Genomic DNA, 72089 nt, shown 5'->3' with positions numbered 1-72089 from the left:
CAAGTATACAGTCGGTACCTCAAGCAGGACAACCTGCAGTTCCTGGTCCACCCCAGCAACCACAACTTGTCCAGTCAAGTGTTCAGACCCCTGTAACTTCTGTAGTTACTCAGCCGCCAATTGCACCGAGTACTCCACCTCACACGGCTGCAGCAGCTACCGCTTCATCTACCATGCTTACATCTGGAGTATCGGCAGCTCCGGTTTCTACTGTCCCTGTAACCGTCCTCAGACATCTGTACCGTTGTCTGGACCCACGGTTCAAACCACAGTCCAGATGCCTGCAGGTCAACCTGGTACAAGTACGGTTGTTACTACTCAACCTCAATTTGTTCAACCTCCGTACCAGGGACAGTATCAACCTGGTCAAGCTGCCCAACAACCGGTTTACCAGTATCAACCGTATCCTGGGTACAATTATCAACCACCTCAACAACCCCAGTACGGTCCGGTTAATCCTGGTTTTCCAGGAGGATATAATATCCCCAATGCGAATCCTGTTCCTAGTTATCCTGGATATCCTCCTCCTGGGGCTGGTATTGTGACTCAGAGTTTCCGAGATCCTAACCGGCAGTTACCATTTATTGCGACTTTAGATTTACCCGACTTGACGCGCCTAACGAACGATCCAATTCAATATCTTCCGTTCTGGCCGCCAATGCCAAATAAGTTGCCCAGCGATATACCCAAGTTCGAAGGTAAGTCTGGAGAGGATCCGTCTAATCACGTGATGACTTACCACCTCTGGTGTGCATCAAATTCCATCTCAGATGATTCTATCCGCTTACGTCTTTTCCAGCGTACACTCATTGGTCTCGCAGCCAAGTGGTACATTGAGTTGCCACGGGCTTCTTTTTACAACTTTAGCCAGTTAGCTACTTCATTCTTAACTCATTTTCAGTTACCAGTCAGATACGATAATGGTACGGAATTATTAACTTCGCTAAAACAATCGACATCCACGTACATTTCTGATCACATCCATGAGTGGAGACGTCGAAGGAGATTAGTGAAAGTTTTTATCCCGGACCAAATTTTAGCTGAATGGTTTGTAAAATCATTATTACCAAGAATTACTGAAGATGTAGCTAAGGCCGGCGTAGTTACTGAGGAGCAAGTCATTGCTCAGGCACAATACCTTGACTTAGTTTACACTCAGTCGGGTACGTTACACGAGAAAATTCCGGATCTTCCAAAGTCAAACCAAATCGCTGCTGCTCCTTCGGGATCTCATGCCGCTGATGGTATGATCGGTATCGTGACTACGAAGAGTAAGAAGAAGTCTTCCAAGACCTCCAATACTCCAATTATCACTTTGCCTGATTCTCCGACAGGAGAGTCTTCTCCTCCTGAACTTACCGCCGACATTCACGCTGTAGAGTCATCTACGGCCAAATCCAAAAACGGTGGAAAGAAGAAAGGAAAGAAGAAGGCTAAAGCAGACAAGGCTCCAAAGGAGAAAACGGAAAAGTCGGAAACTAATGACGAAAAGCGCAAACCTCGTTATCCTTGTCTCATTTGTGAAGAAGATCATTTTACAAGAGACTGCCCTCATCGGGCCGAGGTAGTGAAAATAGTTAAAGGTTCTCCGACTCCTGCTGTGTTAAAGAATCCATTCCCCGAGCAGGAAAATAAGATGATAGGTTCTTCTTCGAATGCCAGTGAAGACCCATTTTGATGATGTCTCATGTCAGGATTGCGACTCGATCGCAAGATTATGGTAGTAAGGCTCCTGTTGATGGTAAAGAAGCAGAATCTTCTAACTCTAACCCATCAACCTCAGCTCCCGGTTCCGATCCACTACAGATCGAAAAACCTAACCCAGACTTAGTGATTAAGCCGCCCGCCAAGGGTGTACTTCGAAGGTCTGCTTTCAATCACATGCGCGAGAGCAGCCCAGAATTACAACATTGTTGAAGATTTAGCTGTTTCACCTTCAGCAATGTCGGCACTCGAAGTGCTGCAATCATGTCCAGCGCAACGAAAATTGCTTTTGTCGGCTATTGGAGCTGTCGATGTTCAGGACCCGAACCTAATGATCTTTGATCTAGAAAGTAGTACACCGCGTCTCCCCCATCAAATGGCTTTCCAAATTCCAGTGATAGTCAAAAACAGGCCTATTCATCGGACTGTGATTGATGAGGGAGCTTCTACGTGTATTATGTCGATTCAATGTTGGAGATCGCTTGGTTCTCCTTCGTTGAACCAATCCCCCCCATCCTTAAGGCCTTTGATGGCCGTGGGTTCGTCCGTTTGGTATTCTACAAGAATTGCCTATAGGGGTCGAAGGTAAAACCGTTAGTCTGGATGTGGAAGTGGTTGATGCCCTCTAGACTACAACCTTCTTTTGGGTCGAAGTTGGTCATATGCTATGACAGCGGTCGTTTCATCGGTCTTCAGAGTCATTAAGTTTCCACATAACGGTAAGATCGTGACTATTGATCAGCTGACATACTTTTCATCCGACCCAACCTCTTTAGAAACTATCCAGCATGTTGGTAAAACGACGATCCCTTATAGGGACATTGGTGTAGGTTTAGTTAAGGATTCCGGTTTACTGGAACTTTTCCTCTCCCTCCACTCAATGCAGACCCTTCGTTCGCAACAATTCATATGATCACGTCAGAAAACATTATTTATGATGATCCTTGGTATGTTCCCTCTGACTCTGAGCTAGACTCACTCGGTAATGTTATGCCGTTGAGTCCGTATGAGATTGCTTATGAAGCTCTTATGTCTTTTACCGACTTTCATTCAACCGACCAAATGAATGTGGTCAGTGAAGACACACTTTTCACCTCACCCTTAGAACGGATAACGTTTCCCGAAGAAGTGTCATCTGACGAAAAACTTCGCGAAATCCTAAGTGTAGATGATCTACACTGGGATGATCTCCATCACAGATCTTCGTTTTTACCTAAGGATGATGTCTTTGAAAATGATTTTTCATCTATCTTTACCGCTGAATATGTCAAAGACGCTCAGGATCCAACGAAACATTCTGATTCAGAGCTGAATTTAGGGAATATTTCTCGTACTATTCCCATTGACATTTCAGTGAAGCCCGGAATCAAGGAGAACATTCATATAGGTGCCGCATGTACTGACGAAGAAATTGAAACTTACAAGGCCCTATTCCAAGAATTCCGCGACGTGTGTTTGCCTGGTCCTACGAAGAAATGCCAGGAATCGATCCTGCCATTGTTGTTCATGAAATCAAAACCTACCCGGATGCTAAACCCATTCGGCAACGGTTGCGTCAGATTCACCCTCGAAAAAGCAGCTGCAATCAAAGCCGAAGTCGAAAAGCTGTTGAAAGCAGGTTTCATTTATCCGATCCCGTTAACGGATTGGGTATCGAATATTGTTCCCGTCAATAAAAAACAAGAACAATAAGAATCTGTATCGATTATAGGGATATCAATCGAGCTTGTCCAAAAGACAACTATCCCTACGCCTTATATCGATCAAATTATTGATGATTGTGCCGGAAGTGAGATGTTTTCCTTCATGGATGGTTTCTCGGGTATAATCAAATCAATATTCTACCTGCCGATCAACCAAAAACAGCATTCATTTGTCCATGGGGGACATTTGCTTATTGCAAATTACCTTTTGGCCTTAAGAATGCCGGTGCTACTTTCAACGGGCCATGTCTTATGCATTTCATGACATCAAGCACATTGTGCAACCCTATCTCGATGATTTTCCTGCTCATTCTTTACACCGAGCTGATCACCTTGTCCATTTACGAGCAATCTTTATGAGGTGTAGGCATTATCGAATTCGGTTGAATCCCACAAGTGTGTTTTCTGTATAGAAACAGGTCGATTGCTGGGATTTGTTGTTTCCAAAACCGGCATTCGCGTCGATCCCTCGAAAGTCGAGCTATCATCCAATTGCCTCCTCTCTTCGAGTTTGCGCCAACTCCCAAAGCTTGCAAGGGAAAGCAAACTTTTTACGCCGATTCATCCCTAACTACGCCGAGGTCACTAAAGGTTTTACACGGTTGTTGAAACAGAATGTACAATTCTTTTGGGACGAGATTGCTCAACAATCTTTTGATGCACTGAAACACGCGTTGACCCATGCACCGTTATTGCATCCTCCCAACTACAACCAGGACTACTTCTTATACCTCGCAGCTTCGCATTCCACCATTGGAATGGTGTTAGTTCAAGAAGATGAATTCAAGGCAGAGCATGTGATATATTACCTTAGCAGAACCTTAAATCCAACTGAGTTAAAATATTCGCATGTGGAGAAATTGGCCCTGGCAGCCGTTCAAGCTGTCCAGCGTTTTCGTCACTACATTCTTCTCCGCAAAACTACTGTTATTTCGGATTGCAACCCTATGATTTATATCTTGACAAAACAACTGCTAGGGGGCAAGTACTCTAAATGGATCGTCATCCTGCAAGAGTTCGACTTGGAGTTTGAGAAGTCCAAGTCTAAGAAATCTTTAGTCTTCGCGGAATTGATGTGTGATTTCCCGAGTGCTGACACAGAGACTGTGGCAGAGGAGTCCATTGCGGACGAATCTTTGTTTCTTATTAGCACTGTAGATCCGTGGTATGGGGATATAATCATCTATCTCCAAACCCAAACCTTTCGGCCTGAAGCTTCCAAGGAAAACCGTCGAAAAATTCGGTTTCAATCCCAGCAATACAGAATTATTGGAGATACACTTTATCGCCTGGGGGCAGACTTAGTTTTTCGACGTTGTTTAACTCACGATGAGGCTGAGAGAGTTTTGAATGATTGTCACTCTGGAGCATGTGGCGGTCATATGTCTGGGTATGCCACAGCTCAGAAGGTGTTGCGCGCTGGCTATTTCTGGCCGTCTATGTTTAAAGATTGTATCCTTGCCGTCAGAAAATGCCACAACTGTCAAGTGTTTGATCGCAAGATGCGCGCTCCACCTGCTCCTCTCCACCCTATAATTGCCGCTGGTCCATTCGCCAAATGGGGCATTGACTTTATTACTTGTAACCCTCACTCGGCCGGGGGCATGCGTATATCATCCTTGCGGTTGATTATTTTACTAAGTGGGCCGAGGCGATGCCTACATTCGACGCAAGCGGCAAGACAGCTGCACTTTTCGTATTCAATCATATCATAACTAGGTTTGGTGTCCCACAAGCAATCATTACGGACCATGGAAGCCATTTTCGAAATGTCATGATGACTGAACTTACAAGCCAGCTTGGTTTGCGCCACGATAGCTCTACACCTTATTATCCGCAAGCCAACGGTTTGGTTGAGTCAATCAACAAAGTTCTAGTCGTCATGATTCGACGGATCATTGGTATCCATCGAACGAATTGGCATAACATGTTATTTTCGGCACTATGGGCATATCGAACTTCAGTGAAAAATTCAACAGGTTTCACCCCTTTTCAGCTAGTTTATGGCTTAGAAGCTGTGTTACCTATTGAGTGCGAAATCCCATCACTTCAAATGGCTGTCGAATTACTTCCAGCTACTTCCGAAGAGGAGAAACGGTTGTTATACTTAGCTAAATTAGATGAGACTCGACGTGACGCTACTTTAGCTATCGAGACTCACGCGAAACGAATGAAAGCTCAGTACGATAAAAATGTAACCCCTCGAAGTTTTTCGGAAGGAGACCTAGTACTATTATATGATCAAGCGAACGATAATCTAGGTGCTGGAAAATTCGTTCCCATGTGGCATGGGCCCTACATTGTAAAGCGAAAGCTAGCAAAAGGGGCTTATGAGTTAGTTGATTTTGATGGGGACTCTTTGGGCAAACCCAGAAATGGACTTTACCTAAAGAGGTATTATGCTTAAAATGATGGATGGAGAAATTTTTAGATAGGTTAGATTTCCTTTCTAGCTAGCAAGTGTGTTAGTTTAGTCAGTGTGCTTAGCTTAGCAAGTGTGGTTTTTCGTCATTATTTTGGCTCATCTTGGTTTTACTCTTGATATTGTAGATGTCGACGCCTCTCCAAACATACATTGGATTTGCTGATGGTGCTTGTCGTAGTACACGGAATATCTCTTCCGCAGCTTGGGTTATCTATTCGCCCTCTGACGAGTTAGTTTCTATGCATGGGGTAAGCCTCGGTCAAACAACGAATAACATTGCAGAATACAGTGCAGTGGTTGAATTATTATCCGAATCTATTTCATTTGGAATTCGACGTTTGATAGTGAGGTTAGATTCTGAACTTGTTGTATTACAGCTTAATAGAGTTTATGCCATTAGAAATCCTGTGTTATTAAGGTTGTTTTTGAGAGTGCGTCTCTTGGAACGTGAATTTGATTACATTGAATATCAACATATTCCAAGGTCTTTGAATACATTAGCAGATGCAATTGCTTCTCAAGTGTTGGACAGACATTTATAATAATCATGCAAGTGAATTTAAAGACATTTCATCATACATGTTAAACAAGATAAGCCGATAATAGTGATATATAGATATAGATAGAAGTGTGTCCAAAAATATATACATCGTCTTCGATCATAGGTTTAACACACCTTATGATCGGCAAAATGATAGTGCAAAAAGTCAAAAATGTCACATGTGACTACAAAAGTGACTAGTCAATCACTGGTGGTGCTCTCTGTACGACACCACTGCGCGCGGCTATCTTGCGCAGAAATCTCCTAAACGGTCCAGGGACTGCAACCACGAAGCGCTGAAGCCTCATTGGAATGTCATCCATAGTAGTCTCAGGTATATCTGCCGTGAGACGCTCTAGATCATGCTCCAAATCGGCTAGTACTTCTGCTGTCGCATCCTGTAAGGCCGGTGCCGGTGCAGCTGGATGTCGTCTGTCGTAAGGCCGGAGATTGGCTGGACGCTGTGGTCCAACATCTGCATTTTTAAAATTTTACTGTTACTTTGAGACGATATATATGAAAAATAAAAAATACATAATTAGAAAACTTGTGAAAATGAAAGTACCTCTGTCATCCCATTGTTCTCCCTGTGGAAGAACCATGTCCGGATCACCTCTGAAATCCATTCCGGCATATGGAAAGTCTTGTATCACAAAAAGCTGGCCCTCTAGCCAGTCGAAGTAACTGTCAGAGAATCGAACCACTGCAGCACCCTCGTCAGGATGCCGGGCCATCACCGCAACCCATCGAACAAGCTTTGGCTCCCGAGGACCCAAGTCATCAACTGTGAGTTGCTGAGGGATCAGCATAGGAACTCTCTCCAAGGCAAAGCTCACGACTAGAGGCCCATATCCAAAAGTCTTTAGTCGTCCGTTCTTTGCCTTGGTTAGTTGGCTCTTCATATGAGCCGACACAGCTTCGCACCAGTTGAAGATGGTGCCTTGGTAACAGTCAACTGCCATCCGCATTTGGGATCCGGAAGCAATGTGCAAGGCGGCCGCGCCACAAATCCTAGTGACCGTAAATGCAATAACTCTAAGTTCCGCCAGAGCGATGTGCTTTATCTCCACGCCCTTTTTATGGCGAGTCCCTGGTCTGCACCACTCCTCGCGGAGATCATCAAGGGATTGGCCACCCGGCCTGGTCCCCGCAAGGTTGAGTTGCTCACCTCTGTTTGGCAAGCCAGTGAGAAAGTATACATCCGAGGGCTCTATCTCGAGCTGGTGCCCTCCAATGTAAAAGCATTGATCTTGAACGTTCCATCGCTCAACTAGCCATTCCAAAAATCTTACCTGGCCCCTCATGCCCGGTATGGTCCAATATTTGTACAATCCACATGTTCTTAAGGCATCCAGAGAGGGTTGGTGGTTAATCGCAGCTTCATCGTCTTCTACGTGCTCTCTCTCTCTCCAGTCTAACATGTTTTGGCCCTGCACATCAAAAGAGTCAATTAGAAATTAATTTGAGAAAATTTGTGGTTTTTTGAGAGAGTTAGGGTTTTGAAATGCGCCCTTTGCGGAAGACGCACCCCGGCTTTTTAGCACAGGGCGTCCGGACGCAGCTCGCCTGAAGGCGGACTGCGTCCCCAGACCTTTTTCCCGTGTGAGAAAAAGTCGGGGGACGCGGCTCACCCGAAGGGCACCTGCGTCCGCCGAGGGGCGCATTTTGAACCCAAAACCCCCCCAAAAAATGAAACAGAGACCAAAAACAAAAAACTAAACGGATAAAAATGAAGAGTGGGATGTGTAAAATACCTCGGTGAAGCGGCGTTCGATTCCGACGGTCAGATTTTCCGCAGCAACCACGGGAAGTTTCTTGTCAAAAGCTCCTTTTTCAACCTCAACAGTGAAACGGTAAAAATGACATGGTAAAAGGTCTTTTTATAGGTTTTTTGGATGAATTAGTTCATTTTTTACCATGAAAAGATGTTTTCAAATGTATTTTTGCCTATTTTAAACAGGTATGAGTAATGTGTCGCTTTTGTGCAGGACGAAGGGATTTCAAGGGAAATTGTAATTTTTCACAAACAAAATTTCAGAGTCATCTTTTAAGCCCTTTTCTGACTCCTAAAACATGAAAAGATCGCCGAGTGTTTCTTTTTCACTCGTTAAAACGGAATTAAAAGACGGTCCCCTTTTAGCTCTTTTCTGACCGTAAAATCAGGAAAAGATTGCCGGGTTTTTGTCGTTTCAAACTCGATAAGGAAATAAAACGACGTGTCTTTGATCGCTTTTTACTTTTCAGGTCAACGATACTATTATGAAAGTACTCCTTGGTCGCAAGATCAAGCGGTTCCCCCAGGTATTATTTTATACTTTTTCGGGCTTGAGGGACACAAATATACGAAAAAGTTCAACGTGGAGTTTCCTTAAGTTTTTCAGACTCTCTAAAATTGAAAAACGCCGAGTTTCTCCTATACTGGGCTCGTTAAACTTTTACAGTAAAGGACCTGTTCAATTACAAACAGGAACGAACCACTCCTTCCTAGGGTTCGCATTTAAACTAGGTTGGACTCGTCCGAAGGATGAGCTTATAATCAAGCATATGTTATCCTCCTCAAGCTTGTTAAAAATAAAGAGGTACTTGCCAGAAATGGTGGGGGAAAAAAGAGAAGAATGAACCTATTTGTCACCTTTTGCCTCAGAAGAAACTTTATTACCGCTCTTGAACACGACACTTTTCATTCACCTGGGTTGGGAAATCTTTTACCTCACAGTTGACTAAATCACTTTGAAAGTCTTTAACCGGGTTCGGGGATTAACTTTGAGTTATTCGTCACCAAGCCATCTGTTGTGTCGTTATGTGTTCAAGAGGTCTGCAAGCAAAACTTTCATCTGCAAAATACTTGTCATCCATTTGACCATCCCTGAGTCAGTCCTTACAGCAACATTTCTTCAACTTGAACAATGATTTCGTGTTGCGGGCTTGCCTGCAACGGGTCGCTTTCTATCGACATCGACACATTATCTAGAAAGATGACTTAGGAATCGACAGTACCTTGAAGTCTGCATGCATCAATGGCAGGTTTCTCGCCTTTGACGTCAGTTTACATCATTGACTTTCGATCAGAGGATTCCGTGAAGTGTTCGACATCAAAACATCTATTCACATTTCACGGGTTGTGCTTGGTACTTTGAGAACCATTGACATTACTGGTGGTTTCTCTCACGCTTGTTAACAGTTTACATCATTGACTGGTAATCAAGTGGTTTCTACCATGTTCGACATCGAATCATTTAATCACATGGCTAGAATCGTACCAATTCGGGAAGTAGAAGTGAAGACCCTGGATCTAGTTTCTACCATCCAGGCTGCGAGGAGTTTTGTATTCATTATCTATGTAGACTAATCATAAACAGATGGCTGCGTCCATACTGTGTCTACAAAAGTCTATAAAAATGATGTACTGCAAGATCATTCCTGTATCAGAATAGTTAGTCCATTAGTTAAAGTTTTGAATCTGAGTATGGGAATGCCTACCTCAGTGATGATATAATCTTATCCATGTATTTTGTGTTGAAAATTGCAGGTTCCAACCAGGCCATCCACAAGGCAATCCTTGAAATGATAAAGCGCTTCACCCTTCCTAGAATTACAAAACCCTATTCTATTCCAGGCTTCGCACTTTAGGGGGCAATCTGTTACACTAAAAAATGTCACCTTGACTACTTACAGTTAGTATGGCTCCAATCAACAAGTCATGCTACCCTCTTAGGCAAGTCTCATGCCTCTGTTATCCATCTCAAACTCAAAGAAGAGAGAAAGTCTTGTAAAAATCATGTTTATCTCTGGGGTCGCAGGTTCTCTCTAGCCTTACCTGCGGGGACGCTGACCATGTTCACAAAATCCGCGTCCATAGACGCTCTGTATGTTAAGGGACAGGTGCGTCCCTCTGTAAAAGGCAAAATGCGCGAGTTTTATCTTGAAAAAGTTACTTGTGGTTACTTCTAGAACATTCTAGAGGTCGGTTTGATGAAATGGATGCGCCTCCAGTTGGTTCATGTATCTCTATTAAGGGGGAACTTATCCCATCAATAAGGGAGCTATCCCACCCATAGAGGGGGATGATCCCATTGATAGTGGACCTGAATAACCTCTTTACAGCACTATAAATGAAGGCATTGAGCCAGAAGGAGAGGAGGTTGGAGCTATACATTTTCTTTGGGTAAATGCTGCAGGATTTAGGTCTTCCATTAGAGCCTTTGTGAGGAGAGATTGTCTTCACTTGATTCTACTTGGGAGAGGGTGAGCTTTGTCAAAGTAGAGGAAAACCCTTGATGGACCCTGGGAGGAATTTGCACAACACCAAGGCCAGGTTGTAAGAGTTTCTTTGTTTCGTTATTAATACAAACTGGTTTATTTTTCTCAATAGCTTGTGTTAATGAGTTATTTCATGTGTTCCTTGGTCTGCATGTTGAATATATGTTTTATTATATGAAATGCAAGTGCTTGGTAATTGTTTGATTGTTTGTGGTTGCAGGAATTGACTTGAAGGAGGAGCTCATCCGGATCGTCAAGAACGGACTTCAACAACAGCGTTTTGGAATAAGGTAAGCCTAAACACTTGTAGTTTTCATGTTGTAAAAGGTGTATTTAGAGAAAGATCACTCCATTTTGTCTTGTTTGTCATTAGAATGTCTTAGACTTCTAGGAAGGTCAGTCGTGTCCGCACCCTTGACAGATTCCGTGTGACAGATGGTTAGGTTCATCATCACTACTTTGTATAGCAAAAGTACTCATGATTTCAATGTGACCAAATAATGAACAAAAGTTTTTCCATCGCGACTATAGAGCTAAAAATTCATGATGCCATCATGACTATGAGAGCTAAACCTATGATGGGAGAGGAATATGGGAAAAATAAAATATTCCAAGAATTAATCCAAACTTAGCACTCTAAGGTAGTAATCAATGATGGTATCAACCCAAACTAATGCACACTAGTTTAGAAATCGACGGTTGGTCAAACTAGTCAAAATATCATATTGAAGGAATGAATAGAGAGGATCATAGCTTCCCTAGAGGAGTCGCCATTTTTTTGTCTAGGTAAATCCTCTCCATGGACAAAGATGATCCATCTATCCCAATGAGTGGGTCTAGCAACCAAGGTGATAATATACTAGACACATTCTTAAGTTGCAATTGAAAAGAGAAACGAAGAATATGGCCCACCTCATTCTGATGCTATCTCAATCTCCTTTATTGAAGAACTTGAATCAATTGCGCTATGGGCTCATTCTTACTACCCTCAGCATTTATGCACCTGCACAAGAGATGAAGACACAATAAGGCATGCAATTATGAATAACATATTCAAAAGAAACCTACTTAACTGATCAAGGAATTTTAAGCTAAATGACACATGAGCATACACATTTAGGGAAAATGAACCAGTGGTTGTATATTAATAGAAAATAAGGGGAAGCATACAACCAAGCCTTGATGTTGATAGGCTCCCCTTGAATGAATATCCAAGTCCAAGCTAAGCTCTCCAAGCACTCCTACAAGCCAAATGAGTAGCATATAGGCACAATCTTAGCATAAGGTTGCAAATAGGCATAGACCAACTAGCCTCCAACCCTTTGGGAATGGGAGAGGATCAATATCTAGGTTTGGAAAGGGATTTATCATCTCTCCAAATATAGGAGCAGGTCCTCATCTCAAGGAGGTAGCTCATAGGGATAATACCAAGAGGCCAAGTTGGGAGAATTCGACCTCATATATCCCAAACAACCTTGAGCTCACCACTCTAAAAGCTTCTAGATCATGAAGCTTCTCATCCTCTTTTGGAAAATTACCTTTTTGGGATCATCACGGGTATATGAGAAAATAGAGCGATGCCATCCCAGGTCTGGTATAGTGCAATAGGCGACCATCGTGGTTTTTAGCCTCATTTGAGTGATTATTCTTAAATTATGGTTTAAGAGATATTTCCTTCAGGGGAAGATCAAGGCATTTTCCAATCAAAGTCTTAGGTAGGATATGAACTACATATATGAATTCATACATTGCATGATGATCATGTTTTGGTAACTTCGGGTATGTCACGAGGAATTGTAGGAGGTGTGACAAAATATTGTGTAACATCTATGACTATAGTTGCTAAATAATAATAATAATAATAAAAATAAAAATTAACACATCATTCAAGTAAGTCAATTTATATTTATTTTAAATATTTATATTTTGAATCTTATTAGATAAATCATAGACCTAAGTATTGTATGATGCTACTTCTCAAGCACGACGTCAACATTGTCTTCATTTTCGGAGATGCTCGTAATTCTCTCATTGTCATTTAGGACTTTAGTTATTTAAAATATTTATGATAGTGGAATGTTCTAAGAAGCTTTTTCAACAAGCTCCTACTCAAATTTTGTAATTCAATCATATGTTCATTAGTAATCTTCTTTCTTGTATCAATTCATTGATTCATTTGACAATTGAGAGTTTTGATCTCTCAACCTACCATTTTCCAATGTTAAAACAACATTTTCCTCACAAGCAGTGATTATCTCCTTTGATTCAACATGCTCAATAAAATGGATCTTCGATTTAGGTTTCAAAATATTTATCTCATCACCTTTGGAGTCCAACAAAATTTAGCACTCCTTATGCTCTGCATTGCATCAATATTGGTTTTTATAGATCTATTAATTATTCTTTCATGCTTCAATCAAGTATCCAATTTATTGAACAAAGTTTCCAACTTCTTGACATTGACCATTGATTGAATCAATTTTCTAAAAACCATCTCTCTAATTTTCCTACATCATACAATCATATCTAGAATTTTTTATTTTATTTTATTCAACTTGCAAAATTGTAGCTTTATATCCTATTTATAATACCTTTGAGGTTTTGTTTTAGAACTAATAAATTGAGTTTTCTATTTTCATGATCCATGGATACCAAAAATCTTGAGTAGTAAGACCTACAATTATATGTGATCCTTGAAAAAATTCCATTTGTCTTGAATTTTCACTTGATGCATTCATTTGTATAAGTGGCTTTGCTCTAATTCTTTGATTGAGCTTCCACTCTAGCTATCCATTGAGTTAATTAAAGGCATGTCACTTGCATTCAAATATTGAATTATTGACATAGGAGAAGTGATTACTAGCATCATCCCAATTATTCTTGTGTTGTAATTCTCCTAAAAGAGTGTCAACCTCGGAGATAAAATAGCGCTATGCTCCCACCTTGGCAAATTCAACCTCTGAGTGTGCATTTCACCTTTGTCTCCTAGGGCATCCTGCTCCCCGGGCTTGCTACCCTCTACTAGTATGCAATGGATCATGTGGAGCCTCCTCCTGAGGGTGCATCGATTCTTGTCTCATCTGCCAAAATTTTAGCTCAGCTAGGAGAAAATCTAGAAGCCTTTGCCTCTCTTCTCTCCTCCTTGGGACCATCTCGTCCCAGAATATCCATATCAAGGTTTGTTAAGAAGATTAATGAAATAACTGAAATAATTATTTCTCCCTCCATCCCTCCCTGTGCATCTCTGTCCCTCTCTAGATGTGGTTTAGTGGGTCAGTTTACTGGACTTTGGCCCTCTCCCCATTCAGTCCTCAAATGGTTCGAAATAAATTGGACTTCATCTATCATGGGGAAAATCTCCATCAGGTTTTGTTGAAGAGGTTATTTTACCTTCCGCTTTGAAATGAAAGAGGCCACAGATTTAATCTTCATAAAAATACCATATTTCATGGATTTAGGAGGGCCTTACTCAAAAAATGGGCTTTGAACATCGATCCAGATTTGGATGTGCCAAATGTGGTGCCAGTATGGGTGAGGCTTCCCATATTCTTTTACATTGCTCGGGAGATGAATTTGTTAAAGCAATAGGAAATGCAGTGGGGAAATATCTTGATAGAAGTGAGCCAGAGGAAAACATGCATGCCTATGTGACAATATGTGTGGAAGTAGATCTAGGTAAAGGACTTCCAGAAGTAGACAAGATCAAAGTGGATATTTGGGTTCACATTCAACAGCTAGATTATGAACAAATTCCATTCAAATTCAAGGTATGTCATAAAATGGTCATTTTGCAAATAAATTTGCTAAAAATTAGGAATAAGAAGAAATAGAAAACTAGAAACCAAAATGGGAGGAGGTCAAGAAGAAAAAGTGAGTAACAAAACCTAAACCCTCATTCCATCCTTCTTCTGTCTCCACCCTCCCATCCTTGACCCCGCCCCCCGTCCCTGCTTCTCAGCTCCTTTACGTTCTCCTCATAAATATGCCTCCTCATCTCTTCCTCCTTCTTCTATCCCCCCCCCTCTTTGGATCTTTTGGATTTTAATCGCTTTAGCTCTCTTGGGGACCCTGATCTTCCCTCCTCCCCTTCCCCTACATTCCCTCCCCCTCCTCTCACATCCTCTCCCATAGAAACTCCCATTACTCCTTCAATCGAATAATAACTCAAACCATCTCTAAAGGTCCCCTCTCCTCCCTCGACCACCCTAAATAGGAAATCAAAAAATCCAAGAAAGAAATCACAGATGAAGCAATAGAAAGGGATATGGTTCTCGGAACCCAACAACCAATCGACACCTTTCTAGAAAAAAACAAGTAGAAACCCCCTCAACCCACCAAAGGGAAAGTTCCCTCTACCATCAACTCCAAGTGATAATGAATATAGTCTGCTGGAACTGTAGAGGAATGGGAAGTGTGCCAAAAATCAAGGAAATGAAATACTTAATAGCGTGAGAGAAGCCTAATATTTTTATGATCCAAGAGACAAAGATACATGAAAAGGAAATGAAAACAATGATTCGAAAAATGAAAAACTACCAAGGAACATCAATCCCATCAATAGTAGCTTCAGGAGGGATTTGTACAATATGGAAAACAAATAAGTGGGAGTTGATTTAGACACAAAAAGAGTTGTGTTAGATGAAAATACATCTGAAAAACAAAAATACAAAGGATATATACTACATTGTCAACATTTATGCCCCAAATCATTACGAGGATAAGGAAGTTTGCCGGGACACCTTAAAAAATAATCTATTGCAAGTCCAAAATAGAGGCATAATAATAGGAGGGAACCTTAATTTGGAACTAAATATAGAGGAGAATTTTGGTGGGAAATATAATGCTGATCAATCAAGGGGAATGGTAGAATCTATCATGGAACCTCCAGATTAATGGACACGCCTCCTAGAAATGGGAAGTATACGTGGAGTACCAAAAGAATTGGTAAAAATAATATAAAGGAAACATTAGATAGATTCCTAATCTAAGACACAATAGCCACCTCCTTCAATGAAATAAATTCCAAAATCATTCATGAAAAAGCATCAAATCACATGGCACTCTCACTTGGGTTATTAGAGAAATTTGGCCCTGTTCCTTTCAGATTCAGTTCCATTTGGAACGACGATGAAGAAGTAAACAAAATCATTGGAGATGTTTGGGAAAATCAAATCATTTCCTCTCCCAATTATGTCTGGGAAACTAAAATTAAATCATTGAGGAAAGATTTGAGATAGTGGGCAAGGAGCAAACAAATAGAAATACAAAAAAGAAAGCTAGAAATAATAGAAATACTATAGAGAATCCAAGTTGAAAAAGAGAAACAATAAGAAATGCATGAGAGTCTATGGCAGGAAAAACAAGCGTATTGGGAATTATATAGGAAAAATAGAGTGGAAGAAGAAGAGTGGAGACTAAAGTCCAGAAGTTTATGGCTTAAAGCAGGTGATAAGAATACAACCTTCTTCCATAATACTACCAGGATCAGGAGAATGGAAAACCATATTGACAGAATTATGGATAATGAGGGAAAAAAAGTGAGAGGACAAGAGGAAATAAAGAAGGAGGCATTTAGATATTACAAAAATATGTTATCATCCTCAACAGCAAATAGTGAGTATGAAGATTTTCTACAACATACCCCAAAAAAAATCAGTGAAGGAGAAAACAGTGAATTAACAAAATAAGTTGAAGAAAAGGAAGTGACTATTGTTATTTAGGATCTACATCAAGATAAGGCTCCAGCCTGGATGGGTTCCTTATCTCCTTCTATAAAAATAATTGTAGTACCATAAAAAAATACCTCATAAGAAGGATGAGAAATGTTTTTGGGAAATTCAAGATAGGAGGATTCACAAATTCCTCCTTCCTTGCTCTAATTCCAAAAGAACCGAATGCAAACACTTTTAGCAGGTTCAGGCCAATCTCTCTATGTAACTCCTCCTACAAAATTATTACAAAGATTCTGAAAAATAAAATAAAAGTAGTGCTCCCATAAGTTATCTCAGAAATTCAAGGAGGATTCGTTCCAAAAATACAAATTCTTGACAATATCCTAATTGTCCAAGAAGCTCTACACTCTAGCCTCTATAAAAAGGAAAAATATATGATTATAAATCATGATATGGAAAATTCCTTTGATAGGGTCAATTTGGAGTTCCTTGTGGCAGTCCTTTAGTGATTTGGTTTCTTAAAAAATGAAATAGATATAATTAAGTCATGTATAGTAGGTCCATGGATTTCTCCATTGATCAATGGAAGATGAAGTCATTATTTCCAAAGTTCAAGAGGACTTTCTCAAGGTTTCCCCCTCTCTCCTTTCCTATATATTATGATGGTGAACTCTCTGAGCTGAAATCTTGAGAAATATAGACAAGAGTGGTCTATCACAGGTCTCTCAATATCTCCTGCAGTGAAAAGCATAAACCACTCTCTATTCGCAGATGATACCTTGGTCATGGGAGGGGCCTCTTGTATAATGGAAAGAAGAATAAAAAAGGTGTTGAACAATTTTATGGAAGTCTCTGGTGGACTTCTAAATAATAAAAAATGTAGAATCTTTGGATGGAACTCTCCTCTGCGTGATCTACAAAAAATTCAGAAATTCTAGAAATTCTCCTTACAAGAAAAATGGAGCCACTTTCATTATCTAGGCCTCCTTATCTCCAAAGAAAATATAAATATTGAGATATGGAATAAGTACATAGCAAAAATGAAAAAAAAAAGGTGAATTATTGGGGAATGAACTAGCTAAACATGGCAGAAAGAGTGGTATTAATCAAATCATTACCCACAACATTCCCAATTTATCAGTACACAACAATGCAAGCTTCAGCAAGCATACATAAAAAAACTGAGCTAGTAATCAAGGGTTTCCTATGGTCAGGAGGTAAAGTAGAAAAAAAGAAGCATAATATAGTGAAATGGGATGAGGTAACACAACCCTATGAGAAGGGAAGTCTAGAAATAAGACTTCCTAGGATAATGAATCTGGCACTAGGGGCAAAAATCACTTGGAGATTTATAATTGGAGAGAATTGTTGGTGGAAGCAAATATTAGAAGAAAAATATATTAGCCATAATAGAATCCTATTATTATAAAAAGGTTTCCCAATAAGTCCTTTTTCCCAGATCTGGAGTTTTATTAAAAATACCCTTTCAAAGAAAACTCCTCTAAGATCCCTAGCAATCGTAGACTCATCAAAATATGGAAGGACATAATAATGGGAAATCAATCTATAGCTTTACAAGAAAATATCCAAGACCTGAGAAGCTGGATGAATTCAAAGGTACCAGTACATTGGAATACATCTATATTTGGAGAGATTGAGATTGGGAGGACTGGAGAGTCCATAATCTTCTCCAAGGCCTTGTCCCTTAGTGGAGGTCTCTAATCTCGCATCTTAAAGGGGAAGCCCCTTTGAGCTTGGACTCAAAGGACTCTCTACATTGGGATCTTTATGGAGGACTTTTTTCTGTCAAATCTGGAGATACCTCCTTACATTAGCAATAAAATAGTGATTTGGATCACTGGAGGGAGGCATGGAAAATAGAGTCCCTACCAAAAATCAGAGTATTCATGTGGACACTCCTCAAAGGAAAGATTATTACTGCTGATAATATTAAAAAGAAAGCCTATGAAGGCCTTCTACATGTGCAATGTGTCAGGAAAGTGAAGAAAACATCCAACATCTCTTTGTGCGATGTTCCTTTCCTTGTGCATGTTGGAAAGAGCTCATAAGACCTCTGCGGGTAAGTATTCAGCATTCATTTCCTCTGCAATCACTCTGAACAAATTGGAAAAAATAATATACTTATACTTTAAAAAACAAAGAAACAATCAAAAAATATTATCTTTGCTTGCCCTCATTTATGTGCTCACAAATATGGTTAGTAAGAAACCAAAGGATCTTCAAAGGTCACATTCTAAGAAATATAATAGTACTGGCGACAACTTGGATCATGACAATCAATTTCATAAATTCCAAAGGAGCTAAAGCTATAGATATACAACATATGGGCCATGTGATATCAAAAAATATTTAATATCTTGGAGAAGCCACCTTCAATCATATCCTAAGAGAAAATAATTGTACAAGTGATATGCGGGCCAATTTGGTTGTTGATCGTCCTATGGGAGAATCTAGAATTAACAAAGAAACTACTCAAAAATCCATCCCATAGGAATTCAAGCCATAAGGTGTAGAGAATTGCACTCAAGTTGAGGTCATCAAGGTGGGCATCAGTCACATCAATATAAAAAACTAGAACTTAGAAGCATGATAGAATTAGGAAAATCACAATGTACGGACAACATTGTCAGACTCTATCAATCAAGCGAGTCTTATCCACTCAGGGTCCTCATAAAATGAACAAACTATCTCTCTTGCAAAGTCCTTTAGTGCATCTATATAATCTTTCTCTCTTAGTGCTTATTCCCATCTCTTCATTTCGCTTTCTCTCTGTCTTTCTCCTATCCCCAAACATAGTTCCATCGAGTCGAAGATGTAGTTTTCAAATTCCCTACATTTGCCTTTGCGTCCCTTGGGTGTTCGATATTATCCTATCTGATATTTTCTGGCCCCTTCCTTTTGTGCACCTTTGGTGGTACAGGTTCCTCCCATTCACACTGAGCTAGTGGTTGTCTTTCTCTTCTCCCCCTTGTGCAGCTCTGGTGGATCGAGCTTCTCCCCTTCACACTATTCTAGTGGCTTCATTCCCTAATTTGACTCTTGTCTTATTGGATTGGACGCCTTCACCTCTTTGGTCATTCTTCTTTCTTCGCTCTCCTTAATTCTACACCTAGTCACAGAAGAAGCTCTCAATCTCATTTTATCTATCTCTACGCTCTTTTCGTATTGGTTTTCCTCTCAATTATAGTCTTTTCCCTCTCCTTGGACCCTTATCAAGGACCTAGGTTCACAGAACCTATGGATGAAAGGGATTTGCTAGGAATGCTAGACCAGCTATACACACTAACAACATGAAAAAGAGAAGATTACATAAATCCTACTACAGGAGGATCCGTAAGATGGAGGAGTATTCAGAGCTCAGAGACTGGTTTAGAAGCTACATGGGATGCATGGTAGCAAGGTAGATATGAACTCAACACTAGACGATGCAGAATGATAGGTTGGGTCAATTGGATAGGAGAAGAGGTAAGAAACTATCCCAAGTTCCATGGCATTGAACTAGTAGACATCATTTTTTGCAAAGTAGACAAAGAAATGAGGAAATATCAAAAGATTCCATTGCTTGATATCGTCCTCTTGGCCACACCATCAAGATAGTGGAGAACACACCGCAACACACCGTGAGATTGGGAAGCCATAAAGAAAGCCATGAGGGAGAAGTTTGGCCAGGAGGAAGACTAATTGGAAGATAATGTGAAATACATACGAAATTCAAGTCTTGAGAGGCATGTAGAGGTCTACATAAAAGTTTGGAGAAGACATGAGATCCTCAAGGAACTATGGGTACATATATTCTTACATATCATAGGTAATGTTCCCCAAGCTTGGTATGTGCAAGAGGAACTCCATAGGCAATCAGAGTATTGGGATGTTTTGGAGGGACAACTTGTTAGCAGCTTCTCATTCAGAGGTGATGATGAATGCGTGAATGAGACACTCTATGCGATCAAAAGGTTCTATTCACCCCAGGACAGTTTGTTGAAGATTGTATTGATGAAAATTCCTTACAATGTTTGTATGACATGTATTCTCTAGAATATGCAACCTGCGACAAGGTGTATGTACAGCCAAACAAAGATGAGTTATACGGATTGAGACACGTGATCTTTGACGAAACAAAAGGAGAAGGAGACATACGGGAGTGTCTCCTAAGAGAAGGTTCTTACCTTCCAATGATGAAGCTAAGAAAATAGGATGTTGGTACCAAGGATAAACCCAAAATGGCATCTGTAGGAGATTATTGGGATGAGAAAATTAGAAAATAAATTTTTGACCTATTGCAAGAGTATTAGGACTTTTTTCTAGCATCAACAACAGAGCTAAAAGGAATAAAATGGGACATAGGGGAGATGAAGATTGTTCTAAGGCCATATGTCTACCTAGTAAGGAAAAGACCATATAGACTAAACCCTAGGGTGAAGGAAAAGGTGAAGTAGGATATCGATAAAATGTTGGAGGTGGGGATTATATTTTCGATAGATGAAGCAAAATGGATAAGTCCAAAATTCATACAGAAAAAAGGATGTGACGTAAATTAGGGTTTTCATTGATTAGAGAAGTGTCAACAAGCATGATCCATTCTCGACACCTTCTAGTGATGAAGTCTTGGACAACGTAGTGGGTAACAAAGCATATTCATTTACAGATGGATTCTCAGGAAACCATCAGGTTCGAATAGCCAAGGAAGACAAACGGAAGACAAAATTCACTATCAAATGGGGGTCATATGAATACAACATGATGTCATTCGGATTAAAGAACACACCGGAGGTCCTCTTGAGGATTTTCATAGTTGCATTCCAAGACTACATTCATAGGTTTCTAGAGGTGTACATGGATGACTGATAGTATATAGCTTGTTGAAGAAACAAACAATATTACTAAGGTTCATGTTTGAAAGGTGTCGACAATTTCAAATTTCCTTAAACCTTAAGAAGTTAATTTTCGCGGTGTCATTTGGAACACTGCTAGGCCACAATGTCTCCAAAGATGGAGTATGTGTAGACCGTGTTAGGTTCCTATAGCAATAGGTTTCATTTTCCATGATTGACTATGGAAGTGCCGAATATTTTCATCCTTGCATGTTGCAAAGGTTCCATATTTTGTATACAAAAGAAGAAATTTTAAAAAATGAAAAGAGGGTATGCCCTAAAGCAATAATCAAAGGGAAAAAAGAGTAAATTGGTTAGAAAGAATAATAGAAATGAACCCCAAAGAAAGACCAGGAAAGTGGTCAGTCAAAATGCCACTGCTATCTTATGTACAAGTTCACAATGTGTAGATATTGTTGCTTACAACACTTGATGGGTGGCCCAACAGTTCAATCTGGACCATTCCATGTTTAAATTACTTGTTGTACAATAGAGAATGAATATCTATCCAAATAGTTCAAGCTTGGTAGATGAGTAGATAGGTAGAGAAATTAAGGAGCCCAACTGCTTAATCTGGGCCCTTGGAAGAGAAAGGGGTAGATCTAGATAGGAGGGCAGTCAAAAGAAAATAGGAAAATCAGCGTTTGCAAGTTCAAATGCACCCAATCAAAAGGAAGAAAAAATGTTAGGTGTATTAGGCTGGGTAGGTAGTTTCGGGTTACAGAAGCAGGGGGATGTTCACTTTTGTCTTGTCAAGAAAGACTCATATCATCAGTGACATAAGTACTAAGGAAGTTGTTGACTGTAGAACAATGGAAGCATGACTAATTTCCCTTTCATTCCCCACAAATCATTTACTAACATCCCCTCAAGGAGCTTGGGATCTGCCCAAGGGTCCTGTTTCACTTCATTTCATGCTAAATGCTGAGTTGAATCTTGACTCCACTTAGTGGAAAGAAGCCACATTTCTTATGTAAAAATCATTACTCCATACTCCTTTCATCTTCCTATGTCTAAATTTTCACTCCACCTACTTAGCATTCACCTATACAATTTCAGTTCATAAGGTCATATTAACCTCTAATTTTATTATTTAGCTCCTTAAATCATTTCCCTATCCCTATGGTACAAAAACTATATAAAAACTCCAAAAAAATACTAAATATCCCCACCCCTTGGCACTATAGCCATATGACTTAAGTTTGGGAAATATTAGGTTCATTTGGGACTTATATTAGCCCTTCCACGTCCAAATCACACTTGGGAGTAATTTAACATTTGGTCAAATTACTAACCGCACCTAAACCCTCCATCTCAACCTTACCATATTACCCCCTGCGCATATATTTTTATTTGGGTTTCGTTTGATATTTGGTTAAATGAATAACCATTACCCCGACACCCAACATATAAAACCCATTCAACTAAAGTTTATGCCCCAGATATATTATAAAACATTAAAATATGTGCAGGCCCCGTCATTCCAAAACCCCGCAGCTTTTAACCTCCCGGCCACCGTCCGATTCACAGCTCTTGATCCAATGGTGGGCAGCCATATCGCGCGCCCTGATCTGCCAGAGATTAGCATCCAAGGGATGGGCGATATTGCTACCGTACCCCTGCCACGCGTCAATCTCCTGGCGTGATCAGAGGCCCCCTCTGCAATACCGCCCCGGGCCAAAAGTGGTGCGGGGAAAACCGGAAACCGCCCGCCACCTGCCCCCTGATGTCAACTCCCCATCACCTATGATGTCATGTCTGCATCGGCCCGCCGCTGCCCTGTACCATTGCCACATCACCCGCTCGTGTCACCACCCCGCTAACATGTCATCTGCCACGTCATTGTCCTCGTCAACTTCCACGTCACCGTCCCATACCTGCTGTGCACCAAAATACGTCATGATGATGTCATCAATCAAATGCACCAAAAAGCGCCGAAATGTCCAAATTTTGTTAAAAAGCGTGAAAATGACTGTTTTTTTTCAATTCTATTGGTTCACTACTGAAGTGCCCTGCATGCTTTTATGACGAATTGCCACCAAAACTTGAATTCGTCAACCAATCTAGTTATTCTTGCAATCTCGACCCCTCAGCTCAGCATTGTACGAGTCAAATTTCCCTCTACGCCACTGAAACAGGTATTTACCCATCCGTTCACATGAAAACCCTGTTTTTTCCGCTCTTTCTCCATTAAAATGGTTTGATTATCTACAAATTAAGACCAAAAGAACTCCAACACCTAAAATTTCACCTGTAAATTCGCTTATTGGCCCCCTTGTTCAAAAGCAACCTAGCAAACCTACCCTCCTCTGTAAATTCACCATAAAGCACCTTTTAAACTTATTTTTCCCAGCAGAATCTCCAAGCTTCCCTTTGATTGAGCACATTGGCCAAATTTCTTTGCTAAAGATCCCATTTCCCTTGTATAAGCTGGTCTTCTAAGTTATCTCTGCACAATTTCATCTTCGTGAGAATTTTACCCGTTGAACCCGTCTCATATTAAACTTCAAGCTGCAAAATCTATGAGAAAAGCTTCATATTCCCTGTTCTATTGACATTATTACACTCAAGCTCAAGTTTCTGGTTATAAACATTCAAAATTTTAAATGGCCACTCCAGCAGCCTTGAACATCGCTCCTCTCAATGCACCTCACAGGGAACTTGAAGCAATGCCTTTGGCTGATAAGGACCACCTAATTTAAGACCTGGTTAGTAACAGAAACCACCTACAGACATTATGTCAGCTGAGAAATAGTTTTTTAAACAACTGTGATATGTATGGGATATGGGAATCTAATTTTCCCATTTACTTCTTCCCTTCTGTCAATATTTTCCCTGAGATAATTCATCTCTGTGCTGAAAACTATGAGCCAAATCAAAGAGTAGTCAAGTCTCCATCTGGGAGCACCCTCTTCCATATAACTCCTGATTCAATTAACCAAATGCTAAATTTCCAACAGACTCAACTGCTATTTCCTCTTTCTATGAAATACCTGCTTGATGAAGGTCCTAAACTCTCCACCTCAGAGATAGCCAGAGTTTCCAAAATATTCATGAGAGCAGATCACCAGCCTACAGAGCCACCTCCTTTTCTCTATGTCAATTTCAATGAAGTAGGGAAACTACTGGTAGACATGATATCCTATGTTCTAGGTTTCAAAACAAGTGAGCACATTGATGAAACCATTCTCGTCCTATTGTCTGCATATAGCCCAGGACAGCCTTCTGCTGTTAAGTACAACTATGCTAAATTTATCTCAAACAAGATACATGACCAGCTACTGAAACGGGATAGGGAGGGAGTCTTCAAATACTCATCATACATTTATCATTTGTTCATGTATTATCAGCCAGACTGCTTCCAGTGCCCCATCAAAAGATTGGACTCTAAAGGGGAAAAGAGGTCTGTAATTTTTTGGACCTCGGTCTTTCATGAAGTCCAGAACTCCCCCTACTCTTACTGTGAGTTTATTGACCTGTTTGTCTATCTAGTCTCTTGTCTTCTAAAGAGAACTCCTCCTGCTAGGATATCCTATGACATGCAGAAAATATTGCAGCTTTGAAAGAACTACAAAATAGGTGACTGGTACTTTTACCAGAATCACACTGTCATTAGGATCTATGGCTGTGAGCTCTGTCCCTACAGCCTCCCAAGGTATGTGCCAATGAGACTCTTTCCTTGGAGTATTACAGGAAACTCATCAATTCAGATTTAACTCATTTTCATAGTGCCAAGAAAAAGGCTCGCCTGAAATTCAAAGACCAACTAGGCCCCTTTGTTATGAACAAGAATGAAGGTTGGCAAGATGCTGATCAAATATTGGGGGAGAAACTCAAGTTGAACAGGAGTTTCTGGTGGGTTCCTTATGACCCAGATGGCTTTATCAGTGCCAGAAAAGTAAAATATAGGCCGACAGCCTATGAACATTGTAAAATCCCACAGATTGAACAATTTGCTTATCAAGATGAGTGGGTGCAAGGTACACTAGTTGAGGAATTCACTCAAGAAGAAATAATGGAGAAAAATGTCAAAGATTTGGAAAAAAACTCTTGACTTGGACTCTTTTGATCAGGTAACATTCAAACTACCACAACAACTCAGAGAAGGCCCATCTACTGCTGCAGCTTCACAAGCTGCCCAAGAAAGATGTACATCAGCAACATGTACAAAAAAAGGCAAGGAGGTAATCGATGCAGGGTAGGAAACAGTAACATAACATCCTACTACCTCAAAGGAGTAGGGTCAAGGACAAGCCCCTGCATAACAAACAGAGGCACTACAAGTGCCAGCTTTACAGACTCCCGTTAATGAGGAAAGAGGAAGGAAGCGGGACCGGGAAAGACTACACCTGCTAGTGGGTCAACACAACAACCGGAAGCCAAAATACAAAGAGTTAGTCCTCAAGTTGAGGATGAAATTAGTGAAGAAGTCTTGGAGAGTCCGAGGAGAGAAAGGGAAACAAGCCAGCAGACACCTACTAGCTCATTCCAGCAAGAGAAAGAGAGGCAACATGGTATGGAGGTGTCTTCCTCAAGACATCAAAGCAAGAAACCGCCGAGCATCAAAGCAACTTTCATGGAAATCAAAGCTCAGAATGAACTGTTAATAGTACAGCTATATGATCAGTTTCTCAAGGCAACACCCTCGAAATGGGAAATATTAATGGCAACCTATGACTTTAAAGAGGAGAAAATGATACTAAGTCATTTTAAGCCGAAGATACCATAGCCACAAACAACTGCAGATTACATAAAGACAAACCTGGAGGTCCTTGGCAAGGACATACACCCCATGGACCAAATAGAACTACATAAACAAATAGGTGAAATGGTCTATGCCACTCTAGCAGACAAAACTATGTTGGCCCATCAACTGAAGGAATCACTGAAAAATACAAACACTCAATTGGATTTGGAGAGAATGTCTTCCTCGGCCAAAGATAATCGAATAAAGACATTGGAGGAAATTATTGTGGATCTAGGGCATGATCCTAAGAAGGATGCTAAAGCCATCTAGGCGCTCATAAGGAAAAAAGAGGATTATATTGCTGCACTTAAAAAACAATTAAGGCTACCGTCAACTATGCACCCTCAAACTGCAGAACTTATACAAGAAAAGGAAGGAGAGGATACCATGGATCTACTAATGAGGATGAACCAAAGAAAAATTCAGATGGAACAAGAGTTGGAGAGAGAACTGCAAGGCAAGCAGGGAGAGTTGACCTCCCAGCCACCTCAAATAGCTCCAACTGTTGCTACTATTCCTCCCACACATGCAACAACAATCCCTCCTATTATCTCAGCATCTACAACAACTACAACAACTGCAGATGCTATAGTAGCAACAACAACAACACTTGAATCTAGCATGAGCATGGAAGAAATGATGAAAGCAGTTAAAGAGCTAGAAGTTCAGGTGACAGAGGTAAAAGAGGCCAAAGAAAAGTTGGCCAAGCTGGAGGAAAGCTATGAAAAGTCCAAGATGGCAATGGCCAAGAAACAAAGAGAAATAAAAGCCTTAGAGAAGGAGCTTACTTTGGACAAAACTCTGACTGAAATTAAGAAGATTTTGTGGGCCAAAATTGGCCAGTCAATCATTGACCAATGGCGATTGATTCAGGCCATACATGAACAGATAGAATTAATAGGCCTAGCACAGTTTGAGACTCAAAGGGCTAGAGTAGCAATGGGAAATATGCTTGAGCAGGCCAATAAAATGATTCACTTCCTCAACACTCTAACCAAAGAGGAATTGGTAGCATTAGATATTAGTAGCAGGATAGATATTATTTTGATAGAAAAAAAGGTGCTGACCCTAAGAAATATTGTGCAAACTCTAGAAAGAAAGTGCCTGGAAATGCAGGCAGAAATAGATGATTTGAAGTTAAATCTTGCAACATTGCAGAGTAGAGGATTACCCAGCTTATTAACCAGTGTTGGAAGACTGTTGACCCGTGAGCAGTATGCTACCAGGGTGAATAATTATGTTTCAAATCAGATTACAGCATCCTCAAGTACCTCAGAGGAAACAGGGCCTCCCTCTGGACAGACTCTGTATGACAAATTACAGAACCTGTTTTATATTGAACACGAAATAAATCACCTCTTTGAAGTACAACCCAATTTTTACATATATACTGAAGCAGATGAGACATTAGTAAAGATACAAAAGCATCAATTGCCTACAGAAGATTGGTGGCAGTAAATGTTGGAACTTCTTCCAAGGTGATATAATTTTATTTCTTTTTTTTAATCAACTACAGGTCAGAAGCTCCACATATACGGGTCAGCTGCCGAAGTGTCAAGGTGGTAGAAAAAGAAAGTCAACTATGATGGTAGCTCATTAAAGCAAAGCAATCACAAGTGGCAAGAGATAGCACATCAGGAACGCAAGCCAAAGCTACAGCCACCAGCCGAAGAAGCAGCCTAAAAGTCAACAAAGCAGGACACCTAAAGCGGGCAAGTACCGCATATTTACTCACTCAGGTTGCACTAGCTTCCACATCAGTTATTGCTATTCAGCAAAGTAGATGGATAAATTTATGACTAGATATTTTCCTACGTGATATCTTTGTAACAAACTCTCTTATATATAGACTGAACTCATATGTTTTGTTGGTTGGTGATTTTCTCTCTAAGCTACACTATAATTTCTGAGACTCTCTAATACAAATGGTTGTTGAAGTTCATGGTTTCTACGCTTTCTGAATGTGTAAATGATGTTATGGGACCTGCTACTGAATTCCTGAGTCATTCAATGGAACAATAAGTTATTCTAAACTGTGTTTTATGTTTTTTGTGTTTACAAATTTCACATATGTTTCATAATCTTGATAACAGGGAGAAAGAATAGCCTAGGATTTGTTTAATTACATCCTGTGCTCAATTTCTACTATTAATTGTGTTTTCCTCAGAATTAGTCACAGATATGAATTCTTAACTGCTCATGTTTGCACTAATTCCTTCATTTTGAATACTGTTTAGAAATTCTTAATTGCTCCCGGACAATACTCATACACTTTCCCTCTGCTAGCGTAATGAAATATTCTTGATTGCCTTTCATTCACTGACTTCATTCCATCATTTCCAGACTTGAAAATTGTTCCAAAACTTCCTATCTCACTCTGTAGCATTACCATTTATCCAAGTGACACTTTCAGCGGTACACAATCATCGACTCCATAGCCCAATGGAACAGACTGTCTTGGACTTGCATCCCAGCTCTGCCTGAAAATCGCCATCCAACAAACTTAAAACAACAACTTGTGCATCATAACTAGCCTAAAATATTACAAAACAAAGCTAAATTACAAAGAGAGAGCCCTCTCTCGTTGCAGGTAGGCTAGGACCTGCAACTAAAAGATTGGTTAGTGGTTACCTCAGCCGTATTCCCTTCAAGAGGTAGGGAACAACCTGAGTGATAACAAACCCAGTGAAGGTTGTGGGAATTTTCAACTTGGAGCCATTTCACAATGTAAAGAAGCTGAGGTCCACTCTGGGCCATACAGGGTATTACTGACACTTCATCAGGAATTATGCATCAATCACAGCCCCAATCGAGAAATTACTTCAGAGAACGAAAGTGTTCATTTGGACTGAGGACTATCAAGAAACATTGAATAAATTGAAAGAGAAATTGGTAAGTACCCTGATCCTTTGTCTATCTAGATTGGAACAAAACATTTCATGTACATTTTGATGCATCAGGGATAGCATTAGGAGTATTCTTAGTGCAACCAGGGGAAAGAAATATGAATCACTCGGTGTGTTACGCTAGTAGAAAGTTATCAACTGTAGAAATGAATTATATGACAATGGAAAGGGAGGCCTTTGCCATCGTTTATTATCTGCAAAAGTTTAGGAATTACTTATTTGGGGTGCCATTCAAGTTTTTCACAGACAATTCAGAACTGAAGTACTTAGTAAACAAACCAGTGTTAGAAGGTAGGATATGCCAATCATTATCATTATTCTAGGAATTCACATTCAAGGTGGTTATAAAACCCAATAGATTGAATGTCGGGCTAGATCATTTGTCATGACCAAAGACTAGTGAGAATGAAGGAGAATTAGATGATGAGTTACCCGATGCTAACTTGTTAAGAGTAGAGGTGGTCCCAAATCACTGAGAAGATATTGTTGCGCTACTGACAACAGGGAAATGCCCAGAAGGGTATACAACAACATAAAGGTGACACTTAATAGTAAGGGAAGAAGATTACCAGCTAATAGTAGGACACCTCTATAAGATGGGCTTGGACCAAGTACTGAGGCCCTGCATAATTTAGCATGAAAGAGAAGATGTGTTATGCGAATGTCACCAAGGGATCGCACGAGACCATGTGGGAGGAAAATCCACCACAAGGAAAATATTGCATGCAGGACTATGGTGTCCGACCCTTCACAAATATTCTAAGGAATATGCTAAGAATTGTGAAATTTTTCAGAGGGTTGGGAAATCTTCCTATCGGGATGAACTACCTCTAAACCCCATTCACATAGTGCAAATATTCGAGAAATGGGCAATAGATTTCATTGGACCCATTACACCACCAACAAGGCATTCACGCGTGAGATACATAATAACCACTATGGAATATCTCACCAAATGGGCAAAAGTAGCACCCGTCAGAGGCTATATAGCTAACACTGCCACAAGGTTTATTTTCGAGAACATAATCTTGAGTTTTTTATGCCTGAAAGGCCTCACAAATGACCAAAGAATGTATTTTATAAATGAAACCATTGTGGTTGTTCTAAATAATTTCATGATTTGCATAATAAAAGTAGTCCATATCATCCACAAGCCAACGAGACTATTGAAGCATTCAACAAAATCTTAGATAAGGGTATAACAAATATTATATCAGGAAACAAGGATGATTGGGATGAAAGAGTACCAGCAAATCTATGGGCGTACAGAACAACGCTGAAAATATTTCACAAACAAACGTCATTTCACCTAGTATACAGGAAGGAAATAGTGGTGCCAACAGAGTTTATAATACCAAGCATGTTCATCTCTGAAGCAATGAGAATGATGGAAAATGTAGCATTGAGAGAAAGACTAAGTCAACTAATGGAACTTTAAGAATCCCAGTTCTTGGCCGAGTTTCACCAGTCAGTGGAGTAGAGAAGGAAAGAAGCTTGGTGCGATAGGAATATCAAGAATAAGACATTAGAATTTGGGGATCATGTATTACTATATGACAACAAATTCCAGAAAATCCCAGGAAAACTGCAGATGCACTAGTTGGGCCCATTCATAGTTGTGGAAATCAAAAATTTTGGAGCAGTAATATTGGCGCAACTAGATAGAATCGTGTTGCAAGGATGGGTAAATGGTGCATGCCTAAAGCCCTTCCACAGGTCATCAAACACAAACTCAAGTTATAGGAGGGTCTCGGAAACAAGCCCGCAAGTAGGTAGGAAGTAATAAACGTTGAACAGTCATATTAACTAGTTAGTTGAAGTCAGGATTTTTTTTTACATCTTCTTTGCAAAAATAAGGAAAAGTGTTAATACGGTTGTGGCGAAACTTTGATAATGCCGCAACCCATTTGTGGTCAGGACAGGGGAGGAAGAAGTAGAGTTAGTAGTCACTCGTAGGAATATGATTTCATGGCCCCAAATTACACTTAGGCATACACATTTTTAGTTTTTATGGTCACATGTTGTATCCATCCTTTTTATCGTACCAATAGTCATTTCCATAATATGTAACCAATAATGTAAATGTCAAGTGGGAGCCATAAAATATTTTCCTATTAAGAAAAAGTTTAGTTAATAAATAAACCCCATCATGGAAAAATTAATAAGCCATGTGGCCCATGTTGTCCTTCCCTAGCCCACGTCATGAATGTCAGGTCTAGGTTAGCCAACGGTGGCAAAGGAGGGATAGGATACATGGGGAAAGTTTCCAGAGTAATTAGTTGCCAAATTCTAGTCAGGAAACATCATGTCAAGACTGGCTACTTAACTTGTAGGATAATTAATGAATCTAAAATGTTTGAATTGTAGATAGAAGAAGAAATCCAAGCCTGCTCCGAAGAACAGCTGCAAAGATGCAAGAGTGAAAAGCCTCAAGTGACAATAGTTTACCAAGGATGCAGAGAGATGTTGAAGGGAATTATCTGAGTTCCACAAGATAAGCTAGATGAACGAATTGAGCTATTGGAGATTCTATATGGGAAATATGATAAATCAATCTTCATCAACAATGACCTTACATATTTCTTCAAATTCCCAAATCTAAAGAGACAGGTCTACACATAAGAAATCTATAAGGAGATGGAACCATAACCTCTAGATTTAGGGAAAAATTCAGGGGACTAGAGAGGTCGACATTAATTAAGCTCAGAATTTTACTAGTTTTTGGCACTCAGTTCGCTGCCATGTAATGTACAAAACTACTGGCCAGCAAATTCATGGGGGATCCCAGTGGCTTAAAAAAGAGTACCCAATTCATGTAGACAATATTCACCATCTAATAGGGCTGTCAGTCGACGAGAATTTAGTAACCACAACATTCATGGAAGGCACTAAAAGAGCCAAGAAGTAGGGTGAGGAGAAATACTATTCGAAATATGAAAAAAAAAGAGGTGGAAGAGGAGAAAAAATTGACATGATAAACAAATTTGACATCATATTTTCCTACTACATCATAGTAGGCAAAACCATGAGACACTTCTCCATAAACAAATGCACCCTGGATGCAATTTCAGTTGTGGAGAACTTCAATAATGGGGAGGTACTCGATTGGTCTACTTTTGTTCTCAATGAACTATTTGAAGCATTCAAATATGTTTATAGGCGGAGTACCAATGTTCTGTTTGGGTACATTCTAATATATCTGGTGATGTGAAAATGGAGGTCGTCAAGAGGGAGGGAAATGATGCCTATCATGGAAGGAAAACCATTAGCACTTCTGTATGAACCTTGGATAGCATCGGGGGATCTGAGCATGAAGGAAGTAAATAAAGTGGCTTTCAAATAATGATATGATATGATACTAATTGTAGTAAGGTCGATGCAGAGGATACCCAAAACTATTCTAGATGAGTTTTCTGAAGAATCTTGGTTCATAGCCTTGCATGGGCACACGTACCTTAGAACATGGTGTGTCCATCCTAAAACATTCAAGATGAGGCCACAAAAATTCATTATGACTGAAGTGACGCTACATAGTGAGCTGGTATCATGGCCAGGGGTGGCTTGTGAGATTACTTATGGGAAGTACAAATATTTGTTTGGGGCCTTACATCCATAGGGGAAAGAGGGAGATGTAGCGGAAAGCAGCAGAAAGATACCAGGAAAGGATGACCTTCAACCGATGGTGCTACAAATGGATGAGAAAATGTTAGTGCTGAGGCAAAGAATTACAAGTTTGGATGGCCAATCAGGTGAGAGTAACCATCCCTTACAATTTCAAGGTTCCACTATGTTTTCACCCATCATTACAACTCTGTTGGCTATGAAACTTCCCACTGGAGTTGCTCGCACTCCGTCCCAGCCAACAGTCCCCAAGCTAAAGAAGAAAATATTTTTTTGCAACCTGACTATTAAAAAACCAAGAACCGCTCTGCCAATTCCAATTGTTGACCTTACTGATGAGGTCAGACACTCAGTTTTTGCATCCATGATAGTCGAAGAAATTCCCCCCCACCAACTTCACTTTCCTACATTAGTCACAGGAATATTCCCCACACACGACCTCCACTTCCGTGACCTTGCCAGAAACCCTCCCGTCCAGCCGATGATGAACAACTATAGAAATGGAAGTTTAGTCAGAAGAGCGGGATAAGGGAACCACCTCTACCAGTGGCACCCAACAAATATCACTAGCATCACTAATTTTTGGGTCGGAGCCACCACAAGGGAAAATCCCAAGGACAACTATTCCGTGAGAGGAAAGGGATGAACCATACCGTAAACTTTCCTATAAATTTTGCAGTGGTCTCGAACCCTAAAATTTCCCCCCCTACTCCCCAGTTCACCCCTTAGTAACAACTCATTCATTCACCTACCTCCCACTTCGATAAATCCATAGCCAACAGCCTACCCATACAACAACATTTTCGAGAACCTAGCACAATGCATGCTGACACATTACATCACTAGTCATCAGTGTAACTATTTTCATTTGTACAAAGAGCAACACATAGGGCCAAGAATATCATGATGATCTGGCCAAAGAGCACAAGCAGCGGAGACAAAAACTGCGGGAGGTGAGGGAAGAGCGGGATCACCTACGACGGGAAAATATAGATTTACAATCATAGATTGACCAGGTCACGTAGAGATTCCAATCCTTATGGCCAACAATCATTGAAGTGAGCATGGAAGCACTAGAAGATATCATAGCCTACACACTCGTAAGTTGTTGTGACCATATCCAAGTAGGATGCTCAAATCTAGTAGCCACAAATGTTGATATGAGAAAGAAACTAGAGATGGGAAGATCAGTGCTGCCAGACCTATTCGAGATATACAAGAGGATAGTCGAGGGCAAGATCATCGAAGTAGAAGAAAATAAACATGCACTCATAGTTGCACTTGCAGATATCTATGCCCTGATGGACAGAGTCAACGACTGGCCAAGAATCCGGTGTTGAAAAATCATCTGGTGTACCCCATGAGAGAGGAGATATAGGTATTGTTCACTAGCACTAGGGATTGCATGGATTATGTCCACCTTAAATAGATTAATGAATAGATAGCCACGATCTAAGCATAAGATGATCAGATCGAGGAAGAGTCAGTGAAAACCAACAGGGTGATCAGAGACCTATGCCCACCGGTTCGTCTACAGGTTCTGGCACTAAAGGAGGTTTGTAGCACAAGCAACAAATAATGGGACAATCTATAAAATCAACAACCAACTGAGTTAACATCTAATATGGCTGAGGACTTCACTCAATGGGCTGACACAATCCTTACGGGATGGCAAGCTACTCTCGAGAAGTATAGAGAATTTTGGCAGCAAAACACGGTAGTTGTTTCAAAGTTGGAGCTTTCATTTGAAATGAGGTGGTAGAAGAAGCAGGAAAATGCAAGATGAGCAAACGCCACCCAACAATTATTTGACGAAAAAAAATAATCACCAGCCCATTAGTCAAAAGAGGTAGAATAACCAACAACGCAACCACCAATAAGAGCAACCACGGGGAAACTAATCGGACCAGCCGAGAACAAAATGGATTGACTTGGAGGTGAGTCAATGAATTGTGGTCAGGGACTTTGTTTTGATTTTAAAAATATTTTGATTATTTTGTCTTGCCATAGAACAAGGAGGAAAAGTGTGGCAGCAACAAATGTCAGGTTGTGGGGAGGACAGCTAGAGAGGAAAGCAAGAAGAAGTAGTTGCGGGGTGGTCATGGCAAAGTGTCAGTAAATGACAGAGGTAGCCGAGAAGACAAGAAGGAGGAGTGGAAGCCAAGGGAAAGAACAGTTGAGCGGGAACTGGAAGTCCAGGTGGCAGGGGAAATAAAAAAGGAGAGACCCATAAGGGAGATGGGTTTGTTTTTGTTGGTGTTGTGGATAAGATAGTTAGTTGCGGAAGAATGGAACTAAAATGTAGGGATATGGCCGAGCAGGACCCCTGAGTTAAAGAAAGAGCATGTGAATCAATAAACAGGTATTCCTCGTAATCATCTGTGGTGAACATCGATATATTATGTAATAGTATTTTTTTTAACTGATATGAAATAAGGTTAGGAATAGTTTATTAGCATGATGCATATGGTTGTTTACGATGTGTGAACCCATTTAAAATTTTAAATATCCTGTAAGATTCCTACATGTAGTAGTTTCTTAGTATTGGATGGTATGTTTTTATCTCGATTTTGTATGTGATGTTGTTTATATATTATTGGTTGACGCATCCTTGATTCCATGATGAACCCTTCTTAGTTCTCATCGCAGCATGTGTTGGGTGAGACTCCATAACCCTTGGGTAAGGTGGAAATGTCGGTGTTGTCCTGGACTACAATGATCCATTGCTGGCTCTTCGTGCTTTAACCTAAGGTCATCTCCACTAATGACTCTTTTGTGCCAACATGAATATCATGAATCCAGAAATTTTTTTTTGAAAAAAAGAAATTTACTTGGATGTTAAACTGTTTCCAAAAATTCAATACGGTTTTAAAGTTATAGTAGGTTCTTCGAAGCATTTTTTTACAAAATTTCTGCAAAACCTAGATTGGAAAAAGTATCTAAACACTCATCTTTGGGTGTGATTTCCGAGGCCATGGCAGTGAATCGGGAAATTCAAAGAGACAATTTTGTTAGTAATATGAAAAATTAGGCTCCATAAATCACCTCCTCAAAATACATCATCGTCTAGAATATATGGTTGGTTCTTTAACATTAATTTGTATAAAATTTACAACAAAAAGATAGATTTTTTATAAAGTTGTAAATTTGTTTTTTGAGTTTAGGGGATTGGATATTATCCTTTTTCGATGTATTTTATGTATGTTGGGTTGTGTTATATTGTTTCCACGATTAGCTCACCTATTTAATTGAGGGGATAAATAGGGGGCAGAGCCCCCCCTTTGTTGTGCTGATTGTGCAGCAGGGGGGTCATATGGCATTTGAAGGGATCAGGTAGTCCCCCTCTATAGGGTCAGGGGCAGCATCCCAGGGAAACTTTTTTTGGGAGCTTATATTAGGTGGGCAGACCTACCTATAGTTTTGTGCATGGTTTTCACACATGGTTTTGTGCACGATGGTTTTTTGTCAATGGTATTGGATGCTTCAGCATGTATATATATGTATTGTAACATTGAAAGGAATATAATGAAAAATCAAGCTGGTAGTCCCGGTTTTGGGTTGTAGGGGAAAATCTCTATGTATATGTGTTTTATGTGTTATTCTCTCGCATTGTTTACTTTCTGCATTTTAAGAATTCATATGTAGGTAATTTTTGTATGGGGTTAAAACCTACATTTGGTATCAGAGTTGTTTTGTCTTCAAGGGGGCGCCTTTATTTATGAGGGGTTTTGCTTAGGCCTGTGGTAGACCATGTTCAGTGGGAGATCTATGGGATCGATTCTATTAGTGAAAGAAGATGGTGAGTAGTGGAAAGATAGAGATCGAGAAATTTAATGGTCAGAGTTTTGAGTTATGGAAACTCAAGATGGATGATGTGTTGGTTGATAAAGATCAGTGGATCGTGGTAGATCTAGGTACTAAGCCAATGGGAGTGTTCGATGAAGAATGGAAGAAGTTGGATCAGAAGGAAAAGATCACAATATGGTTATGTGTCTCAGATTTAGTATTGTTGAATGTATCAGGGGAAGCTACAACAAAGGCTTTGTGGGACAAGTTATGGACTTTGTACCGATCTAAACCTTTGGTGAATAAACTGTTCCTACAAAAAATGTTGTATAACCTGAGGATGAAAGATAGATACTCGGTGACAGAGCATTTGAATGCATTTAATAGTATGCTAAGTTAGTTATTGTCTGTTGATATTAAAATTTCAGATGAATATAAGTGCATTAGTTTGTTGTGTTCTCTACCAGATTCATGGGATAGTCTGGTTATTGCAATAGGTAGCAATGCAACTGCCTTGCAGTTTGATGAAATAGTTTCATCCTTACTGATGGAGGAGATGAGATGGAAAAATATGGACAACCAGAATAGTGATTCCTTGTCTGTACGAGGACAGTCATAGAACAAAAACAAAAATAAGTCATCGAGTGGGAGATCTAAATCTAGAGGGAGATCTAAATCCCCAGGAAAACATGTAAAGGTGGTGTGCTGAAATGGAGAAAGGAAGGGCACTACAAAAGGGATTGTAAATATAAAGCTCCTGAGAAAGGAAAGGGATTTGATGATGCTCCTTCTGCAGAGTCCAAAACTACCTAAGATGAAGGTGTGGATGTCTACTTGGCTTCCTCAAGTACACATGTAGATCATGTGGCATGGTTGATTGACTCAGGTGCATCCTTTCACTTCACTCCCCATAGAGAGTGGTTTTGTGAGTATGAGAAATATGATGGTGGTGATGTCTTCTTAGAGGATGATAGGAAGGCTAGAATCATTTCTCATGGAAAATTAAAGTTGAGTTTCAAGGTGGAAGGGTTAGAAAACTTCCATGTGTTCTGCATATTCCTGCATTGGTCAGAAATCTGATTTCTGTTAGAAAGCTGGATGACATAGGTGTAAAAATATTGTTCGAGAAAGATGCTAGCAAGATGGTTTCGGGAGAACTTATATTAATGCGGGGAGTTTAGATTGAAACTCTGTAAAATCTACAAGGTAGCACTGTTATTGATGGGTGCAATAGTTCTATGGTTCCTGAAAGCGGAGAAGAAAATCTAGTGGTCTCTAGAGAAAAGACCATGCTATGGCATCAAAGGCTTGGACATATTGGAGAGAAGGGCCTTCAAATACTTCATGGTAAAGGTATAGTAGAATGTATGACTAATAGCTCTATGGATTTTGATTTCTATGAAAAATGTGTATATGAGAAGTAGAATCAGGTGAGTTTCCCCTCCAGTGGTAAGAGAGAAAAACATATATTAGAGCTTGTGCATAGTGATGTGTTTGGACCTGTGAAGGTTCCATCACTGGGTAAGCATGTGTACTATGTATCATTTATAGATGACTTCTCAAGGAATACATGGATATATTTCCTCAAAAAGAAATATAAAGTCTTTGACAGGTTTAAATAATTGAAGTCTCTAGTGGAAAACCAGATAGAGAAGAAGATAAATGTGTCGAGGATAGATAATGGTGGAGAGTTTCATAGCAAGGAATTTGAAGAATTCTGTAAGAAGTGTGGTATAGCATGACATAAGACTACTCAATACACACCTGAGCAAAATGAAGTTGTAGAAAGAATGAACAAGATGTTGATGGAAAGGGCAAGAAGCATGCTTGGTGGTGCTGGGTTAGGATAGGAATTATGGGTAGAAGCAGTGGAGACAACCTGTTTCCTAGTCAACAGATCACCTTCATCAGCATTGGAGGATAAGACTCCACAATAGGTATGGACTGGTAAGAAACCCTCTCTTTCACATCTGAGGGTATTTGGATGTGATCCATATGTATATGTTCCAAAGGAGAAAAGAACAAAGTTGGATAGTAAATCTGAAAAGTGCATCTTTATTAGGTATAAGGATGGTTTTAAGGGTTATAAGCTTCGGAACCCAGTGACAAGGAAGGTTGTGTACAACTAAGATGTGGTGTTCAGAGAGGTGAAAGATGTTATTAAACATGAAGTCCCATTAAAGGAACCTGAGAAGATAGATTTTGAGCTTAAGGAGGAAGAATTAGACTCTGCAGTAGAAGAGGAATCAGAAGATGAAGAGCCAAAAGCTCTAGGTGTGAGAAGATAAGTTCGAGAAAGAAGGCAATGACAAAGGTATAGTCCATCTACTTTTTGTTCAAATTTTTCTTTATCTATTACTGATGATGATCTCAGAACTGTGAAGGAAGTAGTAGATCCAAAGGATTCCAAACTCTGGAAAGAGTCCATGGTTGATGAAATGCCATCTTTGCACAAAAATGATGCTTGGGATCTGGTGGAGTTGCTAGCTGGAAGGAAACCCATTGGCAATAAATGGGTGTTCAAGAAGAAGACAAATGCAGAAGGAAAGGTGGAGAAATACAAAGCTTGGTTGGTAGCAAAAGGTTATTCCTAAGAGCTAGGAATTGATTTTGGTGATATTTTTTGTGTTGTTGCAAAGTTAGCTTCTATTAGATTACTTTTATCTATTGCTACTACTTTTTATTTTGAGGTAGAACAGATGGATGTGAAGACAACATCTATTCACGAGGATCTAGAAGAAGAGATCTACATGAAGCAACCTGCTTTACGGTGAAGGGTAAGAAAGAATTGGTATGCAAGTTAAAGAAGTCTATGTATGGGTTAAAATAGTCACCAAGGATGTGGTATCAAAAATTTGATACATTTATACAGGGACTTGGCTTCACCAGAAGCAAAGCAGATCACTATGTGTATTTTAAATTAATTAGTGACCATGTTATTTATCTGGTCTTATATGTGGATGATATGTCATTTGTTGGCAATGAAAAGGAAATTATCCAATATTTGAAGACCCAATTTTCCTCCAAATTTGACATGAAAGATCTTGGTGCTACAAACTATATTTTGGGCATGGAAATTAAGAGAGATCAAGCAAAGAGGCAACTTTGGTTAAACAAGAGGAAGTATTCGAGCGGTCACGCATGCAGGTTACTAAGTTGAAATCTGATCTGGTATTTCTTAAACGTTGCAGAGATTCCTCGGTTATTCCTAGCTTTGCCCGGATTAAGCATAATCTCAATGTTCCTAAAAATCATGGCGTTTTTCTGAAAGCTAGCTTAGGGTTGGTCAGATCTGAGATTAGCAGAGTAAGGAGGGATCTGGATCATCGATCCAGGCTTCTTCTGGCAGCTCATGTGGAGCTGGCGAATTTTTTCCCTGCTTCTCTCTGGTCCAGGATTGATGCCTGTTCGGCACTTAAGTCCATGAGATTAGAAGAGTCCCTTAAGCTCAGACAATCCGCGAAGTTTAATAAACTTTCGGGCTGTTCGATTCAGGAGTCTAGTCTATTCGATGATTGAGGATTCGGTCAGTCGTGTTTCCCTCAACCAGGTCTCCTCCCTGAGGGCTTGGGTTTTAGACGAGCTCCCCTCTGTTGGTCGTATGAGAGGAAACAGTGGTGTGAGTAGCAGCAGCATACCGGAAATTGAAGCAGCCTGCGGCACCCAAGGGCAAGCAAATCTGAGCGCCCAAGCAATTAGTTCTAGTGTTCGGTCTCCAGTCCGTTCGCAGCAGGTTGAGGATGTTGCGGCTGACTCAATGAATGGAGGGCTGAGCGTAGGTTCTGTTCGGAGAGCTTTCCTGTTATTGGGTCAATGGCTTTGGATCTGTGCGAGGTCTCCGATGAGCAGGTAGGAGCGGTGAGATCAGACCATTGTATTACTCGTTACTTACAGAGCGATCCGGCCGATTTTGAGCGGAAGTCGGTGTCTCCAAGCTCGTGCGTTTCGGCTGATAATGAAACCGTGGGTAGCGCGTCCTGTAATGAAGACCCTAATTCGAGCCTGAATGTGAGTATTATCGTTAACTCTGATAACGAAATTAATAATCATGATACTATTATAAAGACTCGTGTTGATAGGAATAGAGCAGTTAGATTGAAAAGTAATAAAGATGATACACCTTTTTGTGAATCTATTAATGAATTTAATAATAATAGGCATCATAGTAATAATGGTATGAATATTAATGTTAATTCGAATAGTGAAATGGATAAACGTAATATTATTATAAACAATAGTGAGGAGAGGAATAAAGCTATAATAATTAATAGTAATAAAGATGAAGTGGATGATACGCCTGTTTGTGATTTTATTAATGAATTTAATAATAATAGGCATCATGGTAATAAAGGTATGAATATTAATGTTAATTCGAATAATGAAATGGATAAACATAATATTAATAGTAATAAGGATGAAGTGGATGATAAGCCTATTTATGATTTTATTAATGTATTTAATAATAATAGGAATAAAGGTATGAATATTAATTCGAATAGTGAAATGGACAAGCGTAATATTATTTTAAACAATATTGGAGAGAGGAATAAAGCTATAATAATTAAAAGTAATAAGGATGAAGTCGATTCGCATAATTGTGATTTTATCAAAGTATATAATAATAATAGGCATCATGGTATTAAAGTATTGAATGGGATTGATAGCCCTTATTATAAGAATGATATTAAGGGTATGTCAGTGGGTAAGTCGAGGTCCATGCCTATGGACAATAAGGTGGTGAATTTGTCAAGTTTTTCCTTTCCACCGGCGGTTTTTAATCTATTAGGGAAGGGTCTTAATTTTGCCTTAGCTCCCAGGAAAAGTCCGATTGAGGACATCATTTGCGATGTGGAATATGGCATTAAGAACCTTCCGGAGAAGATTAAAGACACGATTAGGCAGGATTGTGCCGTGACCCTGAGGAAGGCTAAGCCTCCCCGTAGCAATATCAGCAAGGCTGAATTTGAGGCTCTGAAGAGCTTGAACCAGAATCGTGAAGTCGTGGTCTTAAAAGCTGATAAAGGTGGGGCTGCTGTTATCATGGATAGAAATGATTACAGAAGTAAGATGCTTGACCATCTGTGTAACAGTGGTAGTTATAAGAAGCTTTCGAAGAATCCCCTCAAAAAGGTTTCCAGAGCGGTCGCTCTTGCGATCAAGTCGTGCAATTCCACGATTCCTCTAGCTCAGAAACTTATTGAGGGTAACCCCATCACTCCTAGGATTTATGGTCTTCCTAAAATCCATAAGGATGGGGTCCCCTTGAGACCAATTGTCAATACCATTGGTGGTCCGACTTACCTCCTGGTCAAGTTCCTCGCTGCAAAGTTGAGACCCTTGGTTGGGAAGACTGAGTCCTTTGTCAAAGACTCAGCTTCGTTCATTGAGGATCTTAAGAAAATTAATCTTCAGCCCGATGACATTTTGGTAAGTTTCGACGTGATCTCTCTTTATACTTGAATTCCTATCAATGAGGCCCTGAAGGTAATTAATAAGCTAACTGACCCTGATACGGCTAAGTTAGTTGAACTTTGCCTTACCTCTACCTTTTTCAGCTTCGAGGGAGAATTCTATGAGCAGACTTGCGGAGTTGCCATGGGCTCCCCTTTGTCCCCTGTCGTGGCTAATCTCTTCATGGAGGAGTTTGAGTCTAAGGCTTTTGCCTCCTCTCGCCTCTTACCAAAGCTTTGGAAAAGATTCGTTGATGACACTGGTGTTGTCTGGTCTCATGGACCTGAAGAGCTAGATCGTTTCTTCAGTCACCTCAATAGCCAATCCGCCGCCATTAAATTCACGATGGAGAAAGAAGATAATGGTTGTCTCCCGTTCTTGGATGTTCTCATCTCAAAGAGGGTGGATGGTTCCTTTTCTCATCAGGTGTATAGGAAGAAGACGCACACTGAGCAATACTTACATGCTTCTTCGCATCATTTTCCCGCTCAGAAGATAGGGGTTCTTAGCACGCTTGCCACCCGTGCTGTTAGAATTTAGGATGAGGAGAGCCTGGAGTCGGAGAAGGCTCACCTCCTAGAAGTCTTTGAGAAGAATGGTTACAAGAGGCACCTCGGTCAAAGAGCCTTCCTCAGGGCCAAGAAGGAGCCTTCAATCCGAAGGGTTCCTAGTGATTCTATCATGGGTGTGAGTCTTCCTTACATCCAAGGAACCACGGACAGGATTGCGAGGATTCTGAAGAAGTATAATGTTCCCGCAACTTTCAGACCTCTCAATACTATCCGTGGCTCCCTCAGGTCTGTGAAAGACCCGATCGACCCTAAGGACATGAAGGGTGTCTATGTCATTCCATGTTCCTGTGGCACCCCTTATATTGGTGAGACTGGTCGCTCTATCAATCAGCGGATTAGTGAGCATTCAGCGGATTTAAGACATGGTAGGACTAGGTCCTCGGCCTTGGCTGAGCATGCAGGGAAGACTATGCATCATGTATGTATAGAGGAGGCTCAAGTCATTGCCAAAGTTGCGCATTTTCACCATCGTAAATTTAGAGAGGCCCTGGAGATTGAGAAAAGGCCGAACAATCTTAATAGGGATGATGGCTGGAAGATCAGTAGTTGCTGGGTCCCAGCCTTGTCTTCCTAGCCTTCCTAGCCTCCTCATTTCCCGTTTTTGTCTGGTCTTAGGGTTTCTTTCTTCCCCTTCCTTTAATTTTATTTTGGCTAATTTGTCTGATTTTTTGGAGTGTTTTAATAAGTTAGGAATCAGTCTCGGGCTTATTAGTGTATTGACCTTAACTAGTTTATGATACCATTGGGCATTTATTATTATTTTTTCATAAATTTATTATTATACATTGGGTTTCCCTTTTATCTATGTCTATAATGACCCCCTTTCTTAATCCTTATAAATAATAATAATATTTACCTTATGACATAGTTGACTTTAATATATTTCTTGAATAAATAAATATGGAATAAATATCGATTATTAATGGAAACTTGACCTTAGGTTTAAAGGATAAATTGTGATAGACCAATCATTTTAGTTTCAACCCTGTAGGTATCAATTTATTTACCTAAGGTCTTAGTTTCCTCTATTATTGAACTATCATTGATTAATTGACCATTAAGTTTAAAGGATAAATTTTTTTACCAATATTATTGGTTATACTATTATGAATTAACGTGGACTTTACCCTTAATAATGGCATTGACCTAGGATAACAAGACTCTAGGTAGAATAATTTAATTATTTAGTAGTTATAGAGTATTCAATAAACATTTATTACTTTATATAACTTATTATTTTAATGACCATTATATTTAAATATTGAATATGATAATGGAATTCTAAATTACCAATGACCATTAAGTTATTATTACATAATTTCCTAATGTAACTAAATTATAAAAATAATAGTGATTTATTACCATTCACTTATATTTAAATAATAATTGAATAATAATAAATCATTTAATATATATAATGACCATTATAATTAAAATATTCTCTTAATATTTGAAACAATATTAATAATATATCCATTTATCTTTAAACTAACAAATGAATTCAATCATTTAATAATATATCTATTTATTATTAATATTAAATAATTATTATTTAATAATATATTTGAATAGTAATAAATCATTATATAATGACCATTATAATTAAAATATTTGAAATAATATTAATAATATATCTATTTTTAAACTAATTTATTATTATTCAATTATTTAAATAATAAATAATAATAAATCATTTAATATATAATGACCATTATAATTATAATATTCGTATTATACTATAGATTCTATTAAGAGAAATAATATTAATAATATATCTATTTATATATTAACAAATGAATTCCTTTTTACCAATTTTAACTTTTTCTAGAAAATATTAATTAACTATTTTAGTAATTTGACCAGGTTCATTAGGTCAAATTAGCCGTTAGAATTTTAGCCGTTGGAGTCTCTGCACACTATATTTAATCGAGCTAAGCCAGATTGGTTCTTCAACTTGTCCTGACGATGAACCACACTGGTTGGTTCGAAACGCGTCAACAAAAGATTGGTTATGTGATTTTGCCGAAGACTATCTTAACAAGAGGAAGTATGTCGAGACAATACTACAGAGATTTAATATGAAGGATAGCAAATCGGTGAAGGTTCCTATTCCTGTAGGTGTAAGGTAATCTATTGAATAGTGCCCCGAGACACAAGAAGAGGAAGAGGACATGTCCTGTGTTCCATATGCATTTTTGGTGTTCCAAGGAAGACCAGGATTGGAGAGAGTGTTGGATATTCGTGGCTTTGTTGATGTGGACTGGGCTAGAGATATGGATCAGAGAAGATCTATAAGTGGGTATGTGTTTAACCTATTTGGAGGTGTAGTCAGTTGGATAAGAAACAATCTGTAGTGGCACTATCAACTATAGAGGCAGAATACATGTCAACCACTCATGCAAGCAAGGAAGCAGTTTGGTTCCAGAGATTGTGTTCAAGTATGGGGTTAGTACAGGGAACTATAAGGATAGACTGTGACAGCGAGAGTGAAATTTTCTTGGTAAGGAACCTTGCTTACCATTAAAAGACAAAGCACATTGATGTCAAGTATAACTTTGTGACAGAAATGATAGAAGATAAAAAGGTGTTGCTGGTAAACGTGGACACTTTGAAGAATACTGCAGATGCATTGACAACATCTGTGAGCTCTGAGAAGTTCTATTGGTATAAAGAAACAATGGGCATTGTAGGGCTATATAAATGACTAAGCTCTCTTATGGCCACCTATGGAAAGAAAACAAGAAGTGGGAGAATGTTGGGTTGTGTTATATTCTTTCCACAACTAGCTCACCTAGTTAACTAGGGGGCTAGAGGGGGGGCGGAACCCACCCTTCGTTTTGCAGCATGGGGGTGGAAACTCCCAATGTCCAGGGGGTTTTAGGGGGGTTGGTAGCCCCCCCTCCACGGGGTCTAGTGCAGCAGCTTGGGGAAATTTTTTTGGGACCCTATATTATGTGGGCAGACCTACCTATGGTTTTGTGCGTGGTTTTCACACATAGTTTTGAGCACGATGGTTTTCGGTCCATGGTATTGGAATCCTCAACATGTATATATATGTATTGTAACATTGAAATGAATATAATGAAAAATCAAGCTAGTAGTCTCGGTTTTTGGATCCAACAGAAAATCTCCATGTATATGTGTTTTATGTGTTATGGTCTCGCATTGTTTATTTTCTGTGTTTTAAGAATTTGTATGCAAGTAATTTATGTACAAGGTTAAAACCTACAATATAAAGAAAGCCTCGAAAGGAAGAGAGGGGGATAAGAGAGGATGTGGAAAGGAATATTCCTACAACAAATAAGAACCTAAAATATATCTTTAAGAATATATCTTTAAGATTGCTTAGCATTTATTTTTGATATTTTGTTAATGCATTTCTTGTAGTTTATTGCCTTGTTTTCTTTATTTGCCTCGCATGATTTTTCTTACAGTTGTGAGCATTTACTTTTTTTTAACTTACTCTTCTACAACATGTTTGATGGGTTTTCATCACTAGAGGATTATAACCACTGAAGTCTCAAAGCCTAATAAGATACATAAATAAAACCACATGAACATTGTTTGTTGGTAATTCTGAAAATTTGTGGTTTGAAACCCGATAATAATTAGAGTCCCACAGTCAAGTGACAAGTTAAAATCCTTAATGGTTAATTATTTCTAGGGTTATTTGTTAGCATAGGTTAGAATAGCCACTAATCCTACACTTCCTGTGCTTGCATCTCTAAGTCTTACGTTCCCAGATTCAATATTTAAATGTTGGAATTAGAGTACATATAATTCCACCAAAATTTTCAAAGAATTGTTTTTACATGAATGTCTCTTTCATGTATTTCCATGTGACCTTAGTAGACTCGTCTATGAAGAATTTTGTATCTGTATAGATGGGAATGGTAGGCTTTGTAACTTCAAGTACTTCTTTAGTGCTTTCTTTCAAGGCTTCTTTAAAGGCCACTCAGTGTGTAGTTGGCGACATTGTTCCAAAAAATGATGAAATAGTAATGAGACATATAGCTTGAACACCTATGTGTGGAAGCACATTCATGGCAACAAATATTATCTTTACGAAATCTTCTATCTATTACAAGCAGTAACTTAGCAAATCATATTCACAAAGCCATCAAATGTAACTGAGATTATAAGCCTATCAACGATGATGCATGGCTACTTGTACAGGAAATAAATCTACCTAAAAATAGGGGCGCGCACTTTCAAAGCACAAAGGATGTTTAAGGGCCATTTGAGGATTTGAGGTGCACTCATGCGCTCAAGCGAGGGAGAGAAATCATCAAGGGCGAAGGGTGCACTGATGAAGCATGAAGGAAAGTCATTTAGGCCTTCAAGGTGTGCTCGTGCATTCAAGAGAACAAGGAGTGTGCAAGGGCGCATGATGAATAGATGAATGGGAAAAAATTCAAGCCTTCAAAATGCAATCATGCACTCAAGGAGGATGTAGTTCTTCAAGTTGGAGTGTTCTCTTGAGGGAAACTTGTAGGAAAATGGCCAAGTAGAAGACATAAACAAGTTTTTGACTACCACAGTTAAATGTTTGATCAAAATTCCTAAAATAAATTCGCATCTGATTCTTTTTCTAGCCTTGAGGGCCTATCTTACCTTAGCAAAAACTTCAACTGGTTTTACTCACCACAACCATAAAGCATATTCGAGGATTTCTTGGATTGATAGGGTATTATCGCAAGTTTGTTAAGAATGATGGGATAATATGGGTATCTCTAACATCCTTATTGAATAAATATGCATTTTCTTGGATTCTAGAAGTAACAAAAGCCTTTGAACACCTTAAAGAGGCAATGTGCCAAGCACTAGTCTTAACAACGTGAGACTTCACAAAAACCTTTACTGTGGAATGTGATGCTTCATGAAATGGAATTAGCATTGTTTTAATGTAAGAAGGAAAATCGATTGCTTTTGAAAGTCATCCAATCAGAGGAAAGTATTTACACGAACATATTTATGAGAAGGAAATGTTGGCAACATTATATGCTCTAAGGAAATGGTGAGCTTACTTAATAGGAAGACACTTTAATGTGTAAAAAAACAAATTATGACAATCTTAAATATTTTTTGGAACAAATATTATCTTCAGAGGAGAAACAAAAATGAGCGACAAAGATGTTGGGTTATTGTTATAGACATTTTTGTGCCTTACAACATTGATCATGAAATGTCAATAATCCAAGGGATCCAAAGTCCCTAAATGAGTTGTTCCTACCCCTAAAGGAACAAGGTCAACAATGAAAGCTTCTCCTAGAAGTTCTCCACCAAAAACCACTCAGAAACAGTCAATTCAGGATCAATTCAGAGGCTCCACTAGCTGTCTGCACTGAAATGCAGAGATTACACTGGCTAGGTGCACTGCAACGCAGGTAGAAGCACTACCAGGGTGCGCTGAGCGGGAAATGACAAATGGCAAGTTCATTCAACGAGGTGGAAAGACCCTGGAAGCTTCAAGAATCTTCCTCAATGACACTTGCCTCAATGAATTCGACTAGTGATGAGTAAGAGGTTCTCAACCTCCAAGTGGAAGCAAGAACTGACAGAGAGAAGCCATAAGTCAAAACATGAGCTGACTCATCCTCTCTGCTCACATCTATATATGGATCTCTCACCCAGAGGTTCAGGGGGCTGGAATTTTGTACTTTGCAGAGAATTACTGTTGGTTTGAGATTGAGATTAGTACATTGGGTGATTTATGCTTTGTTGGAGGAGAGGAAGGGATTCTTTTGCTGGGAGGTAGATGCTGGATCGGGACTCACTTGGTTGTATCTCCTCTTGAACCTTGTTATCATATCAATAAAGCTATTTGAGTTTCTCCTATATGATGGTATTTCAATGATGTTTTGTTATATTTGCATATTTAGTTTATATCTGATCCTAAACTAGTTATGAATGTGAATCTATGTCTTTTGTGTAGTTTTCCTCTCTTGTGATCTTGCAGGAACTGGGTGAAGCTGGACCAGTGAAAGAGCAGGTAGCGGGAAGCGAACAAAAGAGAGAGCGATTGGATCGACAAACTAGCGGAAGACACCAGTTAGTTACATCCTTCTTTCTCTATTTACATCTCATAAAGAAGAATACTCAGATAGTTTTCCTTGTTTGTTGCTAAGGCACTATCACCTCTTAGAGTGGGATAGGGGCATTCCGAATTGGATACTTTTCCCAACAACAAATTGGCGACTCCGCTGGGGAAAGTATCTTGTTAGTTTATTTGTGTTTCTATTGCTATTCATTTCATAAACTCAAGAGTGCCGAATCGAACTGCATTTGCTATTTAGAAATACAAAGTAGAGATCAGCTACTCTAGTCGTCTCACTGGGCCTATTTATGATCTGAGAAGCTGATCCACAAGTGCTCTAACAGCCCTTTGTGATAGATCTTAGTCCTCCTATAAATCATCCTCCTAATTGTACCAAATTGATAGCTTTTATCCGGCCAAAAACTGTGGATCAAACTGCAAACCGTAACCCAGAACCCAGAAACAACTCTCCTTTTTGCTTTAGCGCAGACTCTGTGAAGAGGTTCTACATTTCAGCGCAGGTCCCGTGAAGGCTACCTGCGCTGAATTTCAAAACCTCTGTGTTGGGAGTGCGCTGATCAGTCTTTGCCTTGTGCAGCTGTGGTTCCTTGCTTCCTTTTGCTCAGTTTTGTCTCTGTTTTTTGCAGCCTGTTATCAGTCAGTGTACCTATCTGAAACCCCTTTTCTTTGCCTCAATTCCGCCTCAGTTGTATAAAGAAACTGTATTTTTTCTTTGTGTATTTGTTACATCATTTGCAGTTTCCCATTACAAAAGTAAACTAGTCATATTGTCGCCCCTAGATCTAGACCTGTCGTAAGTGTCGTTTTGATCTTAGGAGTGAGTTTGTTTGCTGTTCACAGTTGATTTAGCTTTTACTTTTTTCTTTTGGTTTGAATTTATGCATTTCAAGTGTCGAAACAAGTAAATCATAAAGTGTCGTAATCGTCTTTTTGATTTCGAAAAAGGAATTTGCTTGTGTTTTCACTTGAAATCGAATTCAAATTTGTATAACAACTTTCTTTTTAGGCATTAATATTAAGAAAGTGAAAACAAATACATGCATATGTGCATTTGCATTTTGATAGTTTGTATGTTGATTTAGGGAAAAGTGCATTACTGTGTGCTCTATGCTCTTTGAGAAAAGATGGTGTCTTTCTTTTCCCCTTGTAGCTAGGATTTTCATTGTTGAAAAGATATAAAAACTTGCTTGTGTTTTCACTTGAAATCGAATTCAAATTTGTATAACAACTTTCTTTTTAGGCATTAATATTAAGAAAGTGAAAACAAATACATGCATATGTGCATTTGCATTTTGATAGTTTGTATGTTGATTTAGGGAAAAGTGCATTACTGTGTGCTCTATGCTCTTTGAGAAAAGATGGTGTCTTTCTTTTCCCCTTGTAGCTAGGATTTTCATTGTTGAAAAGATATAAAAACTTGCTTATCATCTTTGGACTACATTTAGGAATTGTATCATACATCTCGTGGTGACCCAAAAAGGCAAACTTCTAAGAAAGATCAACTTAAAATAAGTTGAATGAACTTAACAATGCTTTGTAACATAACGCACAACATAGAGGTCCAGGCTAGAGATGTGTTCCGGCGTCGTAAAACCTGGTCACTGGTCGCCTCACTGATGGTTGGGTGATTCCTCCTGAGAGACGATAAGTGCCAGTACGGATTGTGCTCCCACGTACCGTCGTGTATATATTGGGAGACCCCTATAAGAATAAAACCTTTATCCATAGGAAGCCATGTCGGCCGCCCTACTGATCGCAATGCACTGAACACAGCATTCAGGAAGATTGACCGCCCGTACCCTAAAAAGTATTCTGCGGTTTTGCGAAAAGTTTGGCACACCCTCTACCTAGAACTCCAGAGCAGTTCCTTTTGGCCTTTTTAGACTCTATAACGGAAAAAGTCCATCCGAGCATTTGTCACTTCGGGCTCGTTAAAACATCGAAGGGGACTAGAGTCATCTTTAGCTTTTTCTCGACTCTTTAAAATTGAAAAAGCAAGTTGTGTCTAAGCGTCGTTAAAATTTATTTTAAACGAAACAATCACCCCTTTTTCCTGCATTGATCTTTAGGTTGAGAAAATGGAGCCCACCAACCAAGGAATTCCCCTTGGTGGAAATCCTAGTCCCTTCTCCTCTTGGGGAGATGTTGGTGTGCCCCATATGGCCACATTGTCGCTTCCAGGACTGAAAATTGGCCTACTGGTCTGGCTCTTCTCAACCAATGTCGTTCAGAACACAACTATTCCTGAACATTCGAATCAACAGTTAGACGAGTCTAGAATTTCCCACCAACCTTCTACTTCCTATAATTCTTCCTCTCTTCCTTCCTCTTCACGTGACGAAACTGGTAAGACTAAAAACCAAGTTCCTAAGGAGAAGAACGAAAAGAAGAAGAAAGAGAAAAAGAAGAAGGAGCCAAAGGCAAATAAGGGAAAACAAGTGTCGTCTGATGAAAATCCACACACAACACTGACCAGGCCTAAATTTCCATGTGTCATCTGCAAGGGAGACCACTTTCACAGAGATTGTCCTTGCATCCCTCGGATACTAAGGGACTGGTCTCCCCGTTTGCACAATCCGGTGTCGTCAACCTCTGATAGCGATGTTGAAAGTACACCATCAACTAGCGAAAGTGAAGTTCCAGGACAAAAAGGGAGAACAAGACATCCCTGTAGACTGTGCGAAGGCAACCATGCCCTCCACCGTTGTCCCTTCTTAGACGAGGCTAAAAGAGTCTTGGAAGATCATCCGGTTTCACCGTTACGACTTCCTCCTGGATATCAAAAACTCTTGCCAAGTCCTTCGTTAGTTGACAATCCAGCTGGCCCACTCAAGTGGTCAGCTGAAGCGTCTATCATTGAGGATAAACCGACTGAATCCATACCCGACGAAAGTCAAAAGGTCGAGGCGGCAATTGACTCGGTCTTGCCTTCAGAGGATTTATCTTCGAATGATACAGTCACTGAAGAGGATAAGGATGACACCATCCAGATTCTTTTCATCAACACAGACTCCGACGAACACGGGGGCAATGCACCCATTCCTTTATCGCAGGAAGGAAGATCGTCAGAGCGATATCCGGCCGTCTATTCGGTCCCATCACCAAGCAACCTAGTTGTGTCCTTCGACTGGAACCAACTAGGCAGACCCCGGTTGCCAGCCAGCATACCATTCAGAATTATCGTCCAAATATACAAAATGGTAATGGCTGGCACCATCATTGATGAGGGGGCATCTGTGAGTATCATTTCCTCTATTGCTTGGAAAGCGTTTGTTTCGCCAACGCTTTTGCCTGAAATGACAAATCTATCAGGCTTCGACAAAGGAACCAGTCGACCTTTAGGGATCCTCCCCAATGTGCTGATAACATTGAAAGGGAAGACCATTCAAATGAACATGATGGTCGTTCAAGGACCCTTGGATTATAACCTACTCCTTGGACGAGACTATATATATTGCATGGGAGCCATCGTCTCCTCACTCTTTAGAGTAATGTGTTTTCCGCATGAAGGAAGAGTGGTCAAGCTCGTGGACCAGCTTTCATTTCCCGGATCACGCATCGCAAATAGTCACACACCATCCCTAAATAGTCTCTTCATACAAGAAATGTCTCAACCCATGGTCCGTCCTCCCGATGAGCACGAGTGATTTGGAAGGATATGACTGGAACCCAGGGGGCATGCGTCCTGGTCTGCTTCGGCAGGAAAACTTTGGGTATAAGGTAGGATTACACGGGAGAATATGACTAGTCCATACCCCGTCCGTGATTGGAAGAGGGGTTGTTCTAGAATAAGATTCTTTTGTCAAAGTTATGTGTTTGACAGAATAGAGTCACTCACCTTTGTCTATCTCGGTAGACATCGCCAAAGAAGTGTTTTGTTTGCTCTGTGAATAAGACAATCTTTGGGTAACCTGAAAGAGGTAGGCCTCTCTCGGTAAAACAAATGTTTTGGCGGAAGTGAAGTAGGGGTAACCTTGAAATCATACTTTATACCTGGGGGCATGCAAACCTTTTGGAGTGCAAGCAAAGAGCGGTTATTTATCCGTTTTTGGGATTAGTCGTTTCCTAACTCGCATAAAGAAAGTATGTGGGACAGAAATCTAAAAGTTGTCGTTTTTATATGAGACATTCTTATCATAAGACTGGATAATCGAGCAGTTTTATCGTATAGTTCATGCTCGTTAAAAAATAAACATAAGATCGAGTAGTTTTAGCACATAGTTCATGCTCGTTAAAAAATAAACATAAGATCGAGCAAGTGTTTCAATCCACGTTTAAGCTCGTTAAAAAATGAACTACCCGGTAAATAACCACCGCGAATGTAAGTTATCAGCCATTAAAGCCTCGGTCGTGTTTGCACCATCACCTCCACTTTTCCATTGGCCGATCATTCACCTCCATTTGATTGTTTACCCATTTTGAGGAATAGCTGCGAAGAGTGATTTCACCTAGCCATCCTTGTGACACTGCCCTGATTGGAAAATTCCAAAGCTTACCTGGAATCAGCTGCTAACCCGTTTCATCACTCGTTCCTCAAAAGACGAGTCTTTTTTAAGCTCTTTTCATCTGACTCGTAAAATATGAAAATATTGCCGAGTTTTGGCCTTCCAGCTCGTTAAAGCGACTGGAAGTGCTATCCCTCCTCTAGATTTTAATCTTTTTGGACCTGAGGGATTATTGCACAAAAAGATCGAGCGCTTGTTTGGTTCGGCTTGTTAAAACTATCGAAAATTCATCCCTTCTGTATTGTTTTATACTTTTTCAGACTTAAGGGATTAGATGACGAAAAAGGAACTTTGGAGTTATCTTTACGTACCTTTTTAGACTCTCTAAAATTGAAAAGGACCGAGTTATCTTTGTTTTTAGACTCGTTAAAAAGCATTAATAGCGACAAACTTGTCTTTAGACGAGAACGAGTTTCACTATCGCTAGGCTCATTAAAACATAGCGATACGTTTGCCCGAAGGGCAAATTATAGAACAAGCATATGTTATCCTCCTCAAGCTTGACAAAAATAAAGAGGTACTGGTCAGAAATGACTGGGGAAAAATTGGGAAGAAACTCAAAGAACTTTTATTGGTAGCAAGTCGCTCTTGAACATGACACTTCCACTCCGTGCCTGAGTCGGGTTGGGTTGTTTCATTCGCCGGTCACATCACCATGGTCTCGCCAATACCATCCACCTTTGGGGTAAATGCTACAAATCCATCACACAAGTGTCGCCGATATGTTCAAGGGAAGTCATCCAGAGAAGTCAACCGTGTCCCATCCACTACCATACATTATCCTTCATCCTTTCATGACCGCCACCCTGAACCATATATCATCAGATCGTTTTCATCTCCATCAAAATCATTTGCTCCGTTCCATGTCACTGATGTGGGATACATTAAGGCCCTCCTTTGACGGATCGCTTCTTGTTGACGTCAGCTCATTATCGAAGAAGTTGATCTAGGAACACCCCCTTCAGTACTTTGAAGCTTGCATGCCTCAATGGCAAGTTTCTCACTTCTGGCGACAGGTATACATCAATGACCTTCGACCGAAAGATTTTGCGTGGTGTTCGACGCCAAGTCCTTTATTCACACCATGTGAATTGTACTGCAGTACCTTGAGGGTAATTATCATTATCGGTGACTCCTCTCGCGCTTGTTAACAGTTTACATCATTGACTGGTAATCAAGCGATGTCTTTCCATGTTCGACTTCAGAACATTTCTCACATGGATCGACTTGTACTTAGAGTGAAGATCGAACGAGATTGAAGACCCCGGATCTAGTTTCATCCATCCGGGCTGCGATATATATTCAGGAAAAATAAAGACATTGACATGTACAGCATTGCAGCAGATAATCATCCTACCAAAAGGATGATGATTTCATCAAAATCATCAGTCTACCATCAGACGATTGTCTGTTCTATGTACAAAAAAAATGAATTTATAAAGCTGAGCATGGGAATGCCCGCCTCAGCTAGATCATGAAAGCAGTATGAAAAATAATGTATTGTATTGTATCTTATTATAGGTCTCCTCCCAGCATTAGAAGAACTTCGGATCCTCCTATAAAGCATTTCACCCGATAAACGGCCTCACACTTTAGGGGGCAACTATTATAGACATTTTTGTGCCTTACAACATTGAGCATGAAATGTCAATAATCCAAGGGATCCAAAGTCCCTAAATGAGTTGTTCCTACCCCTAAAGGAACAAGGTCAACCAATGACAGCTTCTCCCAGAAGTTCTCCACCAAAAACCACTCAGAAACAGTCAATTCAGGATCAATTCAGAGGCTCCACTAGCTGTCTGCGCTGAAATGCAGAGATTACACTGGCTAGGTGCACTGCAACGCAGGTAGAAGAACTACCAGGGTGCGCTGAGCAGGAAATGACAAATGGCAAGTTCATTCAACAAGGTGGAAAGACCCTGGAAGCTTCAAGAATCTTCCTCAATGACACTTGCCTCAATGAATTCGACTAGTGATGAGTAAGAGGTTCTCAACCTCCAAGTGGAAGCAAGAACTGACAGAGAGAAGCCACAAGTCAAAACATGAGCTGACTCATCCTCTCTGCTCACATCTATATATGGATCTCTCACCCAGAGGTTCAGGGGGCTGGAATTTTGTACTTTGCAGAGAATTGTTGTTGGTTTGAGATTGAGATTAGTACAATGGGTGATTTATGCTTTGTTGGAGGAGAGGAAGGGATTCTTTTGCTGGGAGGTAGATGCTGGATCGGGACTCACTTGGTTGTATCTCCTATTGAACCTTGTTATCATATCAATAAAGCTATTTGAGTTTCTCCTATATGCTGGTATTTCAATGATGTTTTGTTATATTTGCATATTTAGTTTATATCTGATCCTAAACTAGTTATGAATGTGAATCTATGTCTTTTGTGTAGTTTTCCTCTCTTGTGATCTTGCAGGAACTGGGTGAAGCTGGACCAGTGAAAGAGCAGGCAGCGGGAAGTGAAGAAAAGAGAGAGTGATTGGATCGATAAACTAGCGGAAGACACCGGTTAGTTACATCCTTCTTTCTCTATTTACATCTCATAAAGAAGAATACTCAGATAGTTTTCCTTATTTGTTGCTAAGGCATTATCACCTCTTAGAGTGGGATAGGGGCATTCCGAATTGGATACTTTTCCCAACAACAGTTATGAACTTAAAGTCATCTACAAAAAAGGGAAGCAAAATGTTGTTGCAGATGTAGTATGAATAAAGGATGAGGATGTGGAAGCATTTCTTTGTATCATTTATATTATCCAACGTAAGTGGATAACTAGAGAAATGGATGAATGGAAGAATGATGAAGATGTTTGGTCACTCATTAAAATGTTACAGCAAGATCCAAGTTCATATGATACATTTAGTTGGAAAAATGACTCATTATGTCACACCTCTCCCTTAGGATGGAATTCGGGATTTTTAAAAACTTACCACAGGGTCAGGAAGGAATTTTTTTGGGATGGCCTTAATTATGATATTAAGGAATTTGATACATAATGTTTGGTTTTCCAACAAAATAAAGTTGAGATAGTTAATACCCTTTCTGCTACAACCTTATTCATTCCAAGTCAGTGTTGGGAAGAGGTATCAATTGATTTTATCATAGGTTTACCAATGTCGGAAGGAAAGAGTGTCCTCATGGTGGTAGTGGTAGACTTACCAAGTATGCACATTTTTGTGCATTATCTCATCCTTTTTAAGCCAGCACAATTGCTGCTACATTTATGGAAACAATTCAAAATCTTCATGGAAATCCAAAGATTATAGTAAGTGACATAGATCCCATTTTCGTTGGAAATTTTTGGATGAAATTATTTTCTTGTCTTGGTACTCAATTAGCTCATAGCTCATCTTATCATCCTCAATATGATGGAAAAAATGAGATATTAAACATATTTTTGGAAGGATATATTCATTTCTTTGTATTTGATAAACAAAGACAATGGTTCAATTGGTTACTGGTGAGCGCCAATATTGTAGCAAGGATGCTGCAACTCCTAGGCTACCAACATTACTTTATCAACCTAGTGTTCATACAAACTTGAAGGTGACAGTGTTGTTTACACAAGTAAAGGTGATGGTTCTGCCTGTTGTCACTGTTCAACTGGCGAGAGAACACTGGTGTTCCAAGCCAGAAATCTATGGAGTAAGAATAAGCTTGATTCTTTGATGGAAGAAAGGTAAATCTACTTTAAGAGAGAGTCACTCTACTACAATAATGGAGAAGGTTGGCATGTAATGCTAAATCACACCATTTCCTAATTAACCACTAAGGAACTATGCTTGGCAGAAATGCTAAATCAACATGAAACAAATGCTACTATCTAAGTTATAGAAGTAAATAGCATCAAACATCACTAATGTGCAAGTAAAGAGACTGAACTAAATCTGTTTTCACTTTTTTGTCTTTTTATGCAAAACCAAGTATGCAAACTAATTGCTTCGATGGATGTGACAGGTGAATTAAGGATGTTTTAGGATGGCTGGAAGGGTTATGAGTTGGTTGGATGGTGTGGAAGACCCTTGCGAGGATTTTGGTGACTTCCTAGAGTTTTTCCATCAATTTGGCCTTAAAATAGGCCATTTCAGGAAAACCTATAGGCTGTACTAGAAACCTACAGGATCACTATAGGATGATCCTGTAGGGAATTACAATGAACCTACAAGATACAACCAAGAGAAAAATGTGAGGTTTTGGAGGTGATGGTAGGCCCAAGAAAGGTCTATTATGGGTGGAATGGAGTGGGAGAAGGTATATGATCACTGAGGAGTCAAAAATCAAAGATAGTAGATGGCTGGATTTGCTCAATGTGCTTGGAAGGATTTCTATAAAAAATGATGAAAAATTAGTGAAGGTGATGGTGGGAAAAGGGGATGGCTAAGGTGGATGGAGTCGAAGTTGGTCATTGGCTATGAAGTCTTAGTCTCCTCCTGAAGTACTTGCTCTGCATAAAACATGTGTTTCTTCCAAAAAGCTATGCAAACAAGATACATTTTCATAAACTAGAAAAGTAGAATTAATGGGTTAACTGCCTGCACTATGCATGAGGAACATTTTTGAAAGGAATGAAAGCATGGATGAGATCTACTATAGAAATGAAGATGGAAAAGTTGATAATGGAAATCTACTTTGCAAAACTGACCAAATAATAATTTATAGACAACAAACTCCAGAGCTGATAAACGAACTAGAAATCAGTGTTTTTGGGGCTGCTTGAGGGTCCATTCCTTAATTCATGATCCTAGAGGGAGGAACTGAGGCCAAGAAACCTAATGAAAACCTTGTTCTGATCCTTTCTATCCTTGCTAACCTGCTATTTGAAGTAAGGCACAAATGGAAGAAAACTAATAAATAACCAATCTATTCTACAGTAATTGTAATGGAAATAAATCTAAAATCAAATTAACAATGAAGTTATGAAACTACTCTAAACATGCATGTACAATAAAGAGGAGCCTTAGCTACTAGGGTTGGGCCCTAACCCAAGAGATTTATCCCTGTGAATTAACTCAGTGCTAGCTCAAAACAAAACTCATTCTTATTACAAAAACACCAAATTACATCAATAGAACTTTCACAAGTGTTGCAGCTCGAAAATAGCTTAGACTTTTAGAATCAAAATCTGTATCCTACTGAGATCCAAGGCCTCTCTACTTATATAAATGAATTCCCCGACAACTTCCATAAAATTAGGGAGGCTCAGCTCCCAAACTTGAGATAAACTAATTCTTTGTCTCTCACTTGCTCAACTCCCTTCTAATCCTCATGATTTGGTTGTTTGCACTTCGAGCTGATGTGGTGAATGGAGGAATATTTGAATCGAGGAGAAGTAAATGAGGAGGATTTACCTCCTACAATCCCTCTCCCTTATTCCATTTGAGTTTTGACCTTAGTCTTTGCCAAAACTCCTTGATTTTCTCCTTTAATCTTCCATTCAATGCATATTAGTCCACTAAGCATAATATCCAACTCTAAATCACCTCATAAACAAAGCATAATAAAAAACGTGTAATACGTTATGAGAAAAGTTGGTTTGACTAAGCTAGGAGGTGAATTAAGGCCCATATAATTTCCCAATGATGATGCTCATCATCACCCCCCTACTAAAAGTGTTGCTCATCCTCTGAGCAGCTTAATCAATATCCATATCCTTCATGGCACCTGTTGGATACCTATAGTAATAGGTTTCATATTTCATGATTGGAAAGAGAAAAGCCAAATATGCTCTGCTCTGGTATCCCAAAGATCCCATATTTCCTAGAAAGCAAGAGCTGGGTAAAGTGTTTCAAGTATTGAGGACCTTATTTCAAATTTTGTGGATGATTCAACAGTCTAAACTGGATCATGCCATGTTTCAATTTTGAGTTGTAGAATAGAGAACGAGGTCTGTCCAAACAGCTTAATCTTGGCAGACAAGTAGTTCAGGTAGAGAAGCAAAGGTTCCCAAAAGTTTAATCTGGGACCTTGGAAGACATAAGGGTAGAAGTAGATAGAGAGAAAAGGAAAAAGCCAAAGAAAAGAAAAGGCAATTGAGGGTTGCAAGTCCAAGTGCCCCTCCAAGAAGAAACAAAAAATGCTAGGCAAAATAGTTGGGTAGGCAGTTGTGGTTGCAGAAAGAATATGATCACCATTACACAGGTATCAATAGGTCTCTTGCCAAGGCAATAAATCTATCAGCAAACAAAGTGGTGAATTCCATGAACTCACAGCAAAGAGGATCACTAACTTCTTTTCTTTTCCCTCTCTAGTCCATCACTAACACCCCCTTTCTAATTCCCCTCCTTCATTCATATTAACTCCTAATTCTACTATATAACCTCCCCTATCTTACCCCCACCCCTAATAATATTAACACTAAGGTGTATAAAACCCCAAATCTTATGTATATTCCCTCCCCTAGGCATAATAGCCGTGTATTTTTCAAAAGGGACCAAAATGGCATCTGGCCACTTTGGTGAACCTATTCCACCCTATTCCCCCTTTGCTGCAAGTTAATTTACCCTCAAATCACCTCTGCATTGATAAAACCCCCTCTCCAAACCCCTTTTGCCTATAAAAACCTTTGCAAAGGTTAATACCCGCCTCTGGCACGTTCCCCAATCCTACCACATTATTGGTTAAGCGAAACATTTGAAAAACCCATAAAAACCCACAAACTTTAATCTTTTCCGCCCGCAGTATGAAGCGCGCACCTTTCTCCTCCGCCAGCCGTCGGATCAAGCCCATCAGATCCGACGGTCCACAATAATATCGGAGCGCATCCTATGGCGGCACTTTAACCTCCGAGAAAGTGACGTTGCGCCTTGTCACGCCTCCTCCACGCGTCAGTCGATTAACCATCTCGGAGCCGAGTCTGACAGCTTCTGCGCCGTACCTAAACCGCCCCGAGAGACCGCGGCGGTTAAGGCCTTAACCGTGACCGTTGCGGTTTGACTGCCACCTACCTGTCGCTGACTCGCCGCCACGTCCTTATCTGCTCGTACCTGCCTTTGTTATTGGTCCACCTCACTGATGACTGGGTTGCCACCTCACCGCCCCTTTGACCATTCACCCACTGCCACGGCGCCCGATGACGTCACCTCACCATGACCCACCAATGACGTCATGCTGACGTCAGCAGAAAAAAGCGCCAAATTGGTAAAATAACCCATATTTACCAATTTTCCCGTGTTTTTTACCACTTTCACTGTTATTTCTGTTGGACGCTCTGCATGACCGTTTGCACTCTAATTTTCGCCAACCAGTCTATTAGCCCGGGCGACCTCCTCAAGCAGCAACTGTGCACCTTTGCTTCAACCTCTGCTCATCGAATTACAGGTATTTAGACCGTTTCGCCCTCCATACGACCTTCATTAAGCTTGAAATTGCTCAGAGGGATAGTAGAACCATAAAAACGCTATTTGCACCGTTCATTTCCATTTGTTCATCCACCATTGTCATTGTGAGGGCCAAGAAGTACCTGCAGAGCTTTAGAAACTAGCTAGGTTCCTTCCTATATAACAGGAAAGAGGAAGGGTGGAAAGAGGCAGACAACATCCTGGAAGGCCTCAGATTGCAGGCCAGTTTTGAATGGATTCCCTATGACCCCAATCATTCTATCTCCCTCAGGAGAATTAGATACAAATTGGGCAACTATGCACATAAAAGACAACCTGAAATTGAAAAGTATGCCAATGCACTAGATTGGGAAGAGGGTACACTAGTAGAACAAGTCACTGAGGTAGAATTACTTGAGAAAGAAGCTAGGAATGTGCAAAAAGAAGCTGACTTGGAAACTTGTGGACAGGTGCCCCTCTCCTACAGAAGAATTGGAACAGCTGCTAAATCTTCAGCAGCACAGCAGCAAACTACTGAGAAGACACCCCAGGCAGTAAGCAAAGACAAAGGAAAACAGGTGGAACAGCCACCTATATTGACAGAAGAACAAGTTGACACCTTGCTACAGCAGCAAGAAGAAATGGAACATCAAGAACTGGGGCAGCAACAAGAAGAAGCACAGTCCAGTGAACAGCAGCCCTTGCAGCAGGAAAAGGGGACAGATCTACCTAGTTACACTGAGCAGCAGCCCCAAACAGAGGTGCCTCCCAGGACAGACACCAATGTAGACACCTCAGTCCTCCAAACACCACAGAAGGAGGACTTGACCAGGAAAAGGGAGAGAGAGACCCCCCACACCTCATCCTTCATCAGAGGAGAGAAGAGACAAAGACTGAATGACTCCCAAGAGGAGGACATAGCAGTAAGGCAAGCCATGGGCATGGGCCCACCCAGTGGAGAACTTTCGGCCAGCTCATCTCAGCGTGGACATGACATGACTATGGGAGGAGAGGTCAGCTCCTCCGGACAACATAGAGAAGGGCAGTCAAGTATAAAGCAGCAATTCATTGACATCAAAAGGAGGAGTGATCCCATAAAAGTGCAGCTGTATGATCACTTGTTAAAACTAGCTCCTAGCAACCAGCAGAGACTCATGTCTGCTTTCGATGTGAGCGAAGGCAAAATGATAATGAGCCACTTCATGCCCACAACTTTGCATCCTCAGTCCACCTCGGACTATCTAAGAACCAACATGGAGGTTCTTGCCAAAGACATACACCCTATGGACAAGATTGAATTACATAAGCAAACTGGTGAAATGGTGTATGCCTCCCTGGCAGATGAGACATTGGAGAACTACAAACTAAAGAGCAGCCTGAATAACACAGCTTCTCAGCTGGAATTAGAAAGAGCATCATCACAAGCCAAGGACAATAGGATCAAGTCCTTGGAAGAGGTAATTATAGATATAGGGCATGATCCTAAAGATGTCAAAGGCATCCAAGAACTCCTGAAGATAAGGGATGCAGACATGGCGGCCCTAAGAAAGAAAATCAAACTCCCGGCCACCATCCATCCACAAACAGATGAAGTTGCCCAGCAAAGGCAAGAAAAGGATACTACAGACCTGCTGGTATCCCTATACAAAGAGCTGGTTAGGACTCAAGACCAGCTAGGACAAACTGAAGCTGCAAAGGCAGCACTACAAGAAGCACTGAAGCAAAGAGAAGAGGGCCAACCCTCCCAGCCTCCTCCTATGATAATAAATCTTGAGGAAATCCCTCCAAAGACAACTCCTCCTCCTCAGCAAACAGAAGCTACAGCACCAACTACAGCGCCATCCACAGCAACAACAACTACAACATCGGAACAGGCTACTAGTTTAGACATGCAAAAGCTGCAAGCTGAGATCGAAGCCATGGAATCTCAAATGAAAGAGCTGGATGAACTTAAGAAAACCTTGGCTAAGGTAAATGAAAAGTTTGACAAGAGCAAACAGAATGAGGCAGCCAAGGAGAGAGAGGTAAAAGCTCTTAAGAGGAGAATTGCTGAACTAGAGAAAGAGCTTGCACTAGAAAAAGTGACATCTGAAATGAAAGCAGTGCTATGGAGCAACATTGGGCGGTCCATTGCCAACCAGTGGCAATATATTGAGACCATGGATGAGCAAATGGTGCTCATCACTAAAGCAAACAGAGAAATACAGAGAGCCAGGGCAAGCCTTGGACACATGCCAGAAGCTGCTACTAGGATGATCAATATTCTGAACTATAAGACTAGCTCTCAATTAGCTGTCATGGGAATCACCAACAGGACAGAAACAATTGCTGTAGCCAAAAGAGTCATAACATTGAGGAACTTGGTTGGAACACTGGAGAGGAGGACACAGGATATGCAGACTGAAATCAACAGATTCCTGGAAAAATTCGTGGCACTACAGAACAGAGGCCTCCCCAGCATTTTAAGCAGTGTAGGAAGACTGCTCACCCTAGACAATTACAATAAGAGAATTGATGCCCATGCAGTAGCAGAGATTGCAAAACCACCCAGCACTTCAGCAGACGCAGGGCCAGCAACCGGGCAGACTATGTATGACAGGGTGGAGAACCTATTTTTCCTCATGAATGAAGTTGAGCATCTGTTTGATACACCACCTAACTTCTTCAAATTCACAGAAGCAGATGAAACTCTAGGGGCAATCTTAGCACACCAACTGCCCACACAGGATGTCTGGAGAAATTTGTCACAGACAATTTTGTCAGGCCAGAATCAGTAGCGCTAATTCTCCAGGCAAATGAGCATACATGCGCAGGCACAATTTTGAAGAAAGATATCTACAAGGAAGAGGCAGAGGCTGAGCCAACTCAGCAGGACCATTGACTCACCACAAGCAGCAGTCACAATCAGAGGTGACAAGTCCAGGATACAGCGTACAAGCCTTAAAGACAGGTCTTCCAGCATTTATTCAGAATATCTCGACCGACTTAGCTGTTTCCAAAGGCTAAAATATCTTCTGACAGAGCATTAAAATGCCTGTACTCTGTAATCAATGCTGTATTAAATTTTGGTCATAATATCTTAAGTAGTTGGTAAGAATGTAAAATCTGAGATAACTCAGAACTCAGATATTTTGTAAAGCACCGCAAGTATATATTCACCCTTCACAGCAGTTGAAAGGGGTTGTTGTAATTTTCCTTTGAAGAGCTCTCGCTCGTTGTAAAATTCCCAGAGAGAAATAATAGAAAAGGAGAATGGAATTTCCAAAGCATGGTGTATTTGGTGCGTTGTGATGAATGGTGAATGTTGCAGGATTCCAGTTGTTTCATAAAACAATAAGTCTTCTCATATCTCTGTATTACATGTTTTCAAGTCTTTGCTCTCTTTTATCGTTCAGATACTTTACACTTAATAGCAAAGTAGAAGAATAGTTCAGGACTTAATCCATGATTACCCTGAACTCAAACTGAGCTATTATCTATGTTTTCTTCAGATATAGTAACAGAAGTGTAATTCTTAGTTGCTGCACTTTGAATCTATATCTTTCACTGTGATAGACATTCCCAGGGATTCAAAGTTTGCCCCTGTGACATCTGTCTTTTCTCGTAACCAGTTTGGTGGAAACAGTTAACAACTAGTGAAAATTCTTGAATGCTTTCATTTGTTTGCCTTACCTGTTTCCTGTTTTTAATCAAAATTTGTTCTATGAAACATCCAAATGGCCCTGTAAGTTTCACCAGTTTATCTCAAAGTTTCTAGACACCTACAGCTACAGACTCCATTGCCCAATGATATTTGACTCTCTGAAAATCACATCACAAGAGATCTGAAGGATATTCTTCAACCAAAACATAAACAAAACCAGTGCATAATAGCTAGCCTAAAACCCTATCATAAACAGTTACAAATCATAAAGAGAGAGCCCTCTCTGATCACAGTTTGGCTAGAAACAGTGATCCAAAGATTGGTTAGTGGTTACCCCGGCCGTATTCCCTTGGGAGTCATAGGGAACAACCTGGGTGTTAACAGCACCCGTGGCCTCTCTGACATCCAATGCCTCTGTTGTGGTCTCCTTCTCTTGTTCATAGAAGCCTTCTTTCTTTTCTACCTCCTCCCACTGCCTCTTTTCTTGTTCTTCCTTTCTCCCTTCTAGCATCCCTAAGAGTAGTAGTGGGACGAGTCTTAGCCAAATCCAATTGACTTTCAACGTTGGCATAGATTGCTGATACATAGGTGTCCTGTTTAGTGCCTCTCTCAACCTTTGAGGAGAGCGATACTCTCTTATTTTTAAGTTGTATGGAAGTGTGTTCCATGTCCTCAGGAAAGCATGTATGTTATCATCCCCTAGCAACATAAACATGTCCTCAAAATGTGAAATTGCTTGCTCTTGGGCAGCAATATATCGAGGTTCTAGTTGAGGATCATTTGAAATCAAATTAAGGGTATTGATGAGGGCCAAGGGATTTGATTGTTCAACTCTCATCACAAGAGGTTTAGTTTTCTCTCTTGCCAATATCCTTTTCATCTCTGCATCTCTTGACTCCTTATGGTTTATTCATGATGCCAAAGCCATTAATTGTAAATCATCTAGCTTGGCATTAGGGTCTTATACATTCATGTCTATTAGGGCCATGTTGTGCTAATAGAACTCAACCATCTTGGGCTTATATTCTAGTGTGATATGATAAAAAAGTTCAATGAACTACTTATAGTCCTGAAATGGCATGGTGCCTCTCTGTGCTAGGGTCTTGATCTAGAACTGCAGCCACTATTCTTTGAGTTATATAGCATAGGATTTAGTTGGCATCCTACATTAGATTGCTTCCAAACAGAGACTGGCCATACATGCCAATTGATTCTCTCTTTCCTATAGTTGTCCCCTCAACCATGAGTTTTTTTGTCTCTAGTTGATTTCTCATTATGGCTTCTCTGTCTCTCAGGCCACTTAGCTCTTTATCCATCTCCTTGAGTTTTCCTTCCATGTTCCCAATGTTTTCCAGCCTCTTTGATTTGGTGATCATCCATAGGTGAGACCTAGCCCTCTCCTTCTCAAGCATGAAGAATAGTGGATAAAGAATTTTTGAGGTATGACCTTGCCTTCTTCAATAAACTGGTAGTAGGAGTCCAGGTTAGGTTGGGGGATGGGTTATTTTGTCTGTGGGTCCTCTTCTTTAGTTTCTTGCTGCTCCCCTACCTCCCTTTCCAACTTTTGTGCTTCTTTTAGGTTTAGCAGAGTATCCTGTAGGACTGCTTCTGCTTCTTGTAGATTTTGCTATGTATCTTGTAGGATTGCCTTTCTCCTGGAGGAGGTTGATATAGTACTAGCCCTTCTCACATATGTGATAGGGGACTTAGGGGAAGGAACTTTTTCCTTTTGAGGAAGGGAGTCTTCAATCACAATAGGAATTTTTGTTGATGTTTGGGGTTTCCCCTATCTTATTCTTGTGGTTTTTTTTGTCTTGAAAAATAATGGGGTATCCCTCTTTCTTTTTCCTTTTTTCTTGATGGGGGTGCTAAGAGCAATGAAGGAAGTTGTCACCTCTCTCTCAGTGCATTTTGGGGACACCCTAGGTGACTCCTCCTTTTTTTGTGTCCCCTCTTTTTGTTAAAATTGGCAACCAGGGAAAAACTTCATGTGGGTCATCTTATTCATGGCTAATAATATTTTTATTAGATTCCTCTCATCGAGAGATGTAGGATTGATATAAAGATCATCCAATATCGATAAATATTCATGAAGATATGAATTTATTTTGATTATGGAATTATTATCAAGCCGACCTACAACTCATGTAGGCTCAGAAGCCCAACAGTCGCATCTATTCACCCACCAACGTTGTGTATAAATATAAGAAGAATTTTCCTCATTTAGACTCACTCATCTCATCACATCTCTCTCTCTCTACTGCGCAGATATGAGTCTCTTCTCTACTGCGCTGAAATGGGTCTCTCTCTCTCACACATGTGAAGTCGGAAGGTGTTGAATTTGAAGCTGCAACTGCAGAAGTAAAGATTGACTTGCGTGGCCTAGAATATCTCCTCTTTGGAACTGCATTGTAGGTTCATCTGAACCTCCTCTGAAAGCTGCAACTTTTGGTGGTGGGATGAAGTCAATCCGATGAACGGTTTGCAAGATATTGACTGCCCTAGTTTGAAGCTGGAAACTGCTGAAACTGAAGCTGCAACTGCAGAAGCAAAGATTGACTTGCGTGGCCTAGAAGATATCCTCATCTGAACTGCGCTATAGGTTCATCTGAACCTCCTCTGGAAGCCAAAAATTTTGGTGGTGGAATGAAGTCAATCCAACTATGGGTTTGTGAGATATGGTCTGCCCTAGTTTGATAATGAAGCTGCTAATGCTGATGCTACTGATCTAGGGTTTGCTACTGCTGATATGAATCAGATTTATTGTACTATTTCTCTATGTTGAATTATTGAAGATAAAAGAAGATTTGATCAAAGGGTTTCCCCACACATTGTGGGGTTTGTCCCTGGCTAGCCGCCACATCTTGTGTCTCTTGTCTTGGCTTGTTTTCTGTCGATCGTTTAATGTTCTATCTACACTTTACTTTATGTACATGTGATTGCTAATCATTGGAATATAATAAGAAAAAGAAGTAAACTGTTATAAGCATAGAACATACCATAACTTAACATGGTATCAGAGCTGAGGTGAAGACAAAGCCCGAGCAAGAGCAAGAGCAATCATCGAAGAGAATATTGGCAAGGCTATCCTAAAAGAACTATGGGGTCCTCAACACTCTTTCCTGCTGAAGACAAGCTCCGTGAGAAAGCTGACTATCACGGATGGAAGATGTCTATCGATCTAACCCTAGAAGATCAAGGAGTATTGGACCATGTAAGAGGAAATATTGTTGAGACTCCATCAAATGCATCCGTTGCTGCCTAGAACAAATGAAAAATGGAGAAGTCAAAACAATAGAAGATCATTCAGGACTCTATCGACAAGCACTTAGTGGCCTACATCTCTGAACTGGACACCTCCAAGGAAATCTATGATAGACTGGTGAGTTTATTTAAAGTTAATGATGCAAATCAAGTTTTGTTTCTTAGAAATAAGCCGAGGGAAATCAAGAAGGGAAAATATGAAAGTATGCAAGCATACTTCTTAAGAATCACCGAGATCAAGAACGATCTCCTATCTATTGGGGAAACTATTACTGACAGAGAAGTGGCACTCACAACTCTTGGAGGATTTCCATTTGAATGGTATGTGTTCAGGACTACTCTTTTGAACTATAATGTAGTTCCTGGTTTTGAGGAATTAATTGCTAGATGCATTCAAGAAGAAACAAGGGAAGAAGTGCAAGAAATGCCCATGCCTGAAGGTCCTCCTACTGCCTTTTCTTCTCATGCAAAGAAAAGAAATAATTCTGGGACTAAATCAAAAGGAAAGGTTGGACCTAAGGGTAGAAGAAAATGATCATGAGTATCATGATGAATGAGATCATGGACATAAAGGGCAGCATGAGATCATGGACATATAGGATAGCATGATGATGATGCACACTAGTTTGAGCAGCATTATGATGGATAAAATCATGGACATGGCCAGCATGATGATAATCATGATTAGAGAAGAATGGTACAGTATGCAGTGGCGCAACTCGAAATCACTCTGATGGCAATCAAAGGAATGAGAAATTCAACAGCAAAGGTAAGAGGAGAGCTGGGAATCAAGGAAGAGGACAAGCATTCAAGAAGGCTAGAAATTCTAGGATGTGTTAAATGCACCTGACCTCAAAAGGAACCTAGTGTCCATCTTGGTAATGGAAGAGAGAGGCTTCAAGGTAACCTTTAGCAATGGTAAGGTATGTATATGGAAAAATTAAATATTCCTTTACTCTTGGGTTTAGTGTTGATTCATTATATCAGGTCGATGGAAGTCCGCTAGGTGTCATGTCTTGTGACACAACTCTTTAGTCCAAACTTTGTCATCGAAGGTTTGCCCACCTTCGTTACAAAGCTTTACCCGATGTAAGACAGATGGTAACAAGGATGCTCGAATTCCAAGTAGAGAAAGAAGGTGTATGTTCGAGATGTGCCGAAGGAAAGCTCAAAAGGGGACCATTCCCCTCAAGCCAAAGCAAGACCTCTGATATATTACAGTTGGCTCACTCAGGCATACCTGAGGTTGGAATTAAGAGGGAGACTACTACACCACATACTCCTGAGCAGAATGGTGTGGTGGGAAGCAAGAACCACACGATTGTGGAAGTTTTCTGGGCCATGCTACATGATTAAAGACTTCCGAAGTTTCTATGGGCTAAAACTACAAACATTGTCGTATATGTACAAAATTCGATGCCCTCATCAAGCATTGGGTTCCAAGACTCCTGAAGAAAAGTTCACTAGTAAGAAACTTGATGTTTCTCATTTTATAATTTTTGGAAGCCCTGTATATTTTCATGTGCCGAAAGAGAAAAGAAATAAATTGGGTGCATCTGGAAAGAAGGGAATTTTCGTCGGCTATGGTAAAAATACTAAAGGCTATAGAATCTATGTAGCCGGTCAATGGGAATTCGTAATTAGTCATGATGTCACCTTTGACGAAGATATGGCTCTCAGCAAGGTGATCAATCTTCCGACTTTGAGGAGCTCTCAAGAAGCCGACACCGGGGAACCGAAAGAAAAGGATGATGAATCAATGCCTGATGTAGAAGAACCCATGGATCCGATTGATCCTCCTCCATATGAGCCTTCCTCTTCTAGGAAGAGGCCTTCATGGCTTAAGGGGTTACTTGATGGTGATGAAGGACATGTTGCACCCCGAGGAACCTTTCGTGAAAGTAAGAAGCCCATAGGTATCAAGGATACCTGACCATCATGAGCACGATCATACAAAATGAGCCTTCGTCATTCTTAGATGTCGTCAAGCATCAAGTATGGAAGGATGCTATGACCGAAGGATATGAGTCTATCATAAAGAATGATGTTTGGGAAGTAGTTCCCAGACCCTGGACAAGACTGTTGTTACTTCCAAATGGCTTTACAAGATAAAGCATGCAGCAGATGGAAGCACGGAAAAGTGTAAGGCTTGTTTTGTTGCTCGAGGTTTCTACCAAAAGGAAGGTATAGACTATGATGAGATATTTGCACCTATTGCTAGATATACGACCATTCGCTCGATCATAGCCCTTGCCGCTTCAAAAGGATGGAACCTACATCAGATGGATGTCTAGACTGCGTTCTTGCATGACTCGATCAAAGAAGAGGTCTACGTGGAGCAACCCAAAGGATTTGAGATTTATGATCGAAAATCTCATGTATGCAGGTTGAAGGAAGCTCTCTATGGGCTAAAGCAAGCACCCCGAGCATGGTATGAGAGGATCGATAGCTACTTCATGAAGTTGGGATTCACTAGGAGTGAAGCCGATCCTAACCTTTACTTTAAGGTTGAAGATGACAAGCCTCTCATACTGGTATTGTATGTGGATGACCTATTTCTAACAGGTGAAGACCTTCTCATTCACAAATGTAAGAGGGAGCTAGCCTCTGAATTTGAAATGAAGGACCAAGGACTTGAAGTGTGGCAGAAGACAAGGGAAATTTTCCTATCTCAAGGAAAATATGTGGTATATATATTGGAAAGATTCGGTATGATGGACTGCAAGCTTATGACTACCTCGAGGATCTTAACTTTTAGAAGTTATATGGTAATGATGTCGGACCAGACTTGGGAAATGCCTCTGAGTGTCAAAAACTCATTCGCATTGATGTTCTTGGTGAACCTCCGTCCGAACATATGTTTTGCAGTTAGCATTGTGAGCTCATATTTGGTTGAGCCTCACTGGATTGATGCCAGGAGTCTTCTGAGATGTCTTCAGGACACAATCTCTCATGGATTAAGATACACTGCCAGAGATGTGAGACTACTTGGATAGACTGATGTTGATTTGGAAAGCAGTGTGGTGGACCGTAAGAGCACTTCCGGGTACTGTTTCATCTTGGGATCTGCTTCGATATCCTGGATGAGCAGGAAGCAGAAGTCGGTTTCTTTGAGCACTACTGAAGCAGGATATATTGTTGCTAGCATAACCTCGTGTGAGGCAGTCTTGTTGCGAAAGCTTTTCACTCAGCTGTTTGGATTTACATTGGATACCACTGTGATTCTCTATAACGACCAGAGGTGGGATTCGATTATTGAGGAATCTCGTATTCGTCAATTGCTCCAGCAGATAGACATCATCTGGGATATGGTAAGTCGATGAGCAAGGAAGCTCCATCACATTAAGATGATGTACAGGTTGATACACCTTGTCAAAGCCCCGAGGAAAGATCTAATATGTGATTTTCCCGAACGACTTGGAGTCGACAAGAAACCCTTGTACAAGGGTCCTGCATGTTGCATACATTGAGCTCTGGGAGCTCTGAGGGCTTGCGGTTCCTACTGGAGCAACATATCACCATAGGGTGACTCACCCTCCCCTGGTGGTGCACACTGGAACAAGATGGTTCGCTCTCTTGTGGGAAAGATGATTTGCTCTCTTATGGAACAGGATGATCCGCTCTCTTGTGTAGCAGGATGATTAGTTCTCCTGTGAGGCCTGGATTGATGTGTTCTCCATGGCAACCTAGATTGATGTGTTCTCCATGGAAATTGTAGCAAGATTGATGTGTTCTCCTGTGAGGCCTGGATTGATGTGTTCTCCATGGAAATTGTAGTAGGATTGATGTGTTCTCCTGTGAGGACAGGATTGATTAGTTCTCCTGTCGAGGCATCCTACCCATGCAGTCTGGGACTCATGGGAAGTACCTCTCATCTGATCAATGAGCAGGGAAATGAATTTAGGGACCATAGTAGTACCGATGGACGCATCGTTGTAACTACCGTACTCCCTATTCTAGGATGACCTCCATTGATCTGGGATCAATGATACTGGTCTAGGACCAGTGGTAAGAGTTGTACCATACTACGACGTTGACTTCGGGTCGGTTGAGACTAGTCTAGGATCAATGGTAAATACTCTGAGACTGACTTTGAGGCAATGGAGGATGATATTGGTCTGGGACCATTGGAGTTGTACTGACTATGACGCTGACTTTGGGTTGGTTGAGACTGGTCTGGGACCAGTGGTACATACTCTGAGACTGACTTTGAGTCAGTATGATACATCCTCGATCATTTCTTCTTCTTCATAATTCGGACAAAAGCATAGTAGAACAGAACAATGCAAGAGGAGAGCAGAACAGAAAAAAACAGTACAGATCAGTGCAGGGCAGAACAAGACAAAGCAGAACAAGAAAAATAGAGCAGAGCAGGGCAAGGGTCAGGCTGTATAAGGCAGTGCATTTGATGGATGAATAGTAATGACCGATAGACAGATTGCAGATGAAGTTCTCCATGGTTGAGAGGGAGTGTTAAAATTGGCAACCAGGGAAAAACTTCATGTGGGTCATCTTATTCATGGTTAGTAATATTTTTATTAGATTCCTCTCGTCGAGAGGTGTAGGATTTATATAAAGATCATCCAATTTTGATAACTATTCATGGAGATATGAATTTATTTTGATTATGGAATTATTATCAAGCCGACCTACAACTCATGTAGGCTCAGAAGCCCAACAGTCACATCTATTCACCCACCAACGTTGTGTATAAATATAAGAGGACTTTTCCTCATTTAGACTCACTCATCTCATCACTTCTCTCTCTCTCTGCTGCGCGGATATGAGTCTCTTCTCTACTGCGCTGAAATGGGTCTCTCTCTCTCATACATGTGAAGCCGGAAGCTGTTGAATTTGAAGCTGCAACTGCAGAAGTAAAGGTTGACTTGCGTGGCCTAGAATATCTCCTCTTTGGAACTGCATTGTAGGTTCATCTGAACCTCCGCTGAAAGCCGCAACTTTTGGTGGTGGAATGAAGTCAATCCGACGAACGGTTTGCAAGATATTGACTGCCCTAGTT

Source organism: Pinus tabuliformis, chromosome 5_1 (assembly GCF_031772625.1).
Source record: "Pinus tabuliformis cultivar Carrire ecotype Pingquan chromosome 5_1, CPIR1, whole genome shotgun sequence".
Lineage (NCBI taxonomy): Eukaryota > Viridiplantae > Streptophyta > Pinopsida > Pinales > Pinaceae > Pinus > Pinus tabuliformis.
This window is presented reverse-complemented; position numbering follows the sequence as displayed.